Below are 72,089 nucleotides of genomic sequence, written 5' to 3'. Positions count from 1 at the left end.
AGGAAATTTAAGCCTACTGAATATAAGCTTGTTTTTCTTATTTACCTTTCTCTAACTCTGTAGAAATAGACCTCTCACTCGCCAGGCTCCATGGACAACAGGCTATAAACCACTGAGTTTTAGAAAGTGTATTGTGAGTGAAGCTATGAAGGTAACCTTAGTGACACTGCTAGTGGCTTGTGGTTTGTGAACCAGTGAGGCACCTCCAGAGAAGGTAATAACAAATTATGGAGGATGGAGAAATAAGAAACAAAATTCTGCTCTCCCTACACTGATAGAAGTGTGGAAAACACTTATCTGGCAGTGCTCATGGTGGGTTTTATCGAAGAAGTTGCTGCTGGCCTAATTCTTCTCTCCAGTAAGACAGCTTTTGGCCCCCATGACAGCAGAGTTAAGGCAGCCTGAATGTGTACTACTTTTCTCCATCACTAAGATGGGTGCCTCTGGCACCAGAAGCGTTGCAGGGGTCCCAGTCCATATGAACAATTTTGCTGCCCTTAGACTCAGCTTGACTTTACATTTGCAAACTATTTTGTCTCCAGGTACAGCCTCTAATGATGGAAACATCACAGGTTCTTTTCATGAGGCCTTGTGAGTTGTACCTATAACGTAAAGAAAGACTACCTTGACTGAAAAGTACACATTTTTTCTGGGAAACTCTGAAATCCCTCCATTGCCTGCTGGAGATGAGAAATAACTGTGCATCTGTTTTGCAAAGAGACAGAAGTGTTCTGCTGTTGCCCTATTAAAATAATGACTGGCATAAAGGAAAGATTTTGAAAAATCAAGCAGGGAGAGTGAGAGTGCATGTGAATGTGTGTGCCTGTTGCATAAAAGGCCAAGTGAGGATTAATATTATATTAGAAATTCAACAACTCTGAATCACTGCAGTTTTCGTTTAATGTTTCACCAAATGACTATAACCTTAAAAGTCAAATACATGACAGATGCACTTAATTACCTCACTGCAAGAAAAATAATGCTCAGGACTGTTCAATAGAATAAATGAAACATGACTAAGCTGGCATTTGTCACAGTGCCTGATTTTAGACTTTTCCAAGCCATTTGATGGTAAGGCACGTCTGTAAGCAGTAGGTAGTTACTAATGCCTTTTCATCTTCAGGGCGACGGCAGTCATGGTCAAAATAACACTTTGCAACTCTCCTCGCTGGGCATGGGGTGACCGAGGTCCTCACCAGGATGCTGCTGCCAGAAGAAGGGAGAACTGGGATGAAGAGAGGGGTAGAGCCTGAGAGAGTTCTTGTGAGAAAACATCGCTGGGTGTCTAATGTAGAGAGCATTACCAGCAGGGGGAAATGCTTTTTTTTGACATGACTTGTGTTTGTTCATCTTTATCTGTTGGGAATCATTTTAATTTTGAAAAAAAAATTGACATTAATGGTAAATCTAGTCATAGGCTGCAAAAAATATACCTTGTGAATACCCTTGACTACTCCATCAGAACGCAATGCTTCTGATTGGAGTACTTTTTAATGTAGTGCTTCTTTCTTCTTCTTCTTCTTCTTTACTCAAATTTTTATTCATTACAAAGTCAAAAACTGTTAAGCTGAAAAATGATCACGTTTAAATTTCTTTTATGTTAAACATGTCAGTGAAGCAGCAAAGTGCTTTTTGTATTTCTCCATTGCCCAAGGCATTTCTTAAAGCCTTTTCTCATGAGCTACTTTTGCCCAAATGCCTGGGAAAAGAAAAAAAGCTCTTCTGAATGAATTGATTTATGAACACAGCTATTGGGTTTTAGCACACGTTTCATTTTTTTGTCTTTCTCTCCTGGATGAAAGATATTTAGTCTATGAATATTATTGGTTCTAAAACCCCTCTCTCATATATCTCATGTAATCACAGAGATTAGAGATAGAGAAGACTTATTGGGTCATTTAATTTATTCCCTTACTATTACAGGAGTGTCATCCAGGGCATATACAGTACTTTTGTTTTGTCAAATTCAAAACAATTTGGTAGACGTGGGCTTTGAAAATGTCTAGAAAACAATTCCAGTGTCTCATCAGTCCCATGTTGACCAGGACCAGTTGAGACAGCCCACCTGGACTAGTATGGTCACAGCACGGCTGTTTATGTGTACAGTCGCAAAGATACAGTGATACAACTGCCACAACATGTGGCTGCTTCCCCAGCTGATCCATTTCTACATGGCTCGGGTTGAGGCATCTTTTGATGTGAGTCTACAGCAATGCTCATACTTGTATCTTTGCACGTTTCCATCTCTTCCTGCTTGAGGGCTGGGGACGGTAGGGAGTGTTGTAAAACTTTCACGTCTCGATTTCTAAGGGCTGTCTGCATACCAGCTTGCTCCAACAACTGTGCGTAGAAATTTCAGATATAGCTTTATGGGTGGAGCTTTTAGGTATGTAGCTACTGTGACTTTCGTTTCTGAAAACTGCACCTTTGAATTCCGTGGAGCAGAGTGCGCCAGTAATTTGCTTGTAGCAGATGGAAGACACACACCAAGTACTGTCTGTATACGAAGGACTTTGCCTCAGTTTCTTGATTTTGCTCAGAATATCCTAGGTTAAAACTGCTCTTTGTTGTCTGTATCCTGACTGCAATTGGGTATTGGCATCCTCCTTCCCATGAGATGGTTTTTGGGGGCAGCTGAGATTCAAGTTAAAGCACGTAATTACTCTATTGTATGTGAGTATCTTTAGCATATTTGGATACATTTATTTTTTAATTAGAAATGAGTATAACATTCTTCAAGGGCCAGGTAAGCAATTTGTATTTGGTCCTGACAAAGCGTTTTATTTCTGAGCGGAAAAAATTGCATTGCCCAAGCAACATAAATGCTAGCTAAGGTCAGTATCTTTTCAACAATATTTTATTTTGAGGTTTCCATCATTATTATAGTTTTCCAATAACACAAAACTCAAAGATAAACATTGACTGTCCTATTTCCTTGAAGGGACTGGAGACAGCTCCATTTGCACAGTCCATCACTAGACTGAGTTTCCTGTTATGCATGGGGCCAGGGTGCAGGTCCTCTGCAGAGCAGCCACGGTTGGGTTTGCAGCTGAGAAGAGGGTTCTTGTGCTACAATGTGTGACACAGCACAGTGATTACACTGAGCCCTGACCCGGCAAGGCCACTTTTTCAAATACCAGCTAATTTTCAACATTTGAAATATCCAAGAATGAGGGTTGAGTAAAAAAGAGCAGAAACAAAGTCTTTCTGACAAGAGGTCCTTCAGGCAACATTGTGTTGAAGGTAATGAATGGAGTGCTCATATTTTCCTACTTCACTATTTGTTTTTGTTTGCTTGTTTGTCAATATGAAACAAAAGAGCAGCTTCCACATATCTGATGCACTTCCAGGGGATGCTTTTAAGCAGTAAAATACCTGCTCCTCTTTTTCAGCTGGTGACTTTCACATCCTTTAGCACTTATTGCAGTTATCAATTTAGGAGACTATGGTGAATATTTTTTTGACTTAAACTCCTAAATACATATCCAGGAACCAAAGTAAGTGCCTGGATTTCCACATGCCAGTGCTCATGAACTCACATGGACACAACGGACTGAGAAAAGAAAAAAATCCCAAAGACTTTATAAAGGTGCCTGATTTCATATAGTTCATTTTTGAAAAATAATGGCCTAGAAATATCAATATTTGCCTACATCTGCTCAGGCAGACTTTAAAGCTCAGACTCACCTATAGCACTGAGATGTGTGTACTGGACACGTGCCATTCATTGTGGGGACAGCAAGATCCCAGAAAAGGACCACCTCAAAGACAGATCCACCTTAAATGCTTGATGACCTTGGACAGAGAGTGCAGATGCCTGTGCAAATGCAAAGCATTGGTTCAGGGTGTTTTGCATTGAAAATGGCCACACCAGTTGGAGCCCAGCTAGACTGCCTTTCTTCTGCCAGCGTGGACCTATCTTCCTTTCCTAAGCACTCTAGTGCTGCACCCTCCAGAGGCTGTCTTCTGCTGTCAGCTCCATGCAGCAGTCTCGGGAATGACCCCAGGTTGTCTCTTTCCAGCTTTGACAGTGGCTGCTGTGAGGTGAACAGAGTGTGTTTCCAGGGGGCTGTTCATTATCCCTCCAGACCGCTGGTCTCTGCAACAGACTTTGCAGCTTCTGCACTCTGTGGCATGAATCTTCTACCTACTCAGCTTGGTGAGGCGGGCTTTAAACTGAAGGACTTGGGGGGCGGGATCCAAAGTGGCAATGCTCGTGCCATTGCAACTAACTGGGGAATAAGCCAGGCCAACCAGAGCAGCAACAAATGTTCCTTAGCTGCCTCCCAAGATGAAAACCAGAAGACTAACCACCTCAAGTGTATGTATACCAATGTGCACAGCCTGGGGAAAAAAACCCAGGAGGAACTGGAGCTCCGTGCCCAGTCAGAAAGTTATGATATCGTAAGAATAACTGAAACATGGTGGAACAACTCACATGACCGGAAAATCATGATGGATGGCTATAGGCTGTTTTGTACAGGCTGTTTTGCTTGGTATTGTCCTAAAAATACTGCAATCATTGGCCAGCCTTCTCTAAATCAGGACAGAGCAGGAGATCATCAAGTAGAAAATCAAAGGCAAAATCAGCAGTAAGCAATATTAATAAGAAGAATGAATGGAATAACAGCTAAGCAGCATAGAGCTAACAGGCTCTCCTGTTAAAAGGGCATGTGCAATACAGGTTTTTCTAGTAATCTTCATTATCTTCTCCTATGAAGTATCAAAAAGATGAGGAAGGAGGAAATATTGGAAAAGCAGCATTCCTGATCCTGCTTGAGGAACAGCTTAAGATTCTACCTCCCTCATGCAGCTGCTCACCAGTGGAGCGCAGGACTCCAAAACCATGTCTGTAATTCAGCCTTTTCAACTTGATTCTAAGCAGGGCGCTGACAAGATCTGTGTAATTACAGAGTATTTGCAGATCTTCCCTTGTTCCCAGTTTTTAGGTCTCTCACAACAACAGAAACAACAATAAAATTACTTAGCTTGTTACTTCAGAAACACGCAGAAATCACTGGTCTGCTTTCCAAGATGCTGCCTTGAAGCACGATGTTACCATTATTCATGGGGAAGCACAATGAAAGCCAATAGTAAGTGTTGTGACATACATCTGTAGAGGAAAAGTTTTGAAGAGGAGTATGGAACATGGGTAGGAAAAAGAGAGATGGAAAAGCACTTTCTGTAGCTCTTTGTTGCTGTTGTGAATAGCATCACAATATCTCTTAATGAAGCAGATGTTCAGATAAATAATTTCAGGCTACAAACGCTAAAAATTAGAAGCTTCCACAGGGCTTGAGTTCCAGCTCTGTTTCCCTTGTTAACCAGTTGTCATGCTCTGCTTGGTGCACCATAAGCACAAAGGCACCTAGTGGATGAAGAATATTTTAGAAATAGTGACATTACAGTTTCTTAAACAAATCTTGCTATAGTCTCCTTCATCATCTCAGATGGAAACTTTGTTTTTCACACTTGTGACTCCAATTGCCATTTCTCCTTTCCTTTCCATGTGAGGCATCATAGCCCTAATAAATTGGTATTGTAAAACTGGGAAATAAGTTTATGTGAAACAGATGAGTTTTGATTTAATTGCTTTTTACTCTAATTATGTGTCAGTGCTTGCTAACCAGGATTGTGTCAAATAATCTCCAAAGCCTCATGAGAAAATTGTTATGTTAACATCCACATTTAGTAATACTCTAATACAATTATTTTTGGGTGTCTTGCTCATTTTTGGATGTATAGATGACAAAATTGTAAGGTGAAGAGGAGAAGACCTTTTGGAGGAGAAGTCTAGTTTGTACATTAAGTATGGGATAAGAGAGTCACACCTCACTTTGGAGAAACATGGGTCACCTGTGGATCTCACCATTCCCAAAGTGGAAAACAAGAGATGGCTTTGGAGGCTACTTCAGAGCACACAGCAGCTGCTAAAAAGGCTTAGTGAACCTAGCATTAAGCCCAGGGCAAAGACAACTAGATCACTGGGTCAAAACCAGCGTTTGCACTGGGAACATCTGCTCCAGGTTTGTGTCCAGACTCTCGTGACCTTCTGCAAGCCAGAGGCTTAGGCATAAAGTCCAAGCAGCCACCTGTGGGGTGTTCATCAGGGGATGTCAACCAGGGGTATGGGCAAAGGAACGAAACAACCCTGTGTACATAGCTTAGAAATATGCACTTATTTTTAAGCTGCCATGGTTGATTTTGAAGTGGCCTGCCTGGCTCGTTGACAAGCAGGAATTTGGCAAGTGAAAGCATAAAGCTGGCTAACAGGGAAAGGTGCACAAATCTCTGCAAAACCAATAGCTGGTTCTGTGCAATCTGGAGGCAAAACAAAAACCATCATGTGCACCGAGGTATAAAATGAACCAAATAAGAAGAAAAATGGGACCATAAAGGGCAACAGCAGTGACTACAGTGTAGCTGTGCTGCTTATGGCCTCCCACGGCCCATGTTAGACAGCACAGATGCTGTTATCACTCTGCTCATGCTTTTAACTGAGGAGCTGAGTATTTTCCTTGTGATGTGGAAGAGCTGTGTTACGCGGTGGCCAACACTGTCTGCCAGGACCTGCGCAACTGCCTTCATCCAGCACACAGCAAGATAGTGCGTGTCCTTAAAGTGAAAGTGCTATAGAAAGACACAAGGCCCCTGGCTGCCCTAACTTAACTTAAATCATGAATACGGTCTTGAGCTACAAGAGCCCTGCAGTGAAACCTCTGTGGAGACAGCTGGAAACAGAGTTAATTGTACTACAACAACAATGGGTGGGAGTTAAAAATCAAACTTCTGAATGCAGTAGCATTTGTGTAGACTGCATGAATATATATGTGCTTAACCCCAGCATGCCCCAGACTCTGCAGCTGTGTGTGGGTTTGTGTCTAGACTATGAGTCCTGGGCAAGCCAGGTGTGGGAATGGCATCTGTCCTTACAGGACCTGGAGTGGTAAGTGGAGATTAGACAAACAAAGCTGAATTTAGCACTTTGCAAGACAGAAAGGATCCTCAATATACGAGGTGGTATAGAGGGTAGAAGTCATGTGGATTATGACAAATTTTGAAGAGCTGGTGTTAGGTTTTCATGCTTACTACTACATATGGATACTTGGTGCTCCTATGAAGACATATTGGATGGTGAGACTTGTTATGGACAAGTTTCTTTCCTCAGCCACAAGGATATAGTTGTCTGGCATCCAGAAATCCAGGAATGGGGTTGTCTGTCCTGAAAGTAAAATTTTGCCCTATGGTTCCTGCATCTCCAGGCCTTTGCATCCAGAGACCACGGGCTATTCCTGGGCTACACTAATACGCCTCAGGGAGATGGCTTTCCTATGTGAGTCTCTGTCAGGAACTGCAGCACCATATCCCCTTTGTTCATTATGTTAGTTAATGACTTGAGATGACTCCAGAAAAAGAGAGTACATGAGTAAAAAGGACTTTGTAAGACCTAAATATGATCACAGAGGAATCGAAATAACTTTCCCCATTCAGGCTTATCAAGCCGATCTGCCTCAATGGGACTGTCCACTTACAATGCACAGAAAAAGGTACCTTAAGAGCGAAGGTCATCTGACTTATTTTAGACGTCTCTTTCAGAACAATGGTTTTCCCCCACCTCTGTCACCATTCACTGGATCTCCATTGACTTTAAAGGGAGCCTGCAGTAACTAGCTCAGCTACAGACGTCTCCATTTAGTCAGCTAAATACACAGGCTGATACAGAGAATTTGGGTCAGAGGTGTCAAGTGCAAAACTAATAAAGAAATGAGCAGACACTTTCATCAAACTCTTCTATTGGATGAAAAGCTGTGCAGTAGCAGCAGTACACAGCTATTCCTTCCCCTTCATTAAAATGTGCTTAATGCGGATTGCTATTCACTTAAAGGTCCTCCTTCACATTTCACCTTTTCCCTTAGAATTAGCCTTGGAACTCACAGTATTTTCTTTTAACATCATGACCTCAACCTGTACTAAGAGTAGGTTATTTTTTTACCAAGATTGCTCTAGTCTAAACAATGCTGTATGTTAACCAAAATTAGGTCAAAACACTAATTCAGCTTCCTTATTTGGGGAGGGGAGGGCATTTGGGATGTTTAAACAATGTTGCAAACCTAACTAAACAAATCCAAAGGACTCTGAGTTTTCCTAATTGAGAATATATCCTGTGCTTCTTTCACAGAGGCTGATGGTCCTCCCAGTCACCTCTGTGTCCCTCAGGAAGTGCGAGGCTTTGCAGAACGAGCCATTTTCATAGGTGAATTAAATGTACTCAGTGCTTGCAGCAGTCTCCTAACTGATAATGTGCCCAAAGCACAGCATGGGGACTACTTTCTCTTCTTTGGCTGGGTGCTGGGTGCCGAGCACTGTCTGGAACTCTACAGATAGTGATTTATCTGGACGCCTCACTGCAGTTGTAGGGGTGATGGAAGGAAGTTGCTGGAGTCTGAGTTGGAAGCGCAGCAAGTGCGGTACTCTGGCACTAAGAGCAGACTACTGTATTTTTGTCACTGAAGACTCTGTCTGGCAGTGCAAGTTATGACCTTTTCCAGTCATCCAGCATAGGAGACAGCAACATGAAGAAATCTGCCAGGGGAAATCCTTAATAGCATGAAATGCAACGCTGAGACAACAGCCTGTAATTTCAGGACCTCCCAGCCCTAGCACAATTTGACATGACTTCTGTACTTCATTTTTGTGAAAGTGTTACAATTTCCTGAAAGCCAGGAACAGCTCGAGAGGCCAGATGAACCATGCCAGTCACAGGGATGACTGACTGCAGTCTGGGACTAAATTTGTGCAGAGCAGAGTATCCCCTTCAGCTCCTGTTGACCTCCGAGGATTGCTGATGCTCCTCAGAGGTGTGCTCCATGCCTTATGGAGGAGAGCATCTGACAGACAACCTGTCTGTAGTCAGAGATTTGGTAAATCCATTTGCTGCTTGGTCTCTGGATTTTACGCAATAGGGTTCTGACATGCAAGTCTGTCTGCAGCAGAAATGGCTTTAGGAGTTTCTCGATTTCCAACCTGAATGCATTGTCTGTTATTGGTCCTGTGTGAGACCTCACAGCAGTAGTTTTAATACCACCTGTAATCCCTACAAACATACAGAGTTTAAGCATGTGCTCTTCCTTGCTGTTGTGTGCCAGAAAGTTTTTCTGGCTATCACTGTCCACTGCAAGTAATTTCTTCATCCCTTGAGTCTCTCCATGCTACTTATAAGCACTCTTGTGTAGCTCCCACGGAAGGTCTTACCATGGTACTGCCTGGATACGGGCAGATGGGGAGCTGAGCATTTTGGTAAGTTATTGACAGGATATATTTGATGAGATAACATCCCAATGTTAAGATTTGCTACTTTTTGGGTAATGAAAACCTTGTGTGTTATATTAGCCCAGTAGTAGCTCTGTTCAAGGTGTAAGAACAGAAATACTGTTAACTTAAAAAATATACATTTGTAGCTTTGGAACCAAGTTACAAAAGAAGATGAAATTGCAAAATACATCACTGATACCCTTCTTGGCTACTTCATCATCCCACCTCTCTCCCTCTAGGTTTTTGACTTAGTTTCTTTGACTCAAAGAGCTGGTTTTGCTTCTATGCTTCTCCCATGCTTCCCAAAGGAGTGCTACAGCTCAGTACAAGTGTTAAGGTCTTCTTCACACTCTGCCCTCTACATTACCTCCATCTTTCTTACTTCCTGCTAAAGAAAGTTAATGCTTTCTTTCCGGTGTCATTGCAAGATTTTGTGAGTACAGCCCACTGTCTTGTTTACCTTCCTTCCTCATCCTCGTCCAGGTTCTGTTGTAATGTTTCTGTTGTAAAATTTATTTAGTACATTTCTAGTCTCAGGTAATTTAGCTTCTTGTTTGCAAACTGGATATAATCTTCTGAAGATGTTTTGGCAAGACCTCAAACCTCACATTATAAAACATTTTAAAGCCTCAGCATTTTCCCTGGCTTCACACCAGTTTTGCTTTGCAGATATCATTGATTGAACATTATACTCCAAATAATAAAATTGGTATGGGGTGTTTCACTTCAGTAGCAATCTCAAATCCTTCTAAATCATTGGTTTTATGGGATCCCTGCTTATCAGTGAATGTCAGTCTGTGCAGGAAAAAACCAGACAAATAACTTACCCAATAGTTCTGTGGTTGTGCCAAACTTGGACCTAACTAATGTGGTGTCCAGTTTGCTGCACTGGACCACATTTTTCTCTTCAGTGGCACTTCCAAGAAACTCACTACTGATTGACCTGTGAATTTACCAGACTATTTCCTCTCCTGATGATCAGCTTAGGTTCCTTCTGCTGGGCCATAAATCATGAATTTACCCTGAACATTTGTACAGGGCATACCACAGATTGAGCTGTGACCCATGGCTGAGGTCATTAAGCCTCCTATAATGCCAGCAATAATAATAATAATAAGCTTGAAAGAAATCTATGACTTCCTAGAGTTGCAGGGAAGGACATCTGCTGTAAGCAATTCCTTCATACAAGATGCAAAGAAATACTGCCAAAGCCGTGCTTGTGAGTTGTCACTGATTTCTGTGCCATCGTTACCCTTTCTCTAACCCAAATATTTTCATCTTCAGTTGTTCCCATATTGTTAATCCCTTTATTGTCGTCATTGTTTTCGTGGATACAATTTTTGCTCATAAGTGACTTTTTATTATTACAAGTGTTTCGTCACCATATTGTATTGTACAGCTGCTATTTTTCCTAAAATTGCATTCTTTGTCTGTAATTTCTCTCTTAGTACTTAGCACAAAACCCTGTTGCCCTTGCCTATAATTTTTGCTTTTTTCCCTCCCTGGTCCAGTTTTGCTCTTGTCTGTGATTCAGCCTCCATAGACCTGTTTCCTGTAGTATCCTTTTCCCTCTCTATAATCTGTATCTTTTGCAACATTCAGTGTGTTCCTTTCCCATTTCAAAGGAAAGTTGCAGCACAGTGTTAATCAGATTCTCTGTTTTCCTACGTGCTGTTCTGTTCCAGGCTCAGCTGTCCTTTCTTTTTCCTCCCATTTCCACTGTTGTATTACCAGAGAGTTTCTTTCTTCTTTATTACAATGCATTATTTGCTGTGGTTTTGTTCTGCTGCTTTCTGCCTCTGCCATTTTAAGCTGTGGCATGTTTTTCTACTTCCAAGTTTTTGTTCTCTTTCCAGTACCACATTCTTGATTTACTTACATTTTTCCCACTCTCTAAAACAATTTCTGATACTGTAATGCTATTACAAGTCCAGGCTCACACCATTTCTAAAGCTGATTTTTCCCCTTTGGCTTCACATCCTGCTTGCCTGCTCTGCAGCTTGGCAAGTGCTGGTGGCCGTGTACTCGGAGCCCACATCTGTTGGTGGGTGAAACACCACCACTGCCAGCAGCAGGACTGGGCTTTTGGTGCCCACCTGGATGCTTCGGACCAGCTGCTCTCAAGCCCTGAGGGCTAATGGGGCTGGCGCAGGAGGGTGACCTCAGGTGTGAGAGGGCTTTCCTTGCATGCAGGCAAGCAGTGTGAGTGAGCTTAGCTCTCCCCAGAGGCAGTTGGTAAAGCTGTGGAGGTTTGCACAGTGAAGGACCTGGTGGTGTTTGCAAGGTGGTGCTCTCCCAGCTGGCTGTGTGCCATAGGGCTCCCTGTGGGCACCGCCCGTAATGGTGGGCAGGAGACACAAATCTGCACCGCTCCCTTCCTGCCAGAGCATCACCTGTGTGACTCCTGCATTTCCCAAATACACCAGATCACTCTGCCCTTTTCCACAGAAATCTGATGACTGAGCACTGCTTCTCACCTACTGTCTTATTGCCTCCTTTCTTTCTTTGCACCCCTGCCTGCCCCTTGTATCTCTTTCATTGAGCCACTACGTGCCTGCCTAAGCACTCTGAATAATGGGATCTAAATAATTATTTTGCTGTCAAATATTCCATTTTCTTTTCCTTCTCTGGTCTATAATTCTTCTGTGAATGGTGACTGCATAGTTAATCGCAATTCATTACATGGCTGTCAGAAATCCAAGCCCTTGCTCCTCTTGATATATTTAATCAGTATCCTTGGCTTGCGTGCAGTAATGTGTAGTGGGCTTTAGATTAAATTGTTACTGTTTTTTAACAGCTTATACATCTTCCAATGCAGTCATTACAGGAACCTTGGGGGTGCTTGGCTGGAGAGACAGGGATAGAATAAGCAGCAGGAGAAATAACTGCTCCCGAGTGTGATTGGAGGAAATGTAACATCCGCAGTGCCTGAACCAGGACTGATGGGAGGAGGCCACTGCCTGGTAGCCATCTCCTACATTGTGAGGCCGGGCAAGGCTCAGGGATCTTGGTCCAGGTTGCAGCCGAAGCAGATGGCACTGCTGCAGACTGCAACAAGGGTTTTCCTTTGAAAAGACAAGGAAACATTTAGGAAGTTTTGAAGCTTGTTGGGCCAAGGGTGTAAGTGAAGCATGTTTTCTGGAGAGAGGTAAAATAGTTTTCTGGATTGATTGTCATCACTGGCCAAAATAGGGAAGATTTTATGTAAACAAGCCCTTCTTCCAGCCTGAAGTAAACTCTTACCTTCAAAGCTAAATTACGTTGATGGTACAACTTAAACTATCTTGCTGCCACCGTCTTAGTCTTGAAGGATGCACACTGGTATTTTGTCCTCAGTGGCAGCGCAGCCTGTCCTGTGTGCCTACAGCCTGCACTGGAGACCTGCCAGAACAAGGCCAACCTTTAGGCCAGCCTAAATATATTGTCAAGTTCATCTTATTCATAGCCCTCGCCAACACAGTTCCTCCAGACTGTATGAACAGCTGTAGGCACCAAAGTGGCTCCACATTGCAACAACTTCATCGTTCAATGCTTAAGACATTTAAACAACAACAGTTTGAAGCCAACTTTAATCAGCATTTTACCTGAGAAACGCAGATGGCATCTGTATTGTCTGGGCTGAAATCTTAGATTCCCTCACTGGTTTCTACGATAAATTTAATACAATTCAGTCCTCCATCAAACTCTCTCTTGAACACTGCTGTAGCAGTATGGAAGTCCAGCAAACCATCGTCAGCATAAAAATGGTAACTAAAAAACTATGTTATAATAAAAATGCAAGCCAGCACACCCATCTACACAAACCCAGCAGTCATCCAAAACATATCAAAAAGGATATAATAGTCTGTCAGGTTTTCAATACCACCACATCTGCTCTAAGGGGAACCATACCCCCTTGACAATCTAAAGAGGCTACTTTATGGTGACCCAGCAAATATTTCCAACAAAGACAGTAAAATATGATGCAATTTCAAAATTTTCTCAGAAACCTTTTTCCCAAAACTTAAGCTGCACCAGAGATCACTAAACTCAACATTAAAAGGAAAATACCACAGAACAACATGTGCCGAGTGGAATCAGATTATTCCTTGAGTAATGTGTATGAAAATGGTCAATATAGTCTCAACCTTAAAAATATCCCCAAATCCTATACTTGCTCCTCCCAGAATGTAATATACCTCACTCAATTCGTGATGTCCTCATAGAAATTTTATGTATGAAACAACCCCCATTAATCACAAAGAACTTGCACAGGCAAAGCAAAAGGGTGAAACTGCCCAATTATTAGTAGACAACAAACTTTTATAACACAGCCACTCAGTTTCTGCTCTCTCATTCTTGGTCCTCAAGAGAAAGCTAAAAAACACTTTCCAGAGGTAACAATCAAAAGACATTACTCATTATATGAAAAAGTCCCACCATCAACAGACACAAACATTTATGGCACGTTATAATTCTTCCCTTTCACCACCACACTCCAACTTGCTTCCCAGCAAAATCACCCATGTGCCATGAGCTATAAATTCTCCCTCTCTCCTTTCGCTCACCCTGTATATCTCTTTCCAATAGAAGATACTGCCATGTCACCTTTTACTTTGTAATATCCTGTCTTCTATCCCACAGGTACCAAAATGTTTGTCTTGTTTTCCTCTAGTTGACTAAGAGAACTTAGTTCAATTCTATCCTTTGTTCTCTGCTCATACTCACCTTTGAAGCTGGGTGTACCTATTCCTGGGCCAACAAAGAGCTTTTGAGCCTGAAACGTGTCTGTTGTTTCAAAGTAAATCAGTTGCTGTAACAAAAAGTGTTACCTTCTCCCCACAAACTTTGCCTAGCTTCATCAATAACTTAGATCAGTGCTGAAAAAATTACATCCCAAATCTATTTTGTTGCATAAATATTATTCAGACTTGATTTTCATGGCTCAAATTGTAATTTTTATTTTTTTTTCTGTTTTGTTTTTTTTTTTTTAAACTGAGTGGGAGCTCTAGTGGGCTAATACTATCAGCCTTATTAGGAATTATATGAACTGGCTTACTTAATCTTTTAAAAGTGTTTGCAGATTTATGTGTATAAAATCACCTTTGCATTGACCTGGACAGTTTGCTGTAGCAACACAACACTACATTCCTGCTCCTTTGGTAATGCATTAGAGGTCATGTTTAACTCAGCACCTACATGTGAAATATCAGGCTTTTAAAGCAGTATGTCTGTGTTAAGCTATAAGGTCTGTGTTTGTGTATCATCTACCACAGTGAGACTCTGATTCATGACTTGGTCCCCTAGGTATTACCACGGAGGAAGCTCCACGCGGGCTTAATGTTGCCATTCATGTGGAGTGGTGTCTAGAACTTAAAGTTGACAGGGTGCTAGATAACACTGCTCAGCATGGGGAATGCAGGCAAGGCTGGGCAAAAGATCTTTCTGAAGCAAGAATACATGAATCAGAGGAGCACTGGGTTCCTCGTAGCAGCTGATCATAGATGGAAAGCCTCCAAGTGATTTACATAGACTGGTACATCACGGTGAGCAGCATCTTTGAAATTGGGAAGGTTTTGCCCTTTCTCCCATTGAGCACAGCATGTGATGTGAGTGCAGGAACGTGCCTGCTGCTGTTCAGGAGAGTGAAATGGTTTGATAGTAAAGCAGCCAACAGGCACGAACACTTGAATTCAGGCACCTCATTTATGCTGCCTCTGAAATTTAAACTGGTTAAGTGACTCCTCCTGAATTACTGTTATCATTCCACAAGAATTGTGTTTTATCTTCTTTTTTGAAAGACTTGTTTTCTTTCAGTCAGTAAAAGCCCATCAGACTATAAATCACTTCTGTACTCCTTGTGTCCTTAATAATGACATATTATCTCCTAATCTCTGTGTACAGGAATGTCCTAGGGAAGTTCTCAGGGATCGAAATTCCAGGGAAACATTTCTCCAGGTGAACCAAAGCAGGTGGAATGGCACCTTTTACTGAAACACCTACAAGAAGTGATGTTTCAGTTCACGATGATATGTACCCAGGCCTCTCTCTGGATTAGGTACAAGCTACCTGCATTGCAAACCTGACTAATAACACAGTCCTGCTTTCCACCACAGATTTCATATGGGTGACCCTGTGGCAGAGTCAAAGTCACCTGCATGCTCCCAAACTATAAAAAAGACCTGGAGGAAATGTAAATTCTCAAGAACTGATGGTGCTTTGACTTTGGTAAATGTCTAATGTCATTTTAGCATGTAATAGCACCAAAAAAAAAGAAAAATTGTAAAACCTCCAAATGTGTCTTTGTCAATTGTTTATTATAAGGACTTGTTCCTGTATGAGATACAAAGTGGATACGTTGGAGATTATTTGCAAAAATATGTTTATTTATAAAAATATATTAGAAGCAATAGCTCAGTAAAAACAAGTGCCTGGTTCCGCTTGGGTGGAGGCAATCAACTGCACAAAAAACAGTGGCTGGGGAGTGCTGGGTTGGGTAGTGGTGCTGCAGAAAAGGATTTGGAGATATGAGTAGATGCCATGGCAAATGCATCAGTGAGGTCATGGAAACAGCCATCATGTTGGGATGCTTAAATATGGTGGCATGGATAATTGTCCATTCCCTGTAGAAAAAGTACAGATACAGCTCAATCTCTGCATTCAGTCCAGAGCACTCCAGTAATAATGTGGACCACCTGTGTGTGGAGTTAACTGGAGTTGTTTAGTCAAAGATGAGGAACAGTAACAGCCTTCAGAGACGCAAAAAATTATTATAAGCAGCAAGAGATAAACTGCTCACCCTGTTCCTTGTGAGTAAGAAGGAAAGAAACAGTGTTAGACTGCAGCAGTGGAGACTCTTGTTAGGCATTAGGAAAAAACCTTTAAAAGTTACTGAAGCACAAGGAGGTCCCAGCATCTCCACCCTTGCAGGTCGTTATGAAGAAGCTGTGCAGACACCTTTTGGCGATGAAATGTTGATGATTCTGAGCAGAGTTGACCTCTGCAAGTCTTGTCTGCTATGAGTGGGAAGCAGTGGTTCGTGTAGTGCCCATACATAATTTAGGAAGCTTGCAGCTGCTGCCTATAGGCTTCCAAAACCAGCAATGCTCAAAAGTCCTTGGCAGCACTTTGCTGTCTTTCTCAGCGGCACCCAGGGGTGTATGTGGAGGGAATTCACTTTTTTTCTGTCTGAACATCAGAGTCCTCCATTCACTTATCCTTGGCAAACTCTTTGTGTTCATCGGTGAAATGAAAGGCAATGGGCACGCTTTAGGAAGCTGGACCAATTGCTTTGCCTCAAATACTGGCTTGGCAAAACAGATTTTTTTCTTCAAACATGGGTCAAACTTTAGAAGTCCAGAAGTTGTTCAAAAACCCAACCTTTGAAACAAAGTTTCAGCCCATTAATTGCCTTGACAGTTTTTCAACAAGACATTTTATCTTACCTTGGTCATCCTGGTTTTCCATTTTTTTCCCCAAGTTCTGAATTTTAAAATAAAATATTTAGAAAGCAAAAGAGAGTTGTATCAAGTGATTTTTCCTATTGATCCACAACATTTTTTGAGGCTGGCTGGACATAGAGAAGTCTATGCCTTACTTCCATTGCTTTCTTTGGCCGCTTTAAGGTGCAAATAAACATCTGAAAATCCCATTTACATCCTTCTCTGTAATTTCAAGTTTATGACTGCCTTAGAAAGTTCATTTCTTCATGATTTTAGTAAAAGCAGGGTGCTCAGGCCAGGTTGTCACTCTGATAGCCTGATAACTGAATCACTCTTCACTATGAAGAAATGATAGGTTTTAAATTTGATTAGAGAAATGCTACTCAGCTTTACTATTGGTTCTGGCAGTCTCATAATAACTTCATCAATCTTTAACTTGACCCCACTGGCCTAGTGAGCTTGACGATACTTAGAGCAGACAAAGCAATGCTACTGGACAAGAAATGCAATCGTTTTCTCTCTGGTGGAGGGCTATGAAAAAAGCTGTTAAAAGATACCCCTAACAAAACATTTCTAGAGCCACCAGACCTACCTGAACAGCACAGTGTCCTTGTAAAATTATAGATTCCTTTTTTAGCCCAGTATGTGCAACATTTACAAGCTCATCAAGTAGTTGTTACATAATGTATTCAGTTCCTAATTATTCTTGCAAATGAGAACAGCTATATCACAGCTGTCATGTTGTCCAGCTCTGCTTTTCTTATGAGCATTGATATTTGCTTAGCAGGTTTGCCAGCTGGATGCCACATTTGCCTTGTTTTGTTTGCAATGAGCATGAACCTGGAAGATCTTATGATCCTTTTGCAAACCTTCAGCTTCTCTGCATCCTGACTCATTGCTGGAGAGAGCAGAGAGGACTGAGCAGCTCACAGGGCCAGATTTATGCACAAGTGGAATAATTTAGCATGAAAAATTCTGTTGTAGTCAGCAAAATATTTCCCTGTAGGATTAGGGACAGTAACAGGAAAGCAAAGGAAGTTAATGTTTGCCAGAAGGGAAATGAGAAATCTCCCCAGTACGGGGCTCAACTGAGCAATGAGTCTTGAATATGCAGCCCAGCATGCCCAGAGCCAAACACTCCACTCCTTCTTCCCAGCAGGAATTTATTAGTTTGATACACTTCCCACAGCTTTCTCCCTATACTCTATTTTCATAGCTTAGAAGTGATCCTGGGGGGCAGGCACTCTAAAATTGTGCTTTGAGTAACTCTTGCATTTCTCCTTGAGAAATGAGGAGCCACACACATCCCTTTTTCCAACCAAGATGGTTGATGTACAGTAGCATGTATTTTCAGCTAATTGTGGCACCTAGATGCTTTTGGTGGAGGTGCCGCGCATAGCTCTGAGGCTGGTATCCCCTCCAGGAGTTTCCCCCTGGGGCACTGCTGAGTGTGGTGGTGGGCTTTTCACCTACAGCCAAGGAGAGCCTGAAGCAGCACTGTTGGCTGAGTGCAAATTTTGAGACTGATTCTCCCTCAGCCCCTTGGGCATCTATTGTAGGTCATTCAGGAAATACCTTAATCTTCCAGGACAGCATGGCAGAGAGAGCAATTATTTTTAATTTTTAACCATAACCACTGCTTTCTTTAGGATCTATTGCAATTGTGAACAAGGGAACTGATGATCTCTGTCTCTGCCATGCTGGGATCACAGCCGATGAGACTTGCATTCATCTCACTGATTCCCTTGGTCTGATCTGTGGGGTGGGATCACCTTTTTAACTTGGGATGTCTGCAGGGTAAAAGCTTCCATCTGATCCAGTCACCCTTACAGTCAGTGGGGATGGACAGGCACACGGAGGATGAAACTCACCTGGTCTCAGTTAGACCTTTCTTTTAGATGACTCACACTGAAAGCACCTATTCCACCAATGACTATAATGGATGTCGTGGTCTCTCCATGGCTCTAGACACCCACATTTGGTCAAAATCATCCCCGTCTGCAGACTTGTGCCACATGTGGGAGGTCTCTGGGGACAGGACAATGCTTCTGTCCATTATACAATGCCTGACACTGTAAGGAACCACATTTCTTAATGACACCACCAGTTCTGACACAAACCTAGTCCAAAGGTTTGATAATTAACATGCTGCTATTATGAACTTGTGGCCAATAATAAACATGCTATTTTTATCAACTTGTTTTCAGTTTGTTTTCTGAAAAGGAATTCCCAAAGCGGTAGCAAACTGACCGGAGGTTGGGTCGGAGGCATTGTTGACCTCTGTTTGCTGGTGCCATCACTAAATCTTAAACAGCCATTACAAAAGAGACCATGACATTGTTTTAAACAGCCACTACTTAGTTTGAATGATGCTGTTATTTTTAAACTTCCATTTGTAACGAATGCTCTCAGCCTGACAAATCTTTTTTCTGTGGACTTGGTTAAAGACTTGGAAGAACATTTTTCAGGAGGGGATTGCTTTGATGATATACTTTGCACATAATACTTGAACAATCTTTATCTGAAAGCTGTGTTGTTAAGATATCATTTTACTTCTGGTGGAAGCGGGGAAATGCTGATGGATTGTCTATAAGATGCATGAACAGAGGAGGCAAATTAAACAGCATGGTCTGGATGAAAAATTATTTTGTGTGCTTACCAGAGGAAATTGATTATCAGACATTCCTGATCAATTCATTTTCCCTACATCTGCTTTTTCACAAGAATGAATATATTTCACTTTATTAAAATTTCATGGTCTAAGGGAGCTTTTAATACAGTGAACCAATAAAACCAATAAACTTAGTATGAACAGTCCAGCCTAGTAGTGATGTACAAAAACTTCAAATGTGGAAGTAAAGCAGGTGGGAAAGACAGGGCAGAGAAACAGGAACAGCTAAATGAAAAGAAATAAAGGTTTAGTGAGTGGTAAACTTATCCTTTGCCTCTTCCCCCTTGTGTCACTCCTTGATTAGAATTTTCTGGCTATATCTCTGTCTGGAACTGTCTCCTTGCTCTCTAAAGCATTGTGCACACATAAGGTGAGGAAGAAATACTCTGTCTAGAATGTCACAATGCTTTTTGAGTCTGGCTTTGCAAAATTAATGACATCTATCCAGGGTTGTTATCAAAACTCTGAGCTTTGAAATTTGTAGCTCATTGCCTGAAGCCCACAGAAAGCAGCAATACAACAGTGTGTCGTTAGCCCAGATTTATGTAGAGGGGACAGGAGACAGGCACCTTGGGCTGTTCAGTGCAGTCAATAATCATGAGTTCCTCCATCCACCCAGATGCCGTGGTTTGCTCCATCTGGAGTAGTGACATGACTCCGCATGAACCTGCAGGACTGACTTACCTTCTTACTTTCTTCCTGGCCCTTCTTTCTGTCTTGTCAGCTGTGGAAAGGTCCATACAGTCTCTTCATGGACTGTCTGCCATCTTTCACCCTTGCATTTGCCTGCATTACCAGAAGCAGCTGGAAATCTGGCCCCAGAGATGATCTTTCACTCCTGCTTGAAAACGCTTTGGGGTATGAGAGGATTTTCTGTGTAACTATTTAATGTTTGTGACTTATTCAAGATGCCACTGAATGTTAAGCAGACATAATTTCTGCCCAGACTTCAATTCTTTTTATTACAGGATGTGTTTTGGTTCAACTGTGTCACCATCCAGCATGGGAATGGAAGCCAGAAAGAGTCTGCAAGAATATCTTACCATGATGTGCCTGATAACTACTGTGTGTCTGCTTCTGCATGAGCTGCTGTGTTAAGTGGGGACAGCCCTTTCAGAGATGATGAAGGCGAAGGAACTGAAACCTGGATTTACCCAATCTGGCTTTAGTATCCACTCAAAGCACCCAAGCTGGAAGCAAACTTACTACCTAGTCATTGGAAAGAAGGGGCACTACTAAGTAGTGGCTTGGATCCTAGTGGCTTGGACTATATTGGTTTGTTCACTGGTCAGGAGGCCTGCGCAGACACCTACACTTAAGTGAGAGCTATGGAAGTCAATCAATTTGTCCTGTAGCGATAGCTGTGGTGCATCAGGGAATCAGGGCTGTGCCTATGCACACAACACTTGCACTTATGTTATGAATTCTTTGCATGGTCAGGGACTCCTCAGTAGCACAGATGAGACAGTGGTTGAAGTTCAAGCAATGGACTGACCTGAAACAAAGGTACTGACTGCAATCCTTGCCAACTTTCACACAAGGCATTTCACTATTCTGTGTAGGAGCTCTCTAGGTGGGAATTTTAGAGCATCCTGAAGACTTTCCCAGGCAGTGCCTGCTCTGCCTAGACAAATTTTTGTGTTTCAGATCAATTTGTACATTTTGACATGTTGATTAATACCCTGGATAGAGAATCTGGACTCTCCGAGGTAGTTCTCACTTCAAAATTGATCAAATTGTACATAGATAAGAAAATAACAGTAGAAACTTTTCTTGCAGATGCAGAAAGTGTCACAAAGGACAAGTTTTTGTTATTATGTACTGTTGTACTTTTTTACTAAGACAGGAGATGTTTGTCTACAGTTTAAGATAACCAAAAACCATGGATCATGCATTTGCTGTAGTGGTCTGGGTGTAGCAGCTGGATATAAAAGAACTGCACTTTGGGGATTATCATGTGATCCAGATGGAGATGCTCTTACAAGGCTGCTTGCAGCTCAGGCTCCCATCACCATCCAGGCTGCAACCAGTCACTGTTCAAGAGTTTTCATTTCCCATGTGAGCGTTATCTTTGCAAAAAATCTCAATCAGTTTTTATCAAACTATCTATCTGTTGAGTTTCTGTGCAACAGATAGCTGATGAAAGGTAAGTGTGACTCATTCATATCTGAACCCATAAAACCAATTTTTACTATAGTAAATTATCTAATCCAGGAGCCAGATATGTCATACAGTATTTAGGAAAATTTATCATGAGTTTGTGAGACTCGGTTCTTTGCTGTGGCAAATTCTCCTCTAACAGCTCAGAGCTCTGCTTTTAATATTGTGTCTTCCTCTAGGAAATGCTTTCTTCATCAATCTCAAAAGTAGGAAAGTTTTCTTAAACAAACAGTTGTAGACCAGTTGGGCAAGAGGGAATAGCAGCAAGGACAAAAGTGGTGTCCTTGAATCCTTCATACAAATAATTTAGATTCAATCTGTTTACAGAGGTTAGATACCAGTACATTATTCAAATCCCATTAGACTGTAACATCAAGGGTGAGATGGTATTTAGATAGATCCTGTAAACATGAATCTCCATTTTCTTTTCTTAATGCAGTTAACCTAACTCATTTCACCTTATAGTGCAGAATGAGCACTCTAAAGAAGCAGCAAGGAAACATAATTTAAAGCAAAATCCCTGTTTCTTGATTAATCTTGCAAACAACATTGCTGTTTGCATGGTTGAAACTGTATTAATAGGTCTGGACTCATCTGAATTTCCAAGTTAAAATCACAGCATTAAAATAAAAGGAAATTCTTTTCACCATGCATTGTGAAGGACAGAAGGGTAATCAAAAGACTTAATTTGAGGGCTCCTTGTTGACTGGAATATTGACTCACTGTGATCATTACTGCGGAATTAATCTAACAGAATTTAGACAAGTAAAATGTTGACTTCTGTGCAGGAGTTGGTAGTTACCCTGGGCTCCCTGTGTGGCTGTTGGAAACTCAGCCAGGGTATTATCAGAGAAGTTAAGATGCATTTAATCTCATCCTAAAGATGTCTACAATCATGACTTTAAAATGTTTCTCTCCATGAACTGAAGAAAATGTCTTGGCAGACTCATTCACTAGTAGACAGCAGAAGTGTAGTGTTAACTTAGGTGGAGCCTACACTACTCGCTTATAAGAGAGAAGCCCTTGAAGATCTTGGCAGAATCTGTGAGTACTAAACTGGTTGCTTTTCTTGTTGGCCTGATTCTGAAGAGAGGGATCACACCACCATGAGTCGATGTAAATCCCAAAGAAACCCCTGTGAATGAGAGCAGGAACAAATCCCTGTCTCAGGCATATGTTATAAAACCTTTGTCTTGCCCCATGGTGTAGGACTATGAGGAGGGAAAATGTCATGCTCATTTTCAAGATGCTAGAAACAGCATGGCTGTGAAAAATTGTAGGAGAAATTGGAAAACCTCTGGATCTTTGTTAACTGGTGGGAGCTAGGGACCACCTTGACCTTCTGGAAATCATTGCTTGCAAGAACTGATGAGCTGTACCCCTTTCTATGACAGACCTCAGTCAGCAAGTCCCCTTTGCTCAGCTGTAAATTCTGCTGGAGTAACTAACTAGATTACGATTTTATAGTTACATATGGTCCTTAAAACCAGTGAATCAAAACTTCCCTGCCTTTCCACAACCTCTGCTGCTGCCAAAACAAGGGTATTTTGCACTAAACTTGGAATCTGTGACTTCAAATCCATCTTGCTCCAACAGCCAGACTCACTTAAAAAACGATGGTTCAGCCAATGACCAGTCAGTTAATTTGCTTAAGAGATTATTGAATCTTGCCAAAATGCAAAAAAGAAAAAAAAAATCTGCGCTTTTCCATGACTACTAATAAAAAAGTGAAAGTGATGAGACAAACTGTGTGTATGGGTAATTAAATCTCTGGGACAAAACAAGCTGGTTAGCTAGAAAGGGAGCCAAGCGACCAGGAGACAGTGACACTACAATCATAAACTATTCCCATTTTTGGCTGCCAGGTTCTTCATAAATGCTCCCTTTGCTTCAATGTTTTGCTCTCCACCTTCTGTCTATTCATTTCTTACCCTGGAATAAAACTTCCCACTTCATTTCTGCTTTTGAGTTCTGAATTCCAGCTTTCTCAGAGTTATTCTGTGTTGTGCTCTGCTATCTGTAAATGCCAAAGTCTCCAACAAAACGTTACAGAAATTCAGGAATGGCAACAACTTCCTCTTCTAAGTGTTTTCCCAGGGATCAGCACAAAGGTGTTTTGGTCCATAATGGAGCTTTTAGGTCTTTCTGAAGACGGATCCTGTCTCTTCTCACTGTCAGACTAAGTTATCACAAGGTCTTGACTCTAACAGAGTAAGAATTTCCAAATGTTGGTAGCTAACATTAAAAATGTAGAAACAAACTACTGTTCATGAGGAAAGCCATCTTCATCATGAGGACAGTGTTCTGTCCAACTCTAAAGTTGTTGGTCCAATGTTTGCTTCCTTTCGTTGGAGACCACCTTCAGGTAGAGGAAGGAAATCCCTTCAAGCTTCATTTAATGAAATCTGGCTTAACACTGGCAAGCAGATTCTGAAATCTGAGAAACCTTTCCAAAGCAGACTGGTGCAGCAGTTCTTCAGTCAACATGATTTCTGGGAAATCCTGTACTACACAACGAGCACATATGTCATCATGGACCAAAACCTTCCAGAATGACTACACATTGACCTTCTGAGCACCCAAATAGCATAGCAACGGCTGTTACTGTGACAAGATATTTCTCCTAAAAACGAAACATTCACAAACAGGTTGAAGACTGGTTGCTGCTGAATGCTCATTGTTATAATTATTTTTAATTACAGAGCTTGTCATGGTGAAATGTTTATGAGGGTCCCAGCTTCGACTGACTGTCAAAGGGAACAGGAGAACTTACTCCCTTCATGCCACTGGAAAAACTGGCACAGTACAAACCCACCAAGTGGAAACAAGGAATTAAGCACCAGTGGTTTGCCAGGGCTTTGGTGATAGCCTTCTCCTCCCCTCTTTTCATTGCCATGCTAACAGCTGATAGATGCACAAGAAAAGGCAAAAGAAAAGAATCCCTTCAACAGGAGACAAAATGAATCACTTCAGAATAAACATAATTCCTCACCCATGAAGGGCAATTAAACTTATTTTACTAGTGAAAAGGGGAGCTTAATAAAGTTATGAGTGTTTTAAAACTCATAAAAGCAATTGTACATTCCCCCTTCACGGATGAGCTCTTGCAAGTCACAAGTTTGTGAGCTTATTACCAGCTGCCATTCAGGGAGCAGCAGGCTGTTAAAGTGCTTTGTCAACTCTCTCTTTTTCTCTCTCTCCAAGCTTTTCACCATTAATTTGAGAGTGCTTTTTTTCCCTTCCATCCAAGGAATTCAAACCCGATAACAATTATAGTTAAGACAAATAATGCATTCAGATGGCCATCTCCTCTCTTTATGCCAGCTCTGTAAAATGGTCAGCCAAATAATTGGTAGATTTTCCATTTTTTATTTCCCCCCCCCCCCAAATAGCAGTTGAAAAATAGACAGGTGAAAATACCTTACTTAGGCTCTGAACACATGATTGGAGAAGTAAAGCTCAAGGCAATGGAATGGAGCAAATTGTGCAACATAGGAGTGATAAGCAAATAAAGAGGTTAAAGACAGGCATTTGAAAGCCTGGAAGGTTTAACCCTGGTTCATCCATGAGCAGAATTGCCACCATCTGGGAATATCCATACCACTGAAAATGTTTGCATCACAATTGGGATTTTCTTTATTATTTGGATTTTTTTCACCTAGTCTGGATAACTTGACTTGCCAAAAATTGACTTATTTTCATGGCTCTGGCCTAAAATTGATTTGGATTTACAGACTGAAATTGCCTTCTTTTTCAGTGCTTATACAATCACACATACAACAGGGGAGAAGAGTGAGCTGGGAGGAGAGATCTTGATTAATTTCTGGTTCCTAGAAGCTCACATACAATAGAAATGAACTTTGTGACCCAGTGCATTGACAATTCCTGCACCTGCGAATGCTTCAGGAAGTTATTGCAATTCCTACTATAACAGTGAGTGAATGCAATATGCAAAAGTACTGTCTTTTAACAGCAGCTATCTTGTATCTAGCAATAAAAAATAAATAGTGAGCTGAGATTCAGTGCTTCAGTCACACCTCCCCTTTCTGTGGTGAACCACATGAAAGGCACCATCTCAGATGAAATTTCAGACACCTAAACCAATAGCATAAAACAGACACACCCCAGGTGGTATTTCCAGAGGGCTCAGCACGGATGCAGTTGCAAGGAGACTGCTAAAAAGTCAGCTTTCATTCAGGTATGTCCATAAGTGGCCACCTCTTAAAAGTCAGTAGTTTGTTCCTGTGCATAAAACGTTGAAAATGTTTAAGATTTCAGATGTTACTTCTGAAGACAACAACACAGCAGGAAAATCACACTGCCTACAAAGTGCTCTCCTGACCTTTTGTTCAATCCCACCGTCCTGCACTTTTTTAATGCATTAAGTTGCATTAATGGCCTCAAGTTGCACCAGGGGAGGTTTAGATTGGATATCAGGAAAAATTTCTTCACCGAAAGGGTTGTCATGCATTGGAACAGGCTGCCCAGGGAAGTGGTGGAGTCACCATCCCTGGAGGTATTTAAAAGATATTCAGATGTGGCACTTAAGGACATGGTTTAGTGGTGGACTTGGCAGTGCTGGGTTAACAGTTGGACTTGATCTTAAAGGTCTTCTCCAACCAAAACGATTCCATGATTCTATTATTTTAAATGCACTGTAATGAAAGGGTAATTAGGCTTCTGCAGTGGTAGTGGTGCAGTTATCTACAGTTGCCTTTGGAGGCTGATTCAGTAACATTTTTGCTGGACCACGCACTATCAGATTTTTTCTCTGAATATCCTCATCAGAACTCCCCAGGATCTGCACAAGCACACATGCGTGCACATGTGTATTTTAGGAAGCAACTTCTCTTTGAACCCTCAGGTGTCAGGATTATGAGTATCACATTCGTTCTCCAGGACAATTATGCTGTGTGCTTGTGTCTTGCTTATTAAGCCAGAGGCCATATCAACAAATCTACTGGAGATATTCCCAAAGTTAATCTTGTTTGGTTTTAAACCCTAGCACAGGAAACAATTTTTGAAACAAGGTGAATAAAAAACCTAACAAGCATCTATTTTTACAACCTTAGTTCTGCTGCAACAATAAAATTAAATCTAATCCTACCCACACCAATATCCTCTGCAGCTTCCATGGGCCAAAGAGGAATCAAATCTCAATATTCAGCCCTCTACATAGTCATTGCAGAGTAATACATCTATCAGCATCACTTACAGCACAAGGTCAGAAAGGTTACAGTAACACCAACTGCATTTTAGCAGAATGAACTTCTGAAAATAATACACATTTTTCCCCACTTGCAATGGTCATGTTTTTAACAAATGTCCCCTTCAGATGCAAATTCAGTAAGCCCTTGGTATTCTGTGTGGCACCGAAATATAATATCATTATGTGATACACACCATTTTACTGCTTTCTAATATAACAACCCTCCAGTGTGAAATGCTGTTAGTGATCAGCATAAAATACCAATCATTTTAGTACAGTTGTAAATCAAATTTTATTTTGTATCTGGGTCGCCATGAGGGTACGATTAACTTTTATATAATGGGCAGGATTTGGGGAGCCATTTGATTGGTCAATATTAGCTCTAAGCCACAGGTATAAATCTTTATGACTAAACAGGTCAAATTCATTAGCCCCGTGCCCCTCCTTCATATCACATTGCTGTAAAATGGCAAGGAAAAAAGTGCCAGCAAAAAAAAAATCTTTGTGTTCATTCCCTGATTTATTTTCTCCCAGCAGAATACAAATATACTGAGGGCTTTAGGTCCACACTTGCTGCATGACAATCTTTAAAGGTCTGTTACAGTCACGAGCTGGCTGTCTTGGACAACCCTGTGAAGGTTATGCAGCTTGGAAGGGCTTGTGAGAGCCAGCATCCTGCAAAAGGTGCTCACCATCTTGGCCAAGGCCCGAAGCCATCACTGCTCTTTCCTGTGTCCCAGGCCAAGACTGAGCAGCACGAAGCCACCTGGTGCTTCTTGGAGAGCCAAAATGAGGGGAAAAACATGGCATGGATTGAACAGAAGTCCCTGATATTATCAAGTCTCAGTCATTGCCTTGTCCATGGCCTGGGGCAACCCCCAGGGCACCTTCTATTTAAATTAGAGGCACTGAATTTTGCACTGTTTGTTTGCCTTTGTGCTTTTAGCCTTCCTTCCAGTGCACAGACATCAAAGTCCAAGGGAGACAGGGGATTCCAGGTCTACAGTGTTTGTGTGAAGGTGCTGCTGCCCAGAGCCATCAACACCAGCACAGCTATGCTAGAAGGAAAAAAGGGTCAGCTTCTTGCTTGCTTTTTGATTTTCTACCTCCCTGCAGGTGTGGATGATGAGCTACTTGGTGTGCTGCGATAAAAGGGTCCTGCAGACAACTTGGCCCATCACTGGGGTGGTGAGCCTCCTGACTGTGCCAGTGACTGCATTTTGCAGAGACGCTCACAGAGCTGAGAAGCATTTCACTTCTGTCCCTCCCTTTGGGTGGGCATTGGGAATATCTCTGGGCATGCCTTGATGGAGACATTTGCTTTTCTGCATAAAAAAATAATCAAGAAACAAGAAGCCTTGCTACCAAGTGTGGGCACCTCCAGGGGTTTAACCCTTCTGACGACCTGCTTTGCAGCTAGGAAACTATCCACCAGCTATCAAACTAACAACAGGACCACCTGTGAAGCAGAACACCAGGAATGTGTCCCTGAGAAGCTAATGCCCACACTTGCAGCCGTGTACGAACACTGACCACTGCTTCAGAGCAGCAGCCATCAGGTGCCTCAGCACCCCCATGGAGCTCATCTCCAAGTGGTGGTGATAAGGACACACAGAGAGACTGTGTCACAGCAGGAGTCCGGCCAGGAACTTTGTCACTCCTCTGTGTCACCCGTCTGGCAGTAAAACTGTAATAATTGTCTCCAGACAGTTAATGATGTGTTTATGTACCAGAGTTCCTAACACTCTGTAAGCAGTTCTTATCATCCCTTTAAATGTCTTCCTTCAGCCATTTAAAACTGCTGTTCCCATGAGACCTATAAATGAATATTATTAATCAGTTAACTATATTATTGAAGGAATCCAAACAGAATCTGTTGCTTTATACTTGGGAATTAGGAGGTTTTATTATGGAAATTCTTCTTAAACTTCAATTACAGTGAGTGTTACTTTTGACTGCATGTATTAAAAAAAATATTTATCTCTTGTAAATGCTAAAATAGGGGTTTCAAAAATGAGTCGAAGAAAACAACAGAAAATACGTAGTAAAATATTTTGTATTTTGCTTTCCTTAAAGCAGACAGGACATGACGAGTGCAGAGTTAGGATTACAATAATAGTAAAATCCCTATTAGAATGGAAATAGCTTTCTTCGCTCAAAGGAAACCTAAAGAGATTTCCTCACTCTAAACAACAAATCTAGAAGAAAGTTTAATCAAAACTGGAAGGAGCACGCATGCAAAACTTATTAAGCAAAGACGACTCATTTCTCATCTGAGTGGTCAGAGATTTATCCTGTCTGTGAAGTAAATATCCTCTGCAGCAGATTTTAGCACCTTCCTGACCTGGTGGCCGAAAACCACAGCCGAGCAGACGAAAACTTGCTCACCTCTTCCCAGACACTCACTGCTTCTTGTTTAGATATGAAATGAGTCATCTGGAATTTAACAGGAGGCATTGCTGGCCTCATTGAGCAGATTTTTTTGACTTCAGAGGGTACTTCCCTGCCTCAGACTGTTCCTTCCAAGGGAGGATGTGCTCTTCTGTGTCTGGAGCAGCATCAAGCACGGCACAGCACTTTGATGCATCATGGATTCTTCAGAGTGATTTAGTCTGATTTGATTTGATTGCTTTTAAAAGAAAACAGACAAATAGCTATGCTGAAATAAAAGCTGTTTCCCTTACAGACTACTATTTCGGGAACAGGAGAGCCTCTCCTTTCCAAGCAACACAGGATGGGACACATTTACCTTCTCAGATCCAAGGAGCAGCCCCATTAACTGGGACTTATACACCACCACCATTAAGAATTGCTTAATCCCCAGTACTACTTCCAAATGGCGTCTCTTCTTCATTAACACAGATGGCTGAGTGCAGGCTGGGCAGACCTTTAAATGTTCTTCTTTGACTTGTGCCCTCCACATCCAGGATTGATTCACAGTCTTTAGTGCCTTCGCATGGCCATCTGTTCTCCTGGCCAGCTGCCCGGGGACAACCTGCTCCTACCCTCGCCCTCGGACATATGGTATTGGTGCTGAGCGAGGGCAGCCTCTGCTGCAGGGCGAGAGGCAGCGAGGGCAGGGAGTCGGGAAATTCAGGGAAATTCTCTGTGCTCCTCTCTGCTCTTGGTCTCTTCTCTGATGGGGAACAGGGGTAGGCCAGGCTGAAAAAATATAGACAGGGAGCCTGGGGCTCCCCAAGGTCCCTGGTGGCTCATGCTGCTTCCAGAGGACTCGCAGGCAGACAGAGGGGACCCAAGGCAGGTGACCCCCTTAGAGCAGTTTACCCTGAGTTCCCTTGATAGTCTACAGAGCTTTTTGAGTTGCCAGCCATCTGACTTGCTTCAGGCTGTCCTCACATGAACACACATGCCTCTGAAGGGAGCTGGGGAGGGTGGGTTCCCATTAGACTCCCCGCCTGCAGACATCTACCCATAGGCAGGTAGAGCCCCTGCTTCCTACAGGCTTCACCCAGTAACAGCTCCTATGGGGTGCTGTGGGGAAAGACATTCTGTGGGGAGCAGAGCCCCAGGGCACCAACTCTTACAGGCTGGATTTGCATTTTGCAGAGATGGGCGCATGTCATTTTAAGGTCTAGATACCACAGCATCAAAAACATGACTGCAGTTCTTCTGGGTGCAATTCGTGGAAAGCTGGTGTTCCCCAAACCCACCCTCCCTTTAACAACAATCGCCAAAAAACACGCCCGTGAGAGTCCCATTTGCTACAGGCTGGCAGAAAGCAGCGGGTCACTCCCACTGCGCGATACACGGACAGGGATAATGAGCTCCGGACTTTCATGCTTAGGAATGATTAGAGCAACAGAGTTCTTTGAAGGTAGGATATACCCCTAGGGGATAGGAGGCAGCAGGTCCAAATCGATGGGGAATTAAGTCAGTACTTCTTCCAGAAGACAATCAATTTGCAATGATTTATCACCTATGTATAATTCAAAAATTAGTGTGCAGTTCTGTTCCTTTGATAGTGCCTTCTACTGCTTTTTGGATGGATTTATTTACAAAGGCTTGTTGTGATAGATTTTTAATTTTATTTCAACATTTTATTACAGGTAACAAAAGCTGAGAAAATACTATGAAGTATTGCTACCTCTTATTACATTCATAAACTGCCATTGACTAGAGAGTGAAGTACTATCTGTTTTACAAAAAAGTGAAATTAAATTCTTGCTTCACGATTCACTGCAGATTTGAAAGATTCCTACATCCAAACCACGATTTACAGCTGTAGAGTTGGAAAAAAGGTCTCAAAATGAAGTGTCTGTAGAGGAGATTTAGGAGTGAATTAATAGATTAAACAGGCCCAAATTGCTAGAGACAGATGATATTAACTCAAGTGTTCAAATAGTACTCAAATATGAAGTTGAGGAGTCACTAAGTATTGTTTAACTGAGCCTTCCTATCTGAGAAATGCAGGGCAATAAATACAATCTCACTGGCAAATATAACACTACTTTTTAAAAGAGCTTTAGGACTGGTGAGATCCAGTGGATCCAGAGATTAGTGATTCTGTCTTTTGCACCAGACAAAAAGGTATAAAATACAATAAATAAAAGAATTAGAAAATACTGATGAAAAATTGATCTATTGTGAAGAATTAATGGGATCTTTGTAAAAAAGAAATGATGTCTCATAAATCTCTTAGGATTATTTGCAAAGAGCCAATGAGCATGAAGATAAATAAAGTTTTGTCAGTGCAGAGAAGGTGCAGTTTCAAAACCTTAACTATCTCACCAAAGACTGTTAAGGAAACTAAGTTCTCACGGGATAAGAGGGAAAGTCCTATTCTAGATTAATTACCAAAAGCAATTAACTAGGAAATGCTTAATTAATTAAGCAATTAATTAAGCAGTAGGGTAGGAATGAACAGTTTGTTTTCACACTAGAGAGGGAGAAAAGTTGGGGTTCTACATGAAGGACCTCTATTAAGGTCTGTGTTGTCTGCATGTTCACAAATGACCCTGGAGAAGGGGAAGATACTTAACCAAATCAACACCTGACTGATGAACCGTGGAAGCCTTATGACATTCTGCATCTTCAAGATAAAAAGATGTATTTCATTAATTTCAAACCCCTTACCTAGCTCTCACAAGCAGGTATGTTATGTGGAAACCCCAGACATTCTTTCTATCACTGGTACAAGAGAGGTCTGATGGCTGTGGTGTCTTTACTGAAGAAGTACTACATAGTACATGGATGCCTCCTGAAGCCATGGGAGATACTTATTTGGAAAACCCTGTCCTTCAACGTGAGACCTCTGGCCAGCACGTGATGTGTATGCACATGGTGCAATGTGGTTTCCCTGTATGTCTTGTGCCAGAGTGGTGACAGAGGCAGTGGGAAGGAGGAGTAGACAGCATCCTCCTTGTTGCCATGCAGCACAGTCTGCACACCAGGAAAACGTTTGGGCTCATGAGTGAGGTGCCCACATACCCTAAAGCAGGCATAGGACCATGGGCTTTGTTAACATGCAGGAACCCACTATAGACAATGTGAACACCCTTCAAAGGCAATTTGCTGAACTTTAATTTTATCTTGCAGTGCTCACTTAGCTGCACATATAAATACAAACTGATGAACAGAGGCAGACAACATATCACTAGTAAAATAAGTCAAACTAGACAGAAAAGGTAAAGCAATGTCACTGTGGTGAAAGTCCAATAAACCAAGATAGTGATATGAATATATTGGAAAGAGTATTTATGAAAGTTGATACTGTAAATCCTTTTAAATCTGTCCAAGTTCCTGCTAGAGAGAGTCCAGTGCAGAGCCACGAAGATGATTAAGGGAGTGGAACATCTCCCTTATGAGGAGAGGCTGAGGAGCTGGGTCTCTTTAGTTTGGAGAAGAAGAGACTGAGGGGGGACCTCATTAATGTTTATAAATATGTAAAGAGCAAGTGTCTTGAGGATGGAGCCAGGCTCTTCTCAGTGACATCCCTTGACAGGACAAGGGGCAATGGGTGCAAGCTGGAACACAGGAGGTTCCACATAAATATGAGGAAAAACTTCTTTACGGTGAGAGTAACTGAGCACTGGAACAGGCTGCCCAGAGAGGTTGTGGAGTCTCCTTCTCTGGAGACATTCAAAACCCGCCTGGATGCGTTCCTGTGTGATATGGTCTAGGTAATCCTGCTCCGTCAGGGGGATTGGACTAGATGATCTTTTGAGGTCCCTTCCAATTCCTAACATTCTGTGATTCTGTGAAAATGGAAACCCGCCCTTTCTGTGGCTCACTGTCCCAGTGCTGCACATAAATACTCCTAAGGAGAAAATTGATGCTGAATTTTTCTTGGCTTTTTTTTTTGACCTTTACTTTTAAACAAAACAAAAACGTCTCTCCCATGCTTAATCTGTAAGCAGTCAGTGTTCAGATTATGAGCTGAAAATTGGACCAATTGACAACACACACCTCCAAACACAGGAACTTTAATCCCACATGAAGGGAGGGAAGAGGCATCTTCGTTACAGTCCTTCACCACCTCATGTTCAATCAATTTTTCCCTCAATGCTGAACCAGTTCCTTTTGCTCTAACTATTTCCTGTCTTTCCCTTAATGTAGGGTGAATCAGTCCCATCCAGTATTTATGGCAGCTATTATTTCATATTGATTATTTTTAGCTCTCAGTGTTCAGCAGCAGCAGAATTCTCTGTTGAAGTTCAATGTGAAATCTAACTAGAACAGCACCCTCGTGATAATTATTTTATGAATTAATTACAGGTAAGTGGCTGTGCATAAGGGCAATTGTAATTATCTGTATCACACAGTGAACTCCTGCAAACTGTCACGCACTTGGGCTTGTATACTTTTCCCCTGTGTCCTGAGAATAAGCCCATTGAAGCTAACAGAACTCCTTGCACCAGAGTTCGGCTCACAGGCTGTGTTGATTGAATGGAATATTTCTGTCTTAGGCTGGTGGGTTTTTCCCCTGGAGATCCTATTAGCAGCTTTTTCTTCTCGTCCATGTTCTTTTCAATTGTTACGTGATGCAAGTTTCAAGGTCAGGCAATATCACCATGGGCCTTCATTCCAGCATACCTTCTTTGGCCAAAAATCTCATCAAAATTAATCAGGAAGGAGTGTGGAAGCATCTTTCTAATATTGCTTGCTTGTTTTGGGGATCTGGCTGAGCCCTGATTAGTTATGTGGTATCTCATCTCTGCCACTCCACTCCGTCTTCTGACTGTAAGGAGAGTATTAAGACTGAAGCCAAACAATCATGAAATAATACAGACAATAAATTCAGGGCTTATACACATCTCTCCTCACACGTACTCAATTGCAGTTTCATGTCTCAGAAACCTTTACAGTTTGCAGAGGTCAAGAGCAGAACTGGGTGTCGCTGGTGTGTCCCAGCAGGGAGAGGTTATTTCCCCATATCTCTGTAGGGCCTGTGTTAAAGCCTGGACAGGATCCCCCTGACAGGAGCTTCTCCAGCAGGGGCTGAGACGAAGGGACCTCCAGCCCTGCCTGCTCTGCCTGTGGCCTCACACCAAGCCTGGAAATGGCTTGCAACTATTTCTCATCACCACGGACGCTCCCCACCCCCGATCATCCCTCTTTGCTCCCCACATCTCTTGTCCCTCTTTAGCCAGTGTTCTGGGCAGGACTCCAGATGCACAGGGGCATTTAGGCATTAATTCCAGTGTGGAGCAGAGAGATTTAGGCACCACTGCAGATCTGGGTTGAAGGAAACTATCCTTCCCCCAGCTGGCTTGGCTGTGAGCTTCTATAGGAAAGACATCTAAGCTCGTTCAATACAGACTGGGGCAGAACCTGCAAAGGCAGGTCAAGGCTTAATGAGGCATTCGTAAGTATTGAGAAACTGTCAATATGTCTTGCACAACTAGCATGGAGTGTGTGTACTGAAAAATTTCTACTTATCAGGTAGGTACCATCATAACACTTGGGAGATGGGTAAGATCACAGCTCAGCCCTGATCTAAGGGCTTCAGGGTCCCTTTGCTCTCCCCATCTCCCCTCGGGACGTCTGCACATATTCTGTGTAGCCCCCTAAGATCAGCTCCAGAAGGAAAACTATTTGAAACCAGAGAAGATGGTTTGTGTGGGAAGAAGAAAAGATCAAAGACTTAGTTCTTGGGAAACAAATCACAGCTCAAGCAAGAAAGAAACTAGGAAAATAAGAGAGATCTCAGGCTGCAGAATTCAGATCTAGAGTGAAGTACTCTGCAAAGTCTGCAGTGAGACCAAGAGGTCTTGTAGCATTTCAATAACAAAAGTGAGACAGGGTGAAAACAGAAACACTTTTCTACAAAACCTGTTACAAAACAGTCAAGGAAAGCTAGAGAAATGTGTAACCTCTGCTAAGTGCCATCTCAAATGTGCCATTTTTTTCAAATGTCAAAATCAATATAAATTATGAGGAATAGAAATCATTGCCCCCAAAAGTAACTTTGAGAACGTTTTGGTTACGGTGCTGAAAGGCACTGAATGTTAATTGCTCTTCAGCCCTTATTCAAGGAGTTCTGGGTATTTAAAACACCAGTAGAAGTTAGGAGACCTGTAGCTTCTAAACAACTCCAAAAATCAAACTTCTAATGTTTCCATCTTCTGGCCATTGTAAAGCATTTTGATAAAATTTCTGAAGATCCACAGGGCAAGTAGCAACAGTCCTTTTCTTTACAGAGGAAAAAAATTTTGTTAGACTTTGATTCTCCCTAAATCTCCTGAGCAGAAATAAATAAGAGAACCTGGATTAGTAAAATGCATGGGAAAGGGTTAAAACAGAGCAAAGACCGAAACCTGGCCCTCTTGAAGTGTATCTAATACTTCATTGAATTCCATGGGGGCAGAACAACACATCTGCTTTGGAGAGGATGAGTTTAGTTTTATAATAGGATTAACACAGCTGCTCTGAAGGAGGCTCATTCAGCCCTAACTGCTTTCAACTTTCTGACAGTCTTTTGCAGACCTCATCTTTGATGTTGAAATGGCTAAGAGAGGGTCAAAAACCCAGCTGAGCTTTGGCTCTTGGCTTTGCTGGTGATATGAACCTTCATTTCTAAGAGCAAAGTTGGGAGCTGGATTTGCCAAGATGAGGCTGTGAGAGCAGCGCCTTTCCCATCCATTTTGCAGGAGGTGTTTCAACGGATGCCCCTGCATGGAATGTGTCTATTGAGCGGAAAGTGTTCTGGAAGTACCAAACTGACATTTTTCATGAGCCCTCACAATGTCATGATCTTGTCAAGTCACAGGGTTTGGGGAAGTTAATGCCCCGAGTAGACTAAACACTCAGCAACACCAAACACTTCAACCTGCTTCATGGGCCTCTGACATTTAAAGAAGTTGGGTGTTCAGCTCTTCTGAAAATCAGTCAATGAGGCTGAAATTAATCTGTAGTGTAGACATTCATATCTGAGCAAGCTGATGGAGGCCACAGAGGGTAGGGAACAGCTGAGCAGCCTGAGGTGGAGATCGTGAATAAAGATGATAACTCATGCCCCGAAAATGCCTATGGTCTCTCCAGTGACCATTAAGAGTGATTAGCTTGGTTCATGAGCTAGGTGAGACAAATCACAGCCCTAGTTAGCTACAAAAGTGTACAATGCATTAAAAAAATGAAAAACCTCTGAGACTTTGCTGTTTTGGTCCTCAATAAAGATACAGATTCCGAGACTGTCTCTTGTAATTGTTGTAGACTCAGAACAACCACTGAGCCCAGCCAGGAGACAGTTCTGTCCTCATCCTCTAAAGATCTGAACGGCTCTACAAGTACTGATGAATGGTTGTCTCCTGAAGAACTTGAGACAGACACTAAGGGCCATATCACATGCCAGTGCCATCAGGAAACCTTGCAATAGTCAGGGAATAAAATGTAATTGCCCTTCCTCTTAATTTCTGTCTCATGGCTGCCCGTGAAAGCATTCTTCCTACTGTCCAAAATAAGTGGCAGGACAGAGCCTCCAGAAATGTACTTCAGGCTACTTGCATGATAAATCACCTTTCATTGCAAAGGGTGGAGAACTGACAACACTGTGTCTATGCTTCTTAACCATGTCCTTTAGAAAGAAAATTGCCTCCATCCATTTTGAACTGTTTGTTTAAATACTGGAAATAAGAAAGGTCTGTTTACATGGAAGTACATTTCTTGTTCATCCCTAGATGCATCCATAATCTTGTCTTCTACTGTGGTTGAAGCAAAGTTCAAAAGTGATGTGTGGCCAGAGACAGGTTTATGATTATTTCCTTAGAATTACCTATTTATTTATGAGCTAGGTTAGCCTGGTTTAAGTAAGGTATTTGGCAGTCCTAGTTCTTTTGTCAGGAATCTAAAATACCATGAGTGTTTGAGAAGTTGTTTCTTATTAATTCTTAACCCTTTCAAAATTCAGTTTTACTGCTGTCCTTTCAAGTATTCCTCTACAAGGCCAGGTGCTGACCACAGCAGCTCTCCTTGGGAAGTTACCAAAACCACTGAAAGAGAACACTTTCTGGGAGCCAGCCTGGGAGAAGGCACAACTTAAAGCTAGACTGGCTCACCTGCTTGGAGACAGACAAATTGACATCTGTCTCTTCCATCTCCTAACACTCCTGGGTTTGAGTGGATCCCATACCTCAGCTTAGACCACCCCTTTCCTCAGAGCAGAAATGTGGGGTTCTGGTTGGTGTCCCAACATGACCTTGGGGAAGCCATCTAGCCATTTATGTGTATAAAATAGACTCTGTAAAAATGAATTTTGCAGGGACTAATCAGCATGAGCTGGGGTATCAGAGGAGGCAGAATATGTCTCAAATGTGGGTCATTTATTTTCCCTTTCCAAGATTTTGCACCCTCCTGTTAAGTAAATCATTTTACACACCAAAGCTTCTTTACAGAGTTGTAAACCATGATGTTTTTCAAAGTTGCCAGTTTCCATCCTGTTATTTCACCTTTCCCTCCACACAGGTGAACTCTGGAGGCTGAAGAATCAATTCTCATCTTCAAAGATGTTAAAGCAGCTAGTAAGATTGATAGGGTTACCTTCATCTCCAGATAAAGCTGGCCAGCTTTTCCTCACTGCTCTGTTTGTCAAAATTTTCTACCCCTTGTTTAGAAAAAGAAAAATAAAGGCTAAAATTTATTCTTAACCCATACCCTATAGATATTTGCAGACACAAAGGACTGAAGGATATGACTAGGGTTTTTTTTTTCACTGTTTTTAGCTATTTTATGAAAAGGGCACCAGAAGTTACAACTATTTAGGGATTTAAGGCTTCTACATGTGTTTCAGTTACAATAAGTGTTTGCAGAAATGAGAGATCTCTGCTGTCAATCTACATTTCCTAACTTTTGACTGCTTGACTTTGCAGTCTCTGTAAAGATCTTCTAATGAAAGTTTTGCTTAAAATGAAGGTTTCTTTGCCTTTTAAAATCCTAAACTGAACCTCCCCGCCACACAGGAGAAATTCTAGCATACGGTGTTGTATAGATTAGCCCATCTGCCAAAACCAGCAGAGCGAAAATATGGTCTTTGGTCATGGTCACTTGGACCAATAAAGGAGATAAGTGGCAGGTCACTGTTTCCAGTGCAGACCGGCACTGAAAGATAGGGCATGTAGCTGGCCAGAGGGTTTCATACTTTTCCATTGGTGGCAGGAGAGTCTGATGAAGATCTGAACCTCTTTTCCATTCATCGTGGTCAGAGCTTTTTCTGCCCACCTTGTAGCACCAACGCACCAGGTGTCTCTCCCTTCCCTTCTCTCCTGTTTGGTTCCAGTCTTACTCCCCTTTCCTTGGCTCCTCTTCTACCTTCTAGTGCTCATGTATTTGTCCAGGTGTTTTTTCTAACTTTCTTCCCTTACCTCGACCTATATAATTACCTCTTTCATCAGACTTTCTGTCTAGCCCAGCAATTCCACTCCCCACATTCATAATACAGGTGTACTGGAAGCAAAGAAGAGAAAGCCATGGGAAGAACAAGAGAAAGTTTTTTGTTTCCATGCCTGGCCTCCCCCTGACGTTGGGGAGTTGGAATGTGTTGCAAGAACATCTCAGTCTGCCCTGGAGCTGAGAAGAGCAAATTCAGTCACTGTCTCCATTCAAGTGCAGTTCAGGAGGAGTAAGAGTTGAAAGGCTGGAGAACCCTCAGTGAAAACCAGAGCCTGAAAGATGTTTGCTGTCACGCTTTCAGAAGTCTCTACTGATTTGGAAAAAAGGTGGCTTCCAAAAACCTCAGCTCAAAAGATTTTCTAGGGATTTGCACAATTATCTTTGGCATAAACATAACTCTCCTGCCATAGTTTCAAATGGGGGAAGGGGTACTCATGCTGCTAAGAAAAGTTTCAAGGGTTGCCTGGCATGAGCAGTGCAGCATGTTTTTCTCTATCCTCCCCTCAAAACAGATGTGGTGCTTCTGCTGAGAGTTTCTGTGTAAATTCTGCCTGAGGCAGACACATGGTGATGAGTTTTATTCAGATAATGGATGTTTGCCAAAACGTTAAACAACTGAAAGCAGGTCATTAAACAGGGACCTTGGTAAGCATGCCCCACTCACAGTGTGTGCACATATGTGCCTTTTGCATGTGTGTGTCTGTCCACAAGGCAAAAAGCATAAAGAAGGCTGTTTTCCATCAAGTGGGTAGTTGTAATACCTTGACAGAACCCCTGAAACAAAAGGTCATGGAAAAGTCAAAGCACACAACCCCCACCTTGCTCTACATGTCTCAAAGTTGGCTGAATAAGAATTTCTTCAAGTATTAATTCAGGCAAGCATCCTGCTCCAGCCAGGATACACAAAGCCCTCACTGATCGGATTCAGAAAACGGAGAATGAAAAGCAGTGGAAACAGTTGCATCTTGCAAACATTTGTTCAGAAAAGCAGTTTCACTGAGCAGCCATGCTAATAAAAAAAGAGATGGCAACAGCAGCCAACACCAGGACTTCCATGCTCTGCTTAGGCTGCACCTTTGATCCTTCACAAAATCCCCAAAGCTTCATGCCACCTGATGATGATGCCCTGTCTTCTGTGAATGGAACTAGTTTGAAGGAGGCATCTGTTTCTAAAGGACACAAAAATGTGTGATACAGGCTCTATTTCGGAAAACCCATGTGCTTTCATAAAAAGAAGTTTATGCTTCACTAGCGTCTTAGAACATGTTGAGTTTTACTGTCAGTGTAAAGGCTTCTCTAATGAAACTGATCACTACACTGGGTAGGATATTCATAAAGCTTTTAACCCAATTCCTTGGTTTCCAATTAAAATAATGTCTAAGAGGCAGAGTTATAGAGCCGTGAGATAATAGTGCAGTGCTTAAAATTACGCTAATTCTAGAAACCATCTCTTTTTTCAAAAAAATTTTAATGACCATGAGAGACTCTAAAGAAGCCAGCTGTGGGACATGAGCTTTGTTACTGTTTATATTAACACTGGGTATAATGACACTGAAATAAAGGTTTTCTGGTTTGTAAATTATGCTAAAGATGAACAAATGATAATGGGCTTTGAAATTGGACTCTGAAGTAATATCAAATAGTGAATGTGATTAAATATAGATAAACAGAGAACAATCAGTCATGGAACAAGAAACCAAAAAAGCAATTGCAAAAATGGAAATTTACTGCTGCAAACTGCCAAGAAAAGAGATTAGTCAAAGAAAGAGAAAACAGATCAGAAGATGTCCTGAGTTCAGGCAGGAGCTTCACTAATGAATGCAAACAGGACTTTACACTGCTGGGGAATATAATCATTTGTAAAACAAAGGGAGAGGTCGTACAGTGTTTCTGTACAATGTATTAGTTAAAGGCCATCTATAGTAACTGTCATTGTGCTTTCAAAAGAATCTAATTTCTCTTAATAGGGAAAAATAGAGATGAAGCCTAATATTATACATCTCAAAGATTTGAACGCTGAAGGAATTTAATAAGAATTAGACTTGTTCTTCAGTGCCTGATGAAAAAGGCTGTATATGTAAATGTTCTCATATTGAATCAGCAACATTGCTCCTGAGAAAAAATACACACAGGAGGTGTAAGAGAGAAGAAATATAGTCACCTCTGACAACTCTTTTCCAAACACCCTCCATCCCATGCTCTTCTTCTGCCATATGAGAGCAGCACTGTTCACTGGGGCAGATGGCAATGAAATATTCAGAAGGTACATGCTGGGGAAGGTTCCCCTCTATGAGGTGTCCTTGGTGCAGTCATGGAGATGCCAGAAACATCCTGAGGACCCAATGGCTACTGTTACACACCATTTACAAATATATGTGCTCTGCTCTAGAGAGCTTTCAATGCCAATAAGGGAAATATAACCAGGGAAAGCAAGACGTTTATAGTGACTCAGATGGGTGGTAGGATCAGAACCAGCATCCACACACACCACAGTTATGAGGGTTTAGAAATACACCACTGTATTTCTGAGGTATACAACATATATACAGTGAAGATTAATTCTGCTCAAAGCTTTCCCAGGGGCTTTTTCGGCAACCATGCTTCTTTTCATTTCTGACCCTCAATTTCCAGATCTGCCATGTGCCCCTTTCCTTTATTGGTGCTGCTGTAAAGCTGAGCTCTCTAATGCATTTAACACATCCATCCTGTACAGCACAAGCTGTTCAGCATGAATGTATTGCTCCTTGCTCATCTCTCTTCTGTTCCCATGACACTGCTGTTGACAGGTTTTGAACACGACACAGATAGAGAGGAGGGGAACAAGAAATGAATCATACTAAAATCCCAGGCAATGAGATTTCTTGTTTCTGAACCTCTTTTTGCTTTATGTTTGATGAGAAAGTTCATTTATTACCCTGTTTTTAAGTGAGTTGCCTATTCTACCTTCAGGATCCTAATTGCTTTTCAGATTGTGTATATCATTAATGCTGTATATCTTCATTTTCTAGCCTAGGTAGTAATTGAACGTTCAGTCTTTGTTATACTCACCATTCTGCCAACATTTGTTAAAATGAAGCAATTAACTATTGTCTTAAATGGAGTTTAGAGGTAAGGCTCATTAGTTTTAGACCCATTACAATTAAGTGGGATGATAAATGTAAAATTATTTTATCGCAGCTTTGTACAGAAACCTTGTTTGATTATGCAGCATCAATGTTCACTTTGTGCTGTGGTTTTGCAGCTCGTCTGACCCCATTTTATGAAAACACAAGACATTACATGGGCAGTCTTATAACTGGCAAATCTCAGACCATTCACAGACCCTGTGTTTGACATTGGAGTTGTCCTGACTCACATCCAGCACCAGGCAACACTGTCTCGTGAGACATCTGCCACCTTCTGAAAGCAGCCAGACCTTCCATTCCCAGAAGTCATTTCCTTCTCTGTCTTGGCCCCTTGGCGTCTGATTTTTCCCTTAACTACTTATGACTACAGCAGTTAAAAAAGGCCCATGCATAAGCATGAGGAGGCTCTTATTCCTCCATTCCCCTGGCGAGTCTCTCCGTGTCACTGTAAGTGCTGGTCTCTCTGGGTTAGCTGGTTGTGATATACGACGTCCTACCAGGGAGGCCCACGAACTCCTCAAGCTACGGCTCTCAAAGTTTGTTGAGAAAGACTATACAGAATGACCATTTGGCAAGACACTAAAGCACTCCCATGGCTGGTAGACAGAAAGCAGCACCCTTCTGGACAAGACCTCCAAATCTGGATATCTAAAGCTAAGGTGTGTCACACAGAGCAACCTGATTTCAGAGGCTGATTTCCCCCCGGCACTCAGCTCAGCTATGAACCTTTCAGATAAAGTCCTTTTCTAATTAAGGTCCTTAATGCAGATGAACCTAATGATGTAGCTACATGTTCAAGAACAAGGTCAGAGAGAGGAGGACTCCTGATGAGGTCCAGAAGGAGTACTCAGGGGCATAATATTAAGGCACATGATTAAGTGCCTTGCTGAATGAAGGCCTCAAGATCTAAATATATCTATCTGGGCTCCTTGGAGGCTCCATACCACATCACCTCAGACCTGAAGATGATACAGCTGCTTCACTCCTTGAAAGTTTCTCCTTTAACACATAACTTCCAGGGTAGTATTTAACCATATTCCCAAGTTTGGCTTGTTCTTTCTCTAGTGACAGAAGGGGAAGGAATATTATTAACAGGTAAAATAGGAGAGTCTGAGGAAAAAATACAGAACAATCATAGTAACGAAATGCCCCCTTAGGGCATAACTCTAAACAGTACAGCTTTTCTGTGCCTCTGGTTGGCAGCTGAACAGAGCATTATGAAGGTGTTCATAGTTCTCAGAGATGGTTCTCATTCTTGTCCAAAAAAGTTCTCATTCTTGTCCAGATATGCAAGTATACTCATCCTCAGAGGACATGTCTTCTGTTGCAGCTTTCGTGTCACTGGAGAGGTAAATATGTATAAATATAAATATGTAAAAATATAAATAAAATATAAATATAAATATATAAATATGTAAAGGGCAAGTGTCAAGAGGATGGAGCCAGGCTCTTCTCAGTGACATCCCTTGACAGGACAAGGGGCAATGGGTGCAAGCTGGAACACAGGAGGTTCCACATAAATATGAGGAAAAACTTCTTTACGGTGAGGGTGACTGAACACTGGAACAGGCTGCCCAGAGAGGTTGTGGAGTCTCCTTCTCTGGAGACTTTCAAAACCCGCCTGGACGCGTTCCTGTGTGATATGGTCTAGGCAATCCTGCCCCGGCAGGGGGATTGGACTAGATGATCTTTAGAGGTCCCTTCCAATCCCTAACATTCTGTGATTCTGTGATTCTGTAAACCGCATCACCACTTTGCTTATAGATGGTGGAGGAAAGCCATCAGAATAGTGAAAGATCTGGATCTGCCTGGCTCCACACATCACACACCCTAGCTTACTCCCCCATCTCCACAATGAGATAAAAGGGGCACAGTTGGTAGATGACTCTTTGAAACCTGCCAAGCTTTCCTCTTAGTTCGTGACAGCTTTGAGAATCCCTGGGCTGGCTGCAAAAACACTGCTATTGTAGTCCTTGCTCCAATCTGCTCATGGTTGTGAAGCTGCACTGCTAAAGTCAAGGGGAGTCTGGTTCTATCCTCAGGGAGGTCGTGAGCAAATACCTAAGAAATGCCTAAGAAAATTGCACTGAGTCACAAATGATCTTGCTCAGTACAGAAATACCACTGTCAGACAAGGAGGACTCTGTTCACTCACAAATCCATCAGTGAGTCCCCAAGAAGGACAGGAGAGCTGTATCAGGTCCTCAGCAAATGCCCAGGCTGGGAATATGTGCTCTAGGGTGTCAGGTTAGTCAAGTCATCTTCTGGAGAGAAGGAACTAAGTGAGTTTCCAAAAATAAATCTCCATTTGGAGTCTCTTCTGAGTTCACAGCTTCTTAGCATAGCTGTGCAAAGGCCTTTTTTTTCAGTTCATTAGCCAAAATCAAAAAGGGAGCAGGGAGCAGTGGGAAAGAGGAAAGTATTTATCTCAGCTGAAAGTCAAAACCTTTGCAAATGGGAAAGTAACAAATAATTCCTGTCACATTGGATAAAATCTTGTACTTGGTCCATAACAAAATGCTTACATGAGAAGTCTTTTTAATGTTTGTATGTTTAATAAAAGCAGTCAAATTAAATTAAATCTGACTTTGAATGAAGGCCTCTTCTTTTTAAAAATGTCAAAGCAAGAGGTGAGGAGGCAAGACAGAAACCTGCAAAGTGCCAAGAGAATCACAGAATAATCTAGCCTGAAAGGGACCTCTGGAAGTCTCTGGTCCAGTTCTCATCTCATGGCGGGGGCCAGCTCAGATCTTCTTGCTTGAGACCATGTTCAGTGAAGTTTTGAACAGCTCCAAGGATGGAGATTTCACTAAGTGTCTGGGCAACCATTAAGATGGTCATAGAGTACCACTAGACGAGCTTCTACAGGAGGGGAAATCAGGAATGCAGACACATGATGCACCAGCCACCTGCTACTGCTCAGCAGCAGGGCGGCAGTCATACTATCCAGCATCCAGTGTATTTAACTTTGCCTGGGCTGTTCTATAAAAGAGGAATATAAACAGCTTTTTCAGAGACTCCAAGAAAATCAGATTTCTAACCCAGCCACCACTCACACATTGAGTTAGTGAGTAAGGCTGAACCTGTATTGTGCACAGGTCACATCACTGTAACACCTGGGTACCACACCAGGTAATCCTGTCCTGATTCTCAGCACAGGATTTTCAAGAGGAGAGATGGTGCCTTCGGAAACCTGTAGAAGGATTCACTATTCTTTCACTAGATCTGCAGATAGAGCTTATAAAATGTCAAATGTCATGCAAAGCGAGGCCAAAAAATCCAGTTTGGAGCTGGCCAGAAACTCATTTGACAGTCAAGTATTTGGTCACCGTATAAAAATTATATTTTCACTTTGGTTTTTAAAACTTTTCCTTGAGATCCTACTACTTTAACCAGTTTTCAATGACAATTTTTTTCGATAAATTTAAAGGCTTCACTTTGGTCAGTGGCTTGACCATTTAATTGTAATGTGTAACACAACATACAATTTAAAATAGCAAAATAAAAACAAAATCGCTGATTAAACAAAATTACTTGATCTTATCGGGAAAAATTATGTCAGTAAGGATAAGTACATTATTTCAAACTATTCTGTGTTAAGGAAAAAAAAACAACCCACAAACCACAAACAAATAACACTGAGCTCGTATTTTCATCATAGTACCAGATTAAATTTCAAATGTGAGAACGCTTCTTGGGTCAGAAATTTTGTTTTTCAGCTTGTTCTCATTTCCTGGGAGAGTTGGTGAGGTAGCAAAGCAGACTCCAGAGAAGCTACAGGTACTCTGAAAACCTGTAAGTAATATCCCAGGAAAGGTTCTTTGTGGCTTTGTTTGGGCGGTACCGCCTCGATGTAATCAAGAAAAGAATCTGTGCCTTTCTGGGGAACTTTCATAGAATCAGTCACTGCCATTCTTCAGCGTCAAATCCTCAGGAGCCAGCAGATTCGTAGTTTCAGCAAATAAATAAGATCAACACTGAATTATTGGCTTCAGCAGTAAACTTCCAGGCAGCAAGGCTCATTCCTCTTGTTTGGAAAGGGAATTGAAATGAATGAAATTCAAAGCATCTGACTTACAGTGTCACCCTGCAAATGTCCTATAACTCCTGTAAATCACTCTCAATTGCCAGCGTACTGGAGAGTTTCTGCTCATGATACACTCACTCTGATTTAAAAAAATCTGCTAGCTGCACGTGTAGGAAGCCCAGGTCATCTGCCTTCACCCCCACGTCCTGTGTTTACCCAGAGAATAACGGCAGCGGGTACACTGATTTGCCAGATTAGACATGACCCTGCTTCATATCTCGCTCAGAGCACAGTGCCTGTGATTAGCAGCTATCTATCTGTGAAATGTTCAAAGTGAACTGGGACTTAGCGGTCTCGTCTGACTCCCTGATGGTCTATAATCCCTCTGCATGGGGGTTGAGATGAGTTGACGTTGACGTAATTTGCATTTAGGCAGCTTGAATGGCAGAGAGCCTTCAGCTAGCTGGGTAAATTCAGCTTTCTCCAGGGAGAGTGCTTTACACAGCGTAAGGAAAAAAAGCAGAAAAGCAACCACACAGCTTCCAACAAAGCCAAGAAAAAGGCACTCGCTCTGCCCATGGGTCCTCTCTTTGCTTTCTCCTTTCCTGCTGCAAATAGCCTCTTTCCTAGGAGGTTCCCTATGCTTAATAACGTGGCTTGTTTCCAGAAACAGTGGTTGCTTCCCATATCAGTGACGTGAATATCCCAGTTGTGGCTCTAAAGAAAAGGAAAGCATCACTACATTCATTCAGATCCTCATTTCATGCTTATTTAGATCACCACTGACTTCAGTAACCCTGAAATAATTCTGTCCCTGTTTGTAGCAGATTTAATCGTTGGTTGTCACTCTATTTTAAACATTAATATCACAATTTATTTCTATAAATGGAAGATGCAGGTGTTTTCTCAGGATTAAATATGCCTATTTCTTGTCTTCTTTAATTTCCTGCTACAATTCAGAGAGAGCTGGATCCCACAGCTCCTGACTCTAAATCCTTGCTAGAGTACAGGGGGTCTGTGTCATGGCTCCTGGGGATCTGAGCCTTGATCTGGAGAGGACTGTTTCATATTGCAAGTTCATTCTAAGTCACTTCATTGCATTTTCACTGTTCAGCCTCCAATCCAAGATTAACTTCACCCATCTGTTATTTATCCTGCTGGTTACATGACCCAGCTTTTCTTTTAAAATCTCATTCTGTTTTGTAGCTTTTTTTATTGTCCATTCATTACTTGCTGCTTATTTGACAAAAAAAAAAAAATTGCCAGCATGCAGTTCTGCCTGAAATAGTAGTAAGATGCACAATGTACAACAGAAGCATTTGTGCACACATCTGTAGCTATGTGTGTTACGGTAACCTCAGCTCCCTGCCCTGGGTGTGTGATCCCTGTGTTACACAGGGACAGCAGAACTCAGGAGATGCACATGAGTATCCGTTGCAGCCCCTGAGGAAGTCCAGATGGCCATGATGTGAGATTTTGCTTATGTGATGATTCTTGAAAAAACACATACTCACCAGTGTAGGCTGAAAATTGATACTAGAATTTTCACTGATTATTTTTTCACTGATCTCTGTAATTTGTAATCACAATCACCTAATGCTGCCCATGCGTGAGCAAACAGCCTTGCAAAAATACTCTTTGGCAACCAGTTGACTTATGGAGCAGTTTTGCTGTCGTTCCTGAACTGCTGTACTTCTGCCTTTCTGGGTTGCAGAAGGGTTTTGACTATGCCTGTTCTTGCTCAGACATATGGTGGATGCTCTAGTACTAAGATTCAACTTTTGACCAAAACAAAAATCCACTCCCCAAAGTGGTTGTAATCCAACTACAGCTATTGCACCTGAAACATGAATTAATACAAAGCTGTACCCTGGACTCATGTTACATAGAGGTCTAAGAAGTTGTTTGCACAAAGTCCCTTCTGGCTTTAAAGACATTCTTCCTGTCTTTTTTCTTACTAAATAATTTCTCAAGAGGGAGAGTGAAAACGTGATAATGATGCTACTTATACACACTTTGCATTATATTGCATCTTTAAAGCTTTACTCAGGGCAGTGTCCCATTATGTTGGGAGCTGTAAAAGCAGAGGGAAAGTCACTGTTGACTTAAAAGCAAGTAGCTGTGAAAACTTGGGGTTGGCAAGGCCTGGGAGCATGGTGTACAAATGGAGGGAAGAAGCTAATGGCAGTAGTCCAGACAGGAGGGGAATATATCACCATGTTCCAGTATTTAAAGGGTGGCTACAAAGAATACAGAGACTCTCTTTTTACAAGGAGTCACATGGAAGAGACAAGGGGTATTGGGTACAAGTTACTCCTGGGGAGATTCTGATCTGAGACAAGAGGAAAATTTTTCACAATAAGAACAATCAACTGTTGGAATAATCTCTGCAGGGAAGTGGTGGATTCCCCAACATTGGACACTTTTAAGATTCAGCTGGACAGGGTGTTGGGCCATCGTGTCTAGACCGTGCTTTTGCCAAGAAAGGTTGGACCAGATGATCCTTGAGGTCCCTTCTAACATGGGATTCTATGATTCTATGATGTGGAAAGTTAAACCCTGATTTTTTCCATTCTAAGTCCTCTCTACTGCAATCCCTTGTTTAGGCTGCTGTAAAAGCAGAATCAGTCCCAACTGTTTTGTTTCCATTCCCATGTAAAATATAATCATTTTTAACTAGGTTTTAAATGCTTTAAATTCTCTAAATTCTTTGTTGATATTACCTGGTGTTACCCCCATCCTGTTGGTCAGGATATGGATATACAAGACTAGTGACTTACTGTTTGCAGAGGGCTGCTGTAACCAGGACTTGGAGCAAAGTCTCTTACGCCCAAACTCAGTGTGGTACCTACCAGTTGTATTCCCTGTTACCCCCTGTCTTGCATGTGCTTGTACAAGTTTTTGCTACTAAAGGACAACTAATGATAGCCCTGGGGAAAACAGAAGTGCTTGGCACCAGCTTTGCCCTTCAGTGATGAAGGATTGATGGACAGGGGAATAAAAGCTAGGAAATGATGCTGTACCTCATGTTACAGGTGGGCTCTAACTGCTGAGCTCATGGGCGTATTTTTCTCTATTTTACATGAGGCCAAACATCATCTTCCAGGCTTGGGAAGGAAGCAGGAGGCCAAGACATACTGCTGGCTTTCTCCAGGCTCGATTCCCTGCTTCTCTCCAGTCCTGCAAAGAAAAATACTGTCCTAAATGGCTGAAAACTGATAAAGTCTAACCAGCTTTTAATGGGCCACCCATGGAAAAGAAGGTGCTACTGGCTCTGCCAGTAGCAAAGAGAACAGACACATTTCTGTTCTGAGAAACCCTACCTTGCTACTGAGAGAAAAGAGGATCCATGACTTGTCTTACAGCTGCAGGAGGATCCAGTGCAAGTGACTGTCATCATGTTCCCTAAACCCTTATTCTCAGAGACGTGTTTCAAAATGCTGACTGTTGCTCATGGAAAGGAAAGGCAGCTCCCATGTCCGCTTGCCCTGCTATAACCCGTGTCCATGCAGAGGCAGATGGGTTCTGGAAGCTATGTGCAAAGACATGTCTGAGTGGAAGGAAAATATCTTTTTCACAACACCAAACCAAAGGCAACTTCTTTTTTTTTTTTCCTAAGCAGAATTTATAAGCCATTGCCTGTCATATGCAGAGTATTACCAGAGTTGTCAAGGGGAAGGAAACAGTGTAGAAACATAATTCTACTGGGAAATGTAAAATGGCAACAAGTTGGTCCCTCTACAATATGTCCAACGCTTAATATAAAATGATGTACAACTAACCTGCAATGAGTTCTGTGCAGGAACTCTCTTCTGGGATGCTTGTTTGTGATTTTCTTGCTTGTTCAGAAAAATAGCGTCTTATAAAAAATGTCCTTTTATCCCTTCTTTTTTTCAGCACAGACTAATGAAGAAGCTGAGTGATTCAGCAGCTAATGTGGTCAGGGGCAGGGGGGGGGATATATTTCGTCATTTATGATGATTCTATGGTGATTATAACTCCCTCTCAGTTATTTTCTATGCCATGCTGTCTACAACATGAGTAACATGTTGCTTCAGGCACTTTTCTTCTGTGGAGGATGAAGTGTTGGCTCAGTGACCAAGTCTTCTCCTCTCCGATCTGCTCTCTGTCCTTGATGCTTTGTGCCCTTATCTCTTCCATTTGCTTTCCCCTCACATGCTCAATCTCTTCCCGAAACTTCATTTTACATTCCAGCTTTGATTAACCTGTGCCAGTGCATGGTTAATGCACCCAGCAAGGGCTCAGGGACATTGGAGGAATTTTCTGCAAGCATTTGGCCTGTGCTCCTTCAGCTCTGATTTCAGCTCCCACACTAGCAAACCATGACAAAGTGTCTAACATCTGCAGCCTCCTCCATCTTTCCTTCTTCATGATCTTCTTTTCTTCCTTCATTCTCCTTTGATTTTCTTGCTCTGACTTTGAAGTCTCTTGCTTGCTCTTTACTCCCAGTTCTTTTCTCCATTGATACATCCTGCGTTCCCAGCTATTGTCTGACTTTATTTCTCTCATAGCTTCCTTTCCTGAAGTGGTCCACTCCTTCAATATTCAAATACTTCTGAGGGAAAAAGCAGTGTTTGTATCACTTTACTACCTAAGCTAACTTTACAAGCCATTACCCATCACATCCAGCACATTACCCAGGCTGTCCTCACCTGCTTCCCTAATAACCTTATCACCTCCCTGGTTTCCTTCTCCTCTCAGCTCACTGGGAATGCTGATGACAATTATGAATTCAAGTTTGTATTCCCCCAGCCATTTTTCTGGCTTGCTTTTCACCCAACTTTAGCTCCTCCCTGAACACTTACTGACAAATTTTTTTTGATGTCTCTAGGTCTCTGGTCCCTCCCCATCCTCCCTGATGCTTAGGCTTCTTCTGATGTTATTTCTCAGTCTTTTTCAACACTTTATGGCCTATAGTCTCCTACAGTAACGACTCTCTTCTAATGATCCTTGTATCCGTGTTTTTTTCTTCTGTTTTTTTAATAGGTCTTCCTCTGATCACTTCTGTTCTGCAGGTGGTACCAACATTATTCCTCCCTTCATGGTCCCAATAATCACCCACTTGTTCAATCCTGCAATCAGCTTTCTCAGCCACCTCTCCATCGTGCTTCTTGGCATTCCAGATGCACCATGGTCACCTCCATTCTCCATACAGAAAAACCAAACAGGGGGGTGGTTGAGGGAAAGATTTCCAAGGCAGAGCTTTGGTGTTGAACAGCTTCCATGTAAATTCAGATAGGTTACTTGTAAATAAATATTGCAGAAAAGGCATTTTTATGGGTGATCTAAACATTTGTAAAAGTTAGGTCATAGGCAAGCACATCTTTACGCTACAGCAGAAGTTTTACAGCAGGAATTTTCCAGGGCCTGTTAGACACTATGTCCTGTTAAGATGATCTGTTGTAACCACTGTTCCTCCCTTAGGATACAAGAAAGAGCAATTCCTTTACTCTGAGCTCTAGCCTTGGTAAATATATATGGTAATGCTGAGTATGTAATTTCGCACCTCACTGTATTCACGTTATTTTACTTGCTATGGTAATACACTTGTTTGCAGTGGCTGTTTCATCAGAATATCCTTCCGTGGGGCTAGTATTATCTCTCAGGCTGTGGTGCATACATTTTCTGAGGGATACAGAGAAAATTGAAATAGAAGAGATGACTTTTTAAACCCCAAGGTGTTTGTCATTTAGGCTGTAAATCAGCTGTGCATTATACAGATATATTACTGCCTTTTAAAGTATTTGTATTTGAAAATAAACTATGGAGGAAGCTGAAAATTCCCTCTGGACTTCCTGCCATTAGATTATTTTAATCATGGAGCATCTCTCTTATGAGGAAAGGCCGAGGGAGCTGGGTCTGTTTAGCCTGGAGAAGACTGGGAGGGGATCTTATCAATACGTACAAATACCTTAGGGGCGGGTATCAAGAGGATGAGGCCAGACTCTTCTCAGAGGTGCCCAGTGACAGGACAAGGGGCAATGGGCATAAACTGAAACACGGGAAGTTCCATCTAAATATGAGGAGAAACTTCTTTGTTTTGAGGGTGACAGAGCATTGGAACAGGCTTCCCAGGGAGGTTGTGGATTCTCCTTCTCTGGAGATATTCAAAACCCACCTGCACGTGACCCTGTGCAACTTCATCCTAATTTTGAATACAAAAGGCCTGATTTTCATTAGCGTTAAAGACCCCCAAGCACTTTCTAGCCAGAGCAAAGGAGTGTTACCAGGAGCAGCTCAGATCTCTTCATCCTTGCTCCCACCAAGCTGCCAGCTTTCGTATGACTGTGAAGAAGGAGATGGCTCTGGTGACCAGACATTCCCAATGGGCAATGCCAGAGCAGATGCTGAACTACAGCGATGTTGTAGATGGAAGATGTGTCTGGAAGCTCCTGGGAGCGCAACCCTTCGGAAGGGCTCAGGGTTTCTGTGGGTGGGAGCAGCCCATGGTGACACCACCGCTGTGTGCACCTCACAGGGCTCAGCAAGAGCGATAGGCTGTGGTGAGAGTTTGTCCACACAGGAGAAGATGGCAGGGGGCTAAGCCTCTGCTCTGGTTTTGCTGAGGTGTGCAAGTCATCTTTTCCACTGAGCTTTCTTAGCAAAATTCTCTCTCTGAGCTAGACAGTACAACCTTCCCTCATTTTGAGGTGGTATGAGGAAAGAATTGTGCCTCAGCCAATGTCTTTTTTCCTCCCCAGGATGTACAAAAAAATATGTTTGATGTCATTCTTGAGTGCTGCATCCACACAACTAGGGAGGAGAGTGTGAACAGGCAATGCAGCTGCCTCACTGCACTGGCCCAGCCTCCCATTGTGTCCAGCTCAGGGAACCCCTAGGATGGGAATGGCATGTCTGTGCAACAGCAATTCATAGTTTTTTCTCCCCCGAACTTTTATAGTCTTTTCTTTAAATCTATCTCCGATACCTGTATCTCCGACAAAACTCCCACAGCTTAAATATTCATTGTGCAAAAGGTAGCCACTCTCATTTTTTTTTAAACCTGCCACCTCACATCACCTCTTGATGACCTTTAATTCTTATATTATGAGGCCTATGTGCAATCATCACCTTGCCACATCCACCGTGATGTTCACAACTTGTATCTCTGCTCAGTGGTTCTACCCAGTCTAGTCACTTCTTGTACGGAAATAATTTCATACATCTATTCACACTTTCAACCTCCTCTGAGCACTCTCCAATTGTATATATCCTTTTCAAGATGAGGGATTAAAGTCATAAACATTACTTCAGACATGGGATCATTTAATGTATTCATATAATGGCATAATTATGTTTTCTGTTCTATTCTTTATTCTTTTGCCTTTTTTCTTCTGATTTCTAGTGAGCATCCAGTTAATAGTTGTATAAAAGTGACTTTTCTAACCTCACAATGTTTTTCTTGAGTGGTAATAACTAGCTCAGAGCCCATCATCATGTATGCAAAGTTAAGATTGTGCTTGTTTTTTTGCGCTTTTTAAATGAAGCGCATCTCTTCACACTTAGGTGTTAAATGTCATCTGCCATTTTATCACTTAGTCACATAATACTGTAATTCTGTAATTCTTCGGCAATTCTTTGCCGTTAGCTTGTCTTTTATTACTCTGAATAATAAAATATCAGAGAGCTTCCCCACCTCACTGGTAAGACTCTTCTGCACATCCTGTATGTATAACTTGAAAAGTGCATGTGCTGGAACCGTCTGTAGGACGGCACTGGTGAGACCCTCACAGGTTCCTGCCCTTTTATTCCTACCTTTCAGCTAGCTGCTCATCCATGCAAAGACCTTCTCATTCATATACAAAACCAACTAATTTTTAAAAGAATTTCTGGTAAAACAGTTTCTCAAAAGCCTTTAGGAAAGGTAAGAAAATCTATCATCTGACTAGAGTCCTTTGTTCACAGACAAGATTTCTCTAAAGTCCTAACAGACTTGTGCAGCATGATCTTTTTTCTACAAAAGTCTTGACTTTTTCTAATATATCCCTGTTTTCGTCCACATGCCCACTAGTTTTATTCTACACTACAGCTTCTACCAATTTACACAGTATGAATGTCACCTTTCCCCAAAGCTAAAATTCCCTGATTCTTCTGCCACTGTCTTTAAAATTGGCATCATATTTGGCCATCATATGGCCATCTACTCCTCTGGTATCAAGATAGTTTTAAACAAAAGACTAGGTATTACCTAGTAGCTCACCTATTTTATATTTCAATACCTTTAGTTTTTGGTCAATACTATCTAGTCTATGCCTTTTGTTATACTTCACTAGGTCAGTGGTCTTATTTGGCCTTATTTTTTCTAAGAGCTTTTGTTATGCCTTGATCATCTTTTGGCACTCCAAGCTTCTTGCAAAAGATGTGTCTGGAAAGTTTATTCAAAGATTTAAACAAAAAGAATGCTAAGTTATTATTCAGTATGGGTTTTGGTTTGCATTCTGCTTGTGCATTTAGTCTGATATGATTTTTTTTCGTTTGGGCACAACCTCAACTATCTAAATAGTGCTTTTTTCTCTAATAGCTTTCTTTACCTTGTTCTCTAAGCATGCTGGCATTCCCTTTAAACCATGCTGGCATTCCTTTTAAACCATGCTGGCATTCCTGTTTAAAAAAACGAAAAAACAAAAAAACTATAAGTAATATGCATTTTATCTGTATTTAAGTATGTTATATTTAAACAATTTAAACATTCTCTAAGGTACATGCCACCTTTTCAGATGAAACTAAAAGCGAAGAGAGTAAAATGCTGTAGGCAGATTGAGGATTGAGTGTTCAGTCACTCAGGGGATTGATTAGTTAATTCTCTAAGCACAGTGACTTTACAAAGACTGTATAATCTAGACAGGTTATAGATACAGTTTAACAGAATGTAGTAATCTGTCACCTGAATTCAAAGATCTCTGAGAGAAACTCTTCATCGACATGAAATTGTTGAGCAGTTCAGCCCTCTGCCTTTGCAGCCTGTGGTCAAATCTCTGCTCTATCCTAGCCCTCCTGGATAGAAGGTGATCCATTGCATGGTGCAGAGATTCTGCTCAAGTGAAATTGCGACAAGGGTCCCTTCCCTCTTATGGGCCACTGTGTGTGGACTGAAGAACAGGCATTACTCATGAAAAGTGACATTGGTGAAAAATCCACACATATGTGGGGTCTGTGACTTGATTAAGGAGAGCAAGAAGGTAACACATGAACAGGTAAAGCCACATGCTTGTTCAGTTGACAGGTAATTTGTCCTTCAGACACATCTAGCTGGAGCTTCTGAAACACATGAAAGAAAACCCTGCAGCTTGCATGCCAGAGAGCTTTAAAATAGGGGAATGGAGAGCAGAAATAGAAGTAAGTTGATGGTCCAGCTGTCTTCTGTAGAGCAAATGCTCTGTTTTCAGGACTCGACCAAGGCAGTGATGGATTCCCAGGGTCTAATACAGCATGATTTCCAATAATGTAATTCAGCTGATTAACTAAACCGTACTGATCAGAAAGCTGCAGTGAGTTCAGACTTCCTAACTTGAATGGGGACCAGGGAGATGAAAGTGTGTATGAAGCCATTATGCTGGTTTTATATCTGTAGCTTTCCTTATCTGCAGATCTTGTTTCAAATCCTAAATCCATGGATTATACACTTCTTGTTTTTAAAAGATAATGAAACAAGTTTCATGGTTTGAATCTGTTCTAGCAGCTCAACTCCAGTTGCTTCAATAGTATTTCACAATTGAGTTAATTTATTCTTTTTTTTTCCTTCAGAAAAAATCTAAGCTTGAGATCACCAGAAGCGATGTTTTTGGCAGAACTAGGTAAGAAATACTATTTTGCCATCTCAGAACTTTTACCAGTTCACTGGCCCATTTATAATTTTCCTTTGCACTGCAAAATCCATGTATTAGAGATAAAGGGTGTGTACAGCTAAACGCTGCTGAACCACAACATTACTGACTGCCTCCTAAAATAGTTATGCCGCACTAAGATAAAACAGTTAAGTGCTTCATAACAAGTACATTATTATCTGAAAATATAGCCTTTGCTTAGTAAATGTTCAGAAGATGTGGAAGCTCTGTAGGTAATAGCTCAGATAGACAGGTAAACTAATCGGTGACAGGAAAAATTTACTGTATAGTCTTGTATATACATGGGCTGTTTAGCAGGCCTTATGGAATGAACTTTTATTACCTAATATACAGCCTTTACAATAAGGCTATATCTAAAGGTCTCCAGTGGTGCAAGGCCACACTGTGCTGAGGACTCTGAATATAAAACCCGTGTAACAATGGAGCAGCAGGAATTAGTAAGATTATAAAATCAGTTATGAAGTACTTATCTTAAACCTTCTTTGAAGTCGGAAGGATTTTTAATGCAACAGTCCCTTGAATTGAAATTCAGTCCTTTCAAGACTTTCTACTGGCTTCTTAAAGTTGCTACAGACTATTGGGTCGGGTAGTCTTACTTCTTATATATCAAAGACAAAAGGCTTTCATTTAGTTGTTCACACGGAGTCTATACTGGGGGTCTAAATTGTAGATAATCTTTAAGCACCTATGCAGGAGCACTGTGTTTCTCGTCTGATGCTGTTGCTGAAGTTCTTCTGAACAAAGCACTTGTAGGCTATAAACCTGAAGCATCAAGTTTTGTTCTCTTCCTTTCCAGTCAACTCAATAAAACTCTTCCTCCAGTGAAGAAGCTGAGAGACTAAACTTTGAATTTCCAGAAAGCTAGGATTGAAAACAGTGAGTTCAACTTCTTTCCAGTAGCAAGAATGACTTCGTTTGTCTAAACTGCAAAGAGATGAGCCATATTGACTCACAAGCTACCATAGCATGAACATACAGAGTGCAGACACACATCTGCTGAATTGCAAAGGGCTGAGGTGGACCCAATCTAAATGGAGAAGCAGGAGCTTCAGCTGCAACTGGATCATGCAACAGCAAACTAACTGCCACATAGTCAAGGGTCCATATTTCCATCCAGGCGACGCTGAACAAATGTACAGCTTGTTATATTGTGCAGTAGATTTAATATGTTCAACACACGTTAGAGTCTGTGTGCCTGTGCTGTAGTACAGTTCATGTGTTACACAACAGATGATATCTGAAAGTTTTGGATAGATTTATTTTTCTTCATGAAACCAATATTTCCTGAAGAGGAAAAGAAAGAAAAAAGGTGATGACAGACACCAAATAGGAAAGTTAATGCCCCATCTACTGAGTTTGTTCTTGATAGCTCTTAATCTTTATTTCACACTGCAGTAATTTGAAAAAGTTTGCAGATGAAAGCTACAAAAATCATTTTAGTGTTAGAGAAAGATGTGCTAAGACCAGACACTTAGGTTTGCCCATCCAGCTAGTGGAAGAGATTAGAATCAGCTCGGATTGTTGTTGTAGGAGCACCGATAGGCAGGAAAAGTCCTGCTTCTGAAAGGGCTCTTTAACCTGGAAAGAGATAACAAGAACCACTGTCTAAAATTGAAAACAAAGGTAAATTTGAAAGGAGGATGTTAGCATGATGATGTAACTGCTGGAAAAAATTCCCAAAGGAAATGATGGATTTTCCATTTGTTTGTCCTTGAAGCCAGCACAGCTTTCTGGAATAAATGTTATAATCAAACACAAATTTCTATGCTAAACAACAGTGTCTTTTTGTGAACTGGAATGGTGAGGGACACCAAAGAGGTCAAAATAAGGGATCCAATGACCCATTTAGTATTTAAAGTCCTCTGAGTTCATGAAGCTGATCTTGTACCTGGTTTCATTAGGGCTGTAAGAATGCATACAACTATATGACCAGGTGTCACGGTTTAAAGCTGGGCCAGCTATTAAACCTGTGGCAGATGCTCTCTGTTAACCCTCCCCCCTCCCCCACCCAAAGGGAAAGGGAAAAGGGAGAGAGACTTACAGGTTGGAAAGTTAAAACAGTTTTAATAAACTATAGTAATGAAAAAGAGTATAATAAGAATAATGGAAATAATCAAATATATATAAAACCAAGATCGAGAGCTTGGAAATCCTCCTCAGGCAAAGTTGCTCCCCCCAGCACCAGCAGAGGGGAAAATGCAGTAGCTCCCCCTGCCATCACACCTGCAGGCTTTTAACTGGAGAATTGGCAAAGCTGGTACCAATCAGTGGAAGACAGGAGGACCCCTCCCTCCTGGGCCCCACCTCCAGGAGGCAGTGGGTTAGTGATAAATAGGAAAGTGAGAATGACGTGTATGGGATGGAATACCTTGTTGGTCAATCTTGGGTCACCTGCCCTGGCTGCTCCTCCCTGCAGGTGCGACCCCCTTTCTGCTCTTCACTCGTAAGCAGTGAGGAATTTAGCAGTGACCTTGGTTTCTTTAAGACTAATTGGCCTGGTTTGGGGCAAACCAGGACACCAGGCCTTATTATTTATTTGCAATTGGACAGATGGTCATTGTCACTTCATGTAACCCTCAGCAGCCTATTGCATTTTTAGGAAACAGGGCATTACCTTGGAGGGACAGTATGTTCTCAGTGCAGCTGTGTTTGACCGAGTAATGACATGACCCTAAACAGGGGTTTCAGCTTAAGCTCTCAAAACAAAAGGGTATCAAAGAAGAATTTAATCCCAGTTTGAACTGAGATTACTTGAGCCCACTTCCATTATGATTTCTTTCTTTTCCTGAAGAATGTAGTTCCTCTAACATTAGGGCCATCTTCTGCATTGAGTCAGTGATACTGTCAATACAGCTTTGCCAAGACACTGTCTTCACTTCATCTCCATTTACTTTAACAAGGTGCCACACTGAAATAAGATGCATCTTGGCAATGTAGGATTTTTCTATCTAACCCTTTGAATATTGTCCATTCCTCAAAAAGCATCCTCTGATTTTCTAAAAGAAAATAGCATATCTCCCAGTAATAAAACAACTTTAGAGGAGATAAAGAGCACCATTGCCATTTTTTGCATTTTTAATCCTACTAGAAAATCAAAGCGGAATTGTTACAAGCAGTTCTCAGATACTGTAATATGTTTATTAGCAAAAATACTGTCTTGCTCTTTTCCACTGGCTTGTAGAAGAAAAAAACCCCCGCAATCTGGCATCAAGAGGGAAACTTCGCCCTAATTCAATACTGTCTAAACAACTGCTTATGGTACATTTCCTGAAAGATATGTATGTGTTTAAATGTGTAGTTGAATCAGGACTTTTCCATGTCCCAAGATACATTTCATTCAGCCTTTTTTGTCAAGCACAACCAGAGTCTGAAACAAGAGGATGTGTAGGCTCATATTTAACCCTTCCCTCCATTCAAAATAATTAACCAAGATGACTAAGAATATTTGGCTCAGTCACTGGTGGAAATAACTCACTCCTCTTATGGGCAGCATAGGGCTACTAATCTCTGGAGACCATCCCATACCCCACTGTCTTCAGGCCCCTGGGAGTGTAACCGTCTGTCTTCCAGCACTGGGAGACTGAGGCATGAACCACACTGGTATCAGCTTCCCAAGCACCAGTAAGACCACCCACCCACGAAGACCAGCAAATGTGTACAGCCCCGCTGACCCTGAGGGAGGGTGGAAAGAGCTGCTGCTCTTCCTAGAACTGTCTTTGCCAAGCTGGCACTGCAAAGCCTGCCTCCTCCCGAAGGCAGTGTCCTTGGAAACCACTTATCCCAGTGTTATCCATTATCATGGATAACGGTGAGGCCGCATCTTGAGTACTGTGTTCAGTTCTGGGCCCCGCGCTTCAAGAAAGATGTTGAGGTGTTGGAGCGAGTCCAGAGGAGGGCGAACAAGCTGGTGAAGGGTCTGGAGGGTCTGACCTACGAGGAACGGCTGAGGGAGCTGGGGTTGTTTAGCCTGGAGAAGAGGAGGCTCCGAGGTGACCTTATTGCAGTCTACAACTACCTGAAGGGAGGTTGTAGTGAAGTGGGAGTTGGCCTCTTCTCCCGGGCAACTAGCGATAGGACAAGAGGACACAGCCTCAAGCTTCGCCAGGGGAGGTTCACGTTGGACATTAGGAAGAATTTCTTTACAGAAAGGGTTATTAGACATTGGAATGGGCTGCCCAGGGAGGTGGTGGAGTCACCCTCTCTGGATGTGTTTAAGAAAAGACTGGACATGGCACTTAGTGCTATGGTCTAGTCGACAGGGTGGTGTAAGGGCAACGGTTGGACTCGATGATCCCTGAGGTCTCTTCCAACCTGGTTGATTCTGTGATTCTGTGATCATCCTGTCTTATTAAGGAAGTTGCTATTTCGCCTGTCTTTTGTTAGGAAGATAAGTGATGATAAAGCTTAGGTTTCCATGTTCTTACCTCTCCATCTATCACCGCTAGAATAACAAAGATACAAAAGCTTAACGGTAGGAGATGAAAAGTATTGAAATGAATAGCAACTGAGCCTTCTCTGTCTGATTTTATCTCGCTCTCTCTCCCTTCTCTTTTCCCTGCTTACTTTTGAGAGTGCCAATTATCAAGCGTCAACAGAATCAGAAGGAAATCATTGAGGTATGTCTATCTGCAGCTTTCCTTGTATTGCTTGTTCTCTTTTCTCTCTGTGCAAACCACTGGCAATTTTTTTGCCACTCCTCTTGTGTGTCACTGTCTATTTTTTCTTCACCAGTCTCACAATTAATGCATCTGAAAGACGTGCAGGATGTTTCAGGTACCATACATACATAGAGCAGTGAGCTCTCAAAAGTGAGGGTAGCAAACACACAATGCAGGAATAAAAAATAACAAAATATGATTCCTTCAGTGGCAAGCTTTACTCACACTGTGAAACAAATGGACTCATTTCTTCAGCTTTGGACAAAACATTTCACACTTAGATCCTCCCCACAGCTCTTTCCTGCCTTGTACAAAATGTAGATTATGGACATTTTACTTCTGTGACTTGCAGTTTCCATTTATATTATGTCGCTTGACCTCCCTTCTTTAATTGTATTTTGAGTTGGCCACACTGGAACTGCGACTCTAGTGCTCATTGCATGATCAGTCCCAGTGAAGGGACGAGCCACATAAGTGACATTTCGCCCAGTTGTCCCTAATTCCAGAGACCAGGAATTAATTTCCCATGGCAAGGAAAAAGGGGAATCCATTTCTTTCTCCCCTTCATCATCATCAATTTCATAGAAGGAAGGAGAAGAAGGGGTTGCATCCTTTCCCTTTTCTTCTGTTATCCGTCTGTGAAGGATATACTCCCTGTTCTCTGCTCGGAGAAGCGCTGCCCCGCTGCCCTGGCGGAGCACATGGGCAGCGGGTAGGCAGTGGTGCTCCTGGTTAGACAGGGTCCATGTGCCTGCAGGAAGGAGGTAGCATGCAAATCAATGTACCAGCTGCAGATGTGAACGAGAAGTGTTGTGCCCCATCTGCACCTTGGCCTGAATTAATCTTAGCTAATTTGTATATTTAGATGTGCTGGGAGACTGGTCATTTCTACAGTCAGTGCAGGAGTCATTAGACCTTACTGCTCTACTAAGCACAGCAGGATCGTTGGCCTATTAGTTTTATAGCTTAGGATGCTTTAAGTAAGTGCCTTTAATTTGGGGAGAGGGGAAAGCAAGGACCCTGGACCTTCACTCCTGAAGAGAATTATTTTATTTTTTTTCTGTAAGGAAAGTGAGCAATATCACATTAAGACCTAAGTGAGGGAAACTGCCTAAGAAATATTCCTTCAACTTCCTCCTCTAACCTATATATGATAAGGGGAATAAAGTGAATATAAACCATACTCCAGGTAAGAGTATGGAATAAATAAATTTCTTCTAAGTAAGAAAGTCTGAGAATGGATATGTACTGAAGAAGCTTGGCTAATATTGCCGCTGTGACATGTAGAAGTAGATGAGTCATAAATCAACTTCATTGGAGCTGTAGGAAAAGTGCCTGGAAAAACAGATTCTAATACAGCTTCACAATGGCAAAATTGCATGAAAAATCTCAGGCATCTCAGCTGTAACTTCATAAGAAAATTACATGTCTGTTTTCCCTAGACCTTGCCTTTTCTCCAAAACAGAAGTCACTCTACTGAAATTATTCCCTTCAACATGTCTTGCATACATAAAGTGGATACATACATTTTGGCATAGACTGAACAAGGCCAATTTACTTCAGTGTTGCTGGTATGCAGGTGAAGATCTGTTACTGAGGACATTTTTAGTAGAAAATTAATTACTACGTTGTATTTGCAATGAACTTCACTCTGCGATGTGCCTCACTGTACTGAAGTGGCTCTAGCAAAATGTATTCAGAAAAATGCAGTGGGCAAAAAGTTCATTGCAAATTTACTTTTAGAGACTTTTAAATGTATTTATTTTCCTAAATACCTTAATCTAAAAGGTAGAAAGCATAAATTGGGTGGTATATTTACCAGAAAAAAAGAAAATTTCTAATCTATCAGATTTACATGTAGCCTGCTATAATAGTATCTATTACATGGATTGCTAAGTGTGAGGTTGAAGAAGCATCTAGTTGTTACTCAGCCCATATTTATCATTAACAGTGGAGATTTATGTGGTTACAACTATTATGTCTCATTAACTAGTATGTGACTATGGCACCATAGTCACCACTCCATCATCTAGGGTGTTGGTATGTTGGAATACTCCAGCTAGCAACAAATCCCAGGTAGCACCAGTACTCTGGGATGGATGGGGTCATTCAAGCTTATTAGTTTTGTTCCCTACTGACCCCAGGCCCAAGCAGGATACTGTGTAGTCACTGGGTTTTCACTGCACTGTGCTCTTCATGTTGTGTGTTCCTGGAGGAACCACTTACAAGCCAAGGTGCAGTGCAAATGCATGGGACCAACTGAAATCTGGCCTTGTAACTGAGCTAACAAGGCAGAGCCTCCTTTGATTCAGAAGGACTTTTCTGATCCAAAACCAGCAGTTTGGGACCCAGGCTAACTGTTGTAAAGATGCTTAGGTTATGCCTGTATCAAGGGATTCAGGAGTGCTTTCCCAGTCTCAGTCTCACATCCTGACTACATGGGACCACCTGGCAAAAAGCATCCTTCTCTCCTGTCCCACATTCCCCATGGTCATAGGAGTCAGTGCACTCCAACCAGTCTCCAGATGGCAGCCTGGCTGTCCTGAGACCAGTCATAGCCTCATTGTCTTGCGTAGTTATCTTGAAGGTGATTCTGGCACAGGGTTTGATATTTTGGTTGTGATTCCTAGCAGGAATTAGGAAGAGGCATTTGTTTTGATCCATCATGGTTGGAACTAATGATCCCAGTTCAATCTGAGTTGATTGAACGTGGAACCATAGGCTGGGGGTCCAGATCTTGGTCCGACCAATATGCAGGAGAGGTACCTGTGCCAGCTGTAGATAGAGTGACATTCCCACTAGGTTTTTAATTCAAGCTGGCACAGCCCAAAAAGGAATGGCCTTATTTCTGGCCCTGGAAATAATATATCTGTATCCCCATGTGCTTCCTCAAACACAGTTAGAGCTTCCTGAAAGCACAGTTAGAGCTGAGCCAGCTCTGAAGCTTTGGCATGGATAACTCACAGCCCAGGTAGCCGAGACTCAACTGCACTCAGCAGTGCACTATCTTACACATGCATTTTTCAGAAGGGCAGGAATTCAGTTAAGTGTTGGCATAGTAAATTTCAGCAGAAGAACACCTTTGATGTCAGCTAAGTAGCTAGCCAAATGATATCCTCTGGGAGAGCAGACAATGTAGTTAAAAGGAACAAAGACACTATATGAAACCCGGAACAGTAATCCTCACATTAGCAATACATTTAACAGGTACAGCTTTTCAACTCTCCACACGCACAGCTCCTACTGACATCACTGTGTGGATGTTTGCACAGGAGTGCTGGGATCAAGTTTGTGGTGATCTGAGAATCTGTAAGTGGGAGCTGACCGCTTTTATTAAAGGAACGTGGAGAGCGCAGAAGTCAGCTATCGTAATTTAAAATGTTCTGCCTCACAGAATACCAGGAAAAAAAAGATTTTTCATTAGAAAACGGCTAGTCAAAACCAAGTCTCCAGTACAGAAAGGTTAACTCTTAGACAAAAAGGATAAACGAGATATCTTTGTTTGGAATTGCCGATATCCCAACGGCCAAAGCTCCTTCGCAGCCAGAGGAGAAACCAAGGGAGAATGGTACTTTTACTCAGGTGGGAAGATGGGTAAGCAATGTCCCAGGTTTTGAGCTGTTCTGAGGTTTCTCTGTTGAATTTTCCTATGTAAGATCTCATTTTCTTATTCTGACCCTGAACAAAACCTTCAAAACCTCTTTTTGTGTGTGAAGTACATTGTTTTGTTTTTCTGGCCAGGCCAGGCGGTCAGTTCCTTTGAGGAGCGGAAAGAGGGAACCCACACAGCATATGGTAATAGTTGGATGCGTTGCTGTTCCCAAAGAAAGCTGTCTGGCTCTCCTAAAATACAGAGTCAAAGCATGTGAGGAGAAGTACTGTCGATTAGCACTGTGTTATCTGTGGATTAGCTGTGTTATCTCAGATACCACACTTATTTTTCTCAGAACAAGACACAGACTCAACAGGACAAGATACTTAAAATAGTGAGTATTCCTGAGTGAATCACTGAAATTACTCAATCTAGCAACCTCCCAGATTAGGTTTATATCAGTACACTGAAATGGAAGTCTAACTATGGCCTCTCAGAGTTCACATTTACTACTAAATAAAAGGTTCACAGAGCGGGTGCAAGCAGTGGACCTCTGATTTTCTACTCCACTTGGTCATTAGCTGGCTCCTTGGCTCTATCATGGGCCTCCCTAACTCTCTCTCTCTGACACAACATTTGTCATGGTTCTAGGGATGTACTCTCCAGAGATGGTGCCCTGGAGGTTGCATGGACAAGGCTCCCTTGTTTGCTTCCTTCCCTGAAAAAAAGTCTTCCAATAAGCCTAGAGCCAGGTCCTATGTAGTGTGGATGTTGTTGGTCCTCTCTAAAAGGAGCTAGCCCCAAGTAGGGTGCACACAACAGTCTGTGCCACAGGGACTAGGGACTAGGGACCAGGGATTACTGCCTGACCTGCCTTTATTATATATGCTAAATAATACATTTATAGTAGATATGCTGGTACATTCACAGCCACAAGGCACATGCTAAGCCTGTATCATAGCCCTCAGTCTGAATCCTAATCTGGTTACTGTTCATAACTGCCTTGAGTAGCCTCTAAAACTCACTGCCTCCTTAGGATCATTGCAAGGAGGAGAGATCTAGCGTCAGATTTATATGCGGTGTAAATGTACTTGAACAGGATTGCTTCAGGCAATCTCGTTCAGGTATGCTCCTTTAAAGGTTGTGCTGAGCTGTGTTGATTACAAATGCTCCCTGTCAAGTGTATTTACCATCAGCACTTGTTCCCAGCCTTGCTGGTGGTCAAATGCCTGCTGAAACACCAAGAAACAAGACCTTTTGCAGTTTTAATTCAAATGCTCATATGCCATTGAAAATTATCAGCAGCCTCCCTACTCCTGGTTATCAAAAGCCCTTGGGAATAAATACTTAGTGATAGCCAACAAAAGCTATCTGAAAAGCCCTCCTCCCCACCCCTTGCCTTTGTCATGACTCACCTGGTGACCACTGACCCTCTGCTTTAAGTGTGCAATTGTTAATGTGGCAATTAGGGGAAGAGCTTAGAGCGGGGCAGGGGCTTTGCCTAACAGCATGGATAAGGTACTTATGGTTTTTGCTAATCATTTAAGTGGATTTACTAAGTGCCTGGTTTTCTTGGTTCTCAAGCAACCTTAGCTGCAAGTGCAGTTTTAGATAAATTGAAAAGAAAGACACGTTTTCAGAGATGGTTCATCCGATATATTTTAGATGTCTATTCTACAGTGAGATTATCATGTCTTAGAGTCCATTGAGTAATAGATGAGATCTGCATTGACTAGAAAGTGAGCCTGTAGTGTAACTCAGAGGTAGACAGCTCCACTGTAGCTACCTACTGCTAGGCAGATGAGTCCCGTACTAAATACCTGTCCCAGCAAATTCAGTCAGTTTGAGCCCCAGGATTTTTGATTCAAGCCACATGTGAAAGGTGAACGTGCCTTAAATCGACAATTTGGGATCCCTCTTCTTACATTTCAGTAATATCGCTGTCAATAGAAGGATGGTTGTTTCATTTCATTGAGCAATTGAGTACTGTCTCTGCAGATCTTATTTTGGGGAGAAAAGCAGTTGGGTATCCAAGCACTATAAATCGGTTTAATCACTCTACTTATCTTGGTATATGGAGTGGCTACAACAAAGAATTTAGCTGACCATCTTTCTTCAGCTGTCAGCTGCTCCAAAGCAGTGGAGAGATTTCTATTCTTTAGAAAAAGCTCTGCAGCTGCCGAATGTCTAAAGCAATTCAGGGACCTGTCATAGGCTTTCCTTGTGACAGCCATGAGTGAAGTCTTGCTACAGAGGGGAAGGAAGTGAACTTACTTTGCTCTTTTAGTATGGATGTAATCAGCATCACTACCCAAGGGAACTGAGCTGTAAATCTAACGTCAACTTCAAGGTTAGTATCATCCAGAGGACTTCCTAGGGAGAGACGGCTTCACTACGATAAAGTATTTTGACTTGTTGTTGTGTTACTTTTGATTATGTAGCCCTGCAACTACGCGAGCTGTTACCTCAGTGGCCATTTCCTACCTGTGTCACCTTATGAAGGTGATTTTGAAGACTAAGACAGTGTGCACTGAAAATCCACACATCAGAGGAGGGGTTGAAGTGCAGTGTTGGGGGCCAGAGTGCTAAATTGCAGCACTCTGTGGCCATCATAATCCCAAATGCAAAGGAAAGGGCGGGTTTCATGAGACAGCAATTTCAGAACGAATTTCAATCCTGGCCCCTTCTTTCTCTGCATTACCACCTTCCACTCTCCTGCACAACCTATGCGCAGGGCCTTTCTGATTGAGTGGTGGGCCTTCTTTTCACAGGTGCTTAAGATGAGGTTTAACCAGAAGCATCCAGAGCTGTGACCAATGCCGGAGTAATTTGCACCAGTGAATTCCTTCATTCTGTCTCCTTTGCTCTGCCAAAACTTCTGGAGAGCAACCTTCTCCTCCTGGGGCTCCTTCAAGTTTCTTGGGGAAGTCTGAGGTCACAGATGTGCCTCTCTTACTTCTCCACATGTCTGTCCATGAGTGGGCGTGTGTCTTTCCCTCTACTTTTCCTTTTCTGTTCTTACAGTTCTTCAGGGAGAGTTGTGGTCCCTTAGCAACCCCAGAGCTACAAAGTCTGTCGACACCATCACAGCCAAGCAGACTTCTCCAGAAGACCTTGTGCTTACTGATGTCATGGGAGCTGTCCTGGTTTGGCATGTAGGAAAAATATGGGGTTTATCTGCAAATCAAAATAAACACAAAATAATCACAGACCCTTAAAAGTATCAGATTTTAATCCTGTATGGCCTCACACTTTCTCATAGGTCCATGCAGTGTTATGACCAATCCTTTCCCTTCTATGTACTGTCTCCTTCCTCCCAGCATGGTGGGCTGATGACAGATGTCTTGAGCTGACTCTTTCTCAAACAGTCTTTAGGATGGGCTCACACATGGCTCCAAAAAAAGGACCTAACTTGTCAAAGCCTTTAAGCACAAGCTTAATGATGGCAGACAGATAGGGGTATAAACACTTGTTAAAACTAAGTGTTGTTATATGATGACTAGTCATGAATTATATTAGAATGGTGGAATTTCTGAAAGAAGCCAGAGCAGTTTCTCCAGCAGTGTTATTTCCAAAAGTTGCGTTCATTTTCTTACTCCCTTTCTTATGAGCCCAAAGCTACACCTTTCTAAATGTCATTCTGGTGAAGGTACGAATTTCAACACACAGAAATGTTACAGTCAGTAGCCTGATATTTATCATAACAAACACTGAGGCACTCCATTGAGCACAGGATGCAAGTGGCTATAACCGTGGATAACACAGGACACCGGTAGGACCCTCCTGTGGAACACAGTTTTAAATCACAGATCCAAACATGAGACTGAACAAAATAATCACAGTACAATCTATGGTGCTGTTAACCAGCAAAGTCCCATGAAAGAGACATGGGGGTGTTTGTTTTTATTTTTCTCAAGACTGCTGAGCGTGCTTCAACTTTAAGAATGAAACCTGGTTTATTTTACTAACACATCTCAATCCCAAATTGGCAAAAAGGCTCCAAATGTTCTCTCCCCTTCCTATCCCCTTCCCCATCCATGTTCCCTTCCCCTTCTCTTTTTTCTCCCCATCTGAATAACTTGAAAGTGAATACTCATGTTTAAATACTGTTGATTGATTGAATATTTTTCTGTTCTAACTCAAATGAATCTGTCCCCAGTGCATTACTTTACAAACTGCCTTCAAATCTGAATACTTGCTGATGTTGGGTGGACATTACAAAATCCTCTGTTGGAATTTCACTGCACTTTCCAAATTCTCAGAATAAATTATCACAGCAATTCTTTGTAATATGACTAAAATAGTAGCAATGCCTCCAGTAAGAACATTCCAAGAGGACAAATTTTCCTCTTGTTTTATTCCCATGTAAACCCTCAGGCAAAATTTCAGTCAAAATACTTCAAAGAAACATCTGGGTAACAAAAGTTTTCAATTTTGCAGAGCTCAGTAAGACCTCGCAGGATCAGATTTCTCTAATCTGAAGCCTGGCCCTAATGCATATTTACGCACATGGAGGCTCACCACTGTGCAGCCAAAACGTGTAAACTTCCAGTTGTGTATGATAAGATTTACACATGCAAGGGCTATAGTTGTTCTTGCAAATAAACAGCTTGTAAAGGGACTTGCAATTATGTGCAGGCATAGCAGGTCTCTTTTCAGGCCTGCTGGCTTTTGCTACCAAATTTAGGTGAGAAATAGGCTTCAGCACGGCTTTTGTGTAACCCTTTTTATCATAACTGCATGATTTCTTCCACTGTCTCCAACCGAGATGCTGACTGTACACCTCAAGATCTTGGGCTATTAGCTCTGCTCTCTCTAAAGGAAGTTTAACATCCTACAGGTAGGCTGAAAAATGGGTAGCGTGCATGTTTCACTATACCCTCCTAAGTTCAATTTCTACTATATAATGCAAGCTAATAAGACTGGAAACTGCGTTTGTAGAAAACCAGATAATAGCTTTTCCCTAGATTGCTTCTTGGTATAATAACCTTACTTGGTGGCATCTTATCACAAGATGAATGGGGCCGTGCCTCTTTGTGGAGAATGGATAATGAAGCACTGCAAAAAGGACCTGCCATAGTTTAATTAGGAATAAAATACATTATATGCTAAATTGTAACATACAGGGCAGGAAAGAGATTTGCAATGTAAGACAGTTCCCAATTTCTTTCCTGCTACTTTTTTAGCATACAAACTAATAACCTGTAACATATAATTATAGTAATTAGAATTCTAGTATATAATGGGCATGAATGTCATTTAAACCAAGCAGAGCTGCATGGTGACAGAGAGAAGTCTTAACTTTCCTGACAAAGTATAGTTGTAACAGTCATCATGCACATGTTTGTGTGAGTCCTAAGAAAGGATTAAGATCATGTATTACTGGAGTCAGCTCTATCCTGAGAAGGTTCTGTATATTTCTACTAATTATTGATGATATAGTGCCAAACAAATGTGGCCCTATATAAATGTAAATTTCACTGAAATTAGTCTTGTGAAAGTGTCTATTGCCTCCTACTCTGATTCCTTTTCACAGAGCAAATGATCTAGTGGAGAGAATGCTAACCCAGGTCCAATTTCTTGCTTTACCAAGGTTGTCTTGAAAGGTGGGAGCAGCCTTTTAGTCTCCCTGGCCCACTAGGCCCCTGAAGGATTTGAATACTTGGCCCTTGGACTTCTAATTGGCCTGACGTCATCTTGCTATCCCATGCAACGCCTGGGGAAAGCAAGTGCCTCAGAATGGAGTTCACAACCCAAGTAGGAAGGTGTCTGCACCAGCTGACAAGAGATGCAGCAGACATGTTTCTAAAATCCTACTCTCTTCACAGTTCAAGCACTTAATGCATCACTTTCCTCCATTCAGGATTAAGTCCTGAGCGTTATTCTTTCCTTGAGAAATACAGCAGAGATCAATACTGCCTTACGAAGTACAGACTGCAGCAGTGGCAAGGCTTATGTATCGCACATACCCTGTGCTGGATAATTCAGTAGCCATAAGGCACCAATACCACCTTCAAGCATATTAAAGCCTTTAGTGCCCACTGTCTATAGAGCATAGTGAGCAAGCTAGCAGCCTCCTACTTCTCCTCAACTACTGCAAGCGAGTGCCTAAACCAATAGCTGCTTGAGTCATGCTTTTGGATCTGGAGGATCTTTATTCAAAATGCAATGGAGGAGCTGCAACAAGAGCAAATGAGAGTGACCTTCTTCCTTCCCAGCCCGCCCTCCTCAAGAAGGAACCCCATACACATCCCAAGATCAGCTTTAGGCTTAAGGTAGGAGATCTGCCCATAATCACCTATGACAAAAGAACTCAGGTCCCCCAGATCCTGATGGAATGCTTTAAGCAGCTAGCTGTTTCTGAAAGATGGAGACCACACACCCAACTCAAGCCAAGTTTTTAAGGAACGCAACAACTGATGCTTGTTTTTTTGCAGGCCAGCCTCATCAAGATGCCCATCAGCTCCGAGTGAGAGACGCAAACAGACAAACACAACCTTCACCGTGTTCTCCAGGGAGTTCTCCTAACTATCCTCCCACAGAGAACTTGAGACACATTGGGAGTTTTAACGTTCAAAGTAAGGATGTCCAGTCTTTCACTACTTCCACAGTGAGGTGCGAGGGCAACAGTGAGTGTTGAGGCTTTCTTTGGATCTAGTCCTGGGTGCCTCCCTCTCTAAAGGGGAAAAAAAGCATTTCTGAGGGTAAATACAGTGAAAGTTCTAAGAAGCATAGTTAGATGCGGTGGTAATTGGAGTGTTGTCTCAGTTGGGCAGAATCAGATTCCAGGCAAATCTATCTGCCAGCGAAAATCAATCTGAAGGGAAAACCAAATCAAAACCATGAAGAAAACAAAATTAGAGACGAGAAAATTCTAGTCTGCCACTTCCCAGACCTTATAAAGAGAACAAGTCAGTCCAACACTCCACTGAAATGGTATTGCCTTCTTATCAAACAAACTGGAAGAGAATGTAAAGCCAGTGCTTTTATATATATAAACTGCATTCGTACCTTTATTTTTTTAAGAGAGTGCAAGTCCAGCAAGAAAAATCTGTTGAATTTCAATTTTCTACTGACACAAATAAAAGGAGTGACTAACTCTTCGTAATCTCTACTATTTTTAAAATTTTTCTCTTCAGAAACCCTGTAAAATCATAATTTCTGTCTACATGAGTTGACCTAAAATGAGATTGCTACATAAGTTTAACTTTCTTTTTCTGTACACTAAAAAACTTTTACAGTATAAAGAACTTCCTCTTCAGTTGACAGCTTATGCCCTATTCAGTCAAGTTTACTGAGTTCACAGAAATGCTGGACATTGCACTCTAGCTGTCACAGACGACAGCTAAAAACTGCTTAGTTCGAAAATCTGAATTAAAAATATTTTTTTATATGAAACTTGAAAACTAGCCAAAGATGAACTGCAGTTTGAATTTCCTATCCACTCCACGACTCCAAAGGTAAGACTGGTAAGAATAAAGGCTTTGATTAGCCTCCAGAGGTCAAAATGGGTTAGACTTTGTTATGCAGAGAACAAGTAGCTCAGTAACAACTTAATAGGCTGCAATTAAGATCACCCACTGCAAGACGCACAGTAAATCTACATCATTTCATCCATCAGGAATTAGCAACTTGAGAAGAAATGAGATAGATACTGGCAGACATGTGGTTGATCCTTCAACTCAGTTTGCTAAAGATATAGATATAGATATGACCATAATGTGCATGTCTGGCTGGGACAAGTGCTTCAGCCGAGCCTTGTCCTATTTTGGAGACCAGAAAGCTCCCTTCCTAAGAACCTGGTCTTCATTTCCTTAATGTTTGTGTGGCTCTTTACTCTGATTTCCTCCATGTTCTTCTTCCACTGGTAAACCTTTCTGTCTTGGTTGTGTTGCACGGTATGAGAGAAATATAAAGATTTTTAATTTGCCTGGAAGAGGAGAAATGTAACACTATTGAAGGACCAAAATGAATAGTGGGGAGAAAAAGGGCATTGGGGGAAGAAATCTGCAGGTAGATTCACATGTTGGTTTTGGTTTTTTTTCAGTGAGCTTCACTTTTCTTTTTTTGTTTCAGCATATTTTTTTTTCATAGTGGCCTTTTTTGGTCATTTCTAATGTTTAGTTTAAGATCTATGTTTTCAAGAACTTAGTGTGGCCCTCTGTCAAATCAGTAAGTGTTTTCATTTACTGCAGTCAACATTT

This window comes from Nyctibius grandis, chromosome 7, assembly GCF_013368605.1.
Source record: "Nyctibius grandis isolate bNycGra1 chromosome 7, bNycGra1.pri, whole genome shotgun sequence".
Taxonomy (NCBI): Eukaryota; Metazoa; Chordata; class Aves; order Nyctibiiformes; family Nyctibiidae; genus Nyctibius; species Nyctibius grandis.
The sequence above is the reverse complement of the archived record's forward strand: the minus strand, read 5'-3'. Positions refer to the sequence as shown.